This window comes from Jaculus jaculus, chromosome 17 (assembly GCF_020740685.1).
Source record: "Jaculus jaculus isolate mJacJac1 chromosome 17, mJacJac1.mat.Y.cur, whole genome shotgun sequence".
Lineage (NCBI taxonomy): Eukaryota > Metazoa > Chordata > Mammalia > Rodentia > Dipodidae > Jaculus > Jaculus jaculus.
Genome location: NC_059118.1, coordinates 20,477,382 through 20,542,896, shown reverse-complemented (window position 1 = coordinate 20,542,896; position 65,515 = coordinate 20,477,382). Strand labels below are relative to the sequence as shown.

Sequence of the window (65,515 nt, the reverse complement as noted above, 5' to 3'; positions counted from 1 at the left end):
TCCAGATGCATGCGTCCCCTTGTGCACCTGGCTAAAGTGGATCCTGGGGAATTGAGCCTCCAACTAGGCTCCTTAGGCTTCACAGGCCAGCGCTTAACCACTAAGCCATCTTTCTCCAGCCCTGCATTTGCTTTTTTGACTGACACTTGAGCTCAGAATGACTGTTCTGTTCATTGTCTTTTTTTTTTTTTTTTCAGGGTTTTTGTTTTGTTTTGTTTTTAGACAGGGTCTCATGTAGCCTGGGCTGATCTCAAACTCCTTATGAAGCCAAAGATGACTTTGAACTTCTGATCCTCCTACTGGGATTACAGGCAGTAGGCTACCATGCCCAGTTTCATTGTCTTTTGACCTCTATTGCTGCTGCTGAAATCCAATGCTCTTCTCATTATTAAATCAGCCTGTGTTTGCCCTGTTCTCTTTCTAGAAGCTTCCAAATGATTCTCTCTGTGGTATTCTGAAACCGCAGATGATATTCCTTCAGGGAAATTTTTCTTCATTTTTGTCCCCTCACCCACCAGGGGCCACTCAGTTCTTCTCTCCCGTGACGTGCTTCTCCTCATTGCTCCAATGAACACCAGCCTGTCCCTTCCTGGAAGGAGGCTCAGCCCCTGATAACTCAGCCAGTCCTGAGGGTGGGGAGTGGCATGGCAGGGCAGCATGCCAACAAATGGGCAAAAAAGACTTGATCCTACATTTCACAAATAGCTTTGAATGCCATCTCAGTTCTTGTTTTTTTTTTTGTTTGTTTTTTAGGTAGGGTCTCAGGCAGACCTGGAATTCACTATGTAGTCTCAGGGTGGCCTTGAACTCACGGCGATCCTCCTACCCTGCCTCCCAAGTGCTGGGATTAAAGGCGTGCGCCACCACACCCAGTCTCAGTTCTAGGAACATGAATACACAAGAAGTTAACTCATGTAAGCCAGATGCACATGGTGGTGCATGCATCTAGAGTTCATTTGCAGTGGCTAGAGACCCTGGCTTGCCCATTCTCTCCCCCTCTCTCTAATAAGTAAATAAAAATAAAACTTAAAAGGTCTCAATATTTGGACTGCTTTTGTTTTTTTTTATTTGAGAGAGAGAGAGGTGGCTAGAGAAAATGGGTGCACCAGGGCCTTCAGCTGCTGCAAACAAATTCCAGACACATGCGCCCCCTTCTGCACATGGCTTACGTGGGTCCTGGGGACTCAAACCTGGGTCCTTTGGCTTTGCAGGCAAGCACCTTAACCGCCAAGCCATCTCTCCAGCCCAAGGCCTCAAAATCTTTGTGTAGCCAAACATGACCTTCAACTCCCGATCCTCCTGCCTCTACTTCCCAAGTGCTAGAATCACGGCCCTACACCATCATGACTGGCTTACACGGTGCTGAGGATTGAACCAGGGTTTCATACGTGCTAGGCAAGCACTCTACTGTGCTGCGACCTCAGCCAAAGCATGAGAATTTTTATATATGCTATTATTATTCTGTACATGTGTGTTTGTATGGATAGTAGTACCAGAGCCTCTTGCTGCATGTGCCACTTTTCATACCTGGCTTTTCATACGTGCTGGTGAATTGAACCAGTGTCTGCTGGCTTTGCAAACAAATGCCCTTACCTGCTGAGCCATCTCCCCAGCCCAGCATGCTATATTTAACAGTTACTTTATTGTTTACCTTTTGGTGGGATGATGGGCTTTTCCATAAAATTTTTATCTTATTTACTGGGCTGGAGAGATGGCTCAGCGCTTAAGGCTCTTGCCTGTAAAGCCTAAGAACCCAGATAAGTCAGATGCCCAGGGTGGCACGTGCATCTGGAATTTTTTTGGAGGCTCTGGTGCGCCCATTCTCTCTCTGTCTACCTCTTTCTCTCTAATATATAATACATTTTTAAAAAAATATTTTGGGCTGGTGAAATAGCTTAGCAGTTAAGGCATTTGGCTGCAAAGCCAAAGGACCCAGGTTCAACTCTCCAGGGCCCATGTAAGCCAGATGCACAAGGGGACACATTTGTCTGGAGATCATTTGCAGTAGCTGAGGCCCTGATGTGCCCATTTTCTACCTGCCTCTTTTTCTTCAATAAATAAATAAAGCAATAAAAACTTTACAAAAATAAAAACAAAAGCATTTTTTAATATTTATTTGAGAGAGAGTGAAGAAGATAGAGATTAAAGAAGATGGAGAGTGGAATATGGGCGTGCCAGGGCCTTCAGCCACTGCAAATGAGCCACTCTGTGCCCCCAGGGGAATCAAACCTGTCAAACCCGGGTCTTTTTTTTTTTTTTTTTTTTTTCCGACGTAGGGTCTCACTCTGGCCCAGGCTGATCCCTGGAATTCACTATGTAGTCTCAGGGTGGCCTCGAACTCATGGCGATCCTCCTACCTCTGCCTCCTAAGAGCTGGGATTAAAGACATGTGCTACCACGCCCAGCTTTATTTTACTGCTTTTAAAATGTTTAACTCTTCCACCCACCTAAAAATTGTCAACATAACTGCAATGACCCACTCTCTGTTAAGAAACATGAGAAAGAAAAGGTGTAGCCAGCCTCCCTCTGGGTACTGTGCTCACTAGAGGGCCCTGTGAGGGGCCTTGTGGGGACAGAGCTCTCATTTACCTGCCTGAAACCAGATCTGAGCCAGAGGTAGAGTCAGTTCTGGTTCCCCACTGGCCCCTGGGCTCCTTGCCTGCATCCCAGGAGCTGAAGGTAAGCAGGACTGAGCACAAACCTCAGTACCCAAGGACAGTCTCTTTTCAGGTTAAAACTTTGTCATGGAGGGATGAAGGGGGAAATATCAGCTAGGAGGTCCCAGCCTGACTTCTTTGTTCCAACTTCTTTTTTTTTTTATTTTTATTTACTTATTTTCAAGCAGAGAGAGAAGGAAGACAGAGAGAATGGGCATACTAGGGCCCCCAGCCCCTGGAAACAAATTCCAGATGCATGAGCCAAAACTTTGTACATCTGGCTATATGTGGGTATTGGGGAATCAAGCCTGGGTCATAAAGCTTTTGCAGGCAAATGCCTTAACCATTTAGCCATCCCTCCATCCCTCAACTTCTTTCCTTGGACACACTCACCACATAACCAAATCACTTCATCTCCTGTTTTTTGTTTCGTTTTGTTTTTGAGGTAGTGTCTCACTGTAGCTCAGGCTGACCTGGAATTCACTAAGTAGTCTCAGGATGGTGATCATTCATGGTGATCCTCCTATCTCTGCCTCCCAAGTGCTGAGACTAAAGGCATGCACCACCACACCTGGCTTTTTTTTTCCCCCCCAAGATAGGGTTTCACGCTAGCTCAGGCTGACCTGGAATTCACTATGTAGTCTAAGAGTGGCCTCAAACTCACAGCGATCCTTCTACCTCTGCCTCCCAAGTGCTGGGGTTAAAGGCGTGCGCCACCACGCCTGGCCCTGACTTCATCATGTAATAAAGAATAAATAAATGTAGCAGGGACTGGGGAGATGGCGATTCTCCAGTACCCACATAAGGCCAGATGCACAAAGTGGCACATACATCTGGAGTTTGCAGTGGCAAGAGGCCCTGGCATGCCCATTCATTCTCACTCTCCTCACAAATAAATAAATAAAAACACATTAAAAAAAATAAAAAGGGGGCTGGAGAGATGGCTCAGCAGTTAGGGCACTTGTCTGCAAAGCCTAATGGCCCAGGTTTGATTCCCCAAGACACATGAACAGCCAGATGCACAAGATGGCACATGTGTCTGGAGTTCCCTTACAGCAGCTGGAGGTTCTGGTGCGTCCATTCTCTGTCTCTCTTCTCTCTTCTGCTTGCAAATAAATAAATAGAAATATTTTTAAAAAATAATAAAACAGGGGCTGGAGAGATGGCTTACCTGTTAAGACGCTTGCCTGCAAAGCCAAAGGACCTAAGTTCAATTCCCCAGCACCCACGTAAACCAGATGCACAAGGTGGTGCGTGTGTCCTGAGTTCGTAGCAGCTAAAGGCACTGACGCACTTAATATTCTCCCCCCACCTCCCTCTCTCAAATAAAATTTTAAAACTTTAAAAAAAATAAAAAGGGGGTCTGGAGGGATGGTTTAGCGGTTAAGGCGCTTGCCTGTAAAGCCTAAGGACCCAGGTTTAATTCTCCAGATCCCACATAAGCCAGATGCACGTGATGGCACATGCGTCTGGGGTCCGTTTATGATGGCTTGAGTCCCTGGCATGCGCTCGCGCTCTCTCTCTCTCTCTCTCTCTTTTTCCTTCTCTTTCCCTGTCTCTGAAAACAAACAAATTATAAAGCATATTTAAAAAATAAAAAGGGCTGGAGATGGTTCAGCAGTTAAGGCACTGGCTTACAAAGCCTAATGACGCAGGTTCAACTCCCCAGTACTCACGTCAAGCGAGATGCACAAAGTGGCACATGTGTTTGGAGCTCGTTTGCAGCGGCTGGAAACCCTGGCATTCCCTGTCTCCCTTCTCTCTCTCTACTTACAAGTAAATAAATAATAACGTAAAACAATGCAGTAAGTGTGTGAGATAATTATACTAGGTCCCATCAGGGTCACACCGTTCATCATCCTGTCCCAGCAATCCCGTCCAACAGACCCAAGGGTCCGAGAGTGACTGGGGTCACATGCTCACCCCAGACTCAATCACAGTGGCCAGGAAAACACACTACGCTGATTGGCTGGCAGCAGCCTGCTGCCAGGAAGGTATGGCTGCTAGGTATGCCAGTAGAAAAGATCAGAAGTTGGGAAGAAGTGGGGAAGTTCAAAGACTCACCAAGTTCTGGCTGTCTGTCCTTCAACCTCAGCCTCTGCACACTCAGCTAGCTGAAAACTCTCCCTCTGCTCTGTTGAGTCACCCCAACCTCTCCTCTAGATGCCACCCAAAACTTGCCCCACCACCCTCCTACAATCCTCTGCGTAGGGGGCTCCTGCCATCAGGACCAGACACCGCTCCTCTGCTGACTCTGGGAGCAGTTCCATGTCGAATCCCACCGAGAGCGCAAGGCCTGCGGGCCCCGACCGCCCTGACGCGCGCGGTGTGCGCAGGACACGTCCCCCTCGCACAGACGACACACGGACCGGTCACACTCATCATCCCCATGCCGGTCTCAAAACTGAGTCGGTACGTGTGGATCTATCTGGCCGTGGTCGGTCGGTCGGTCGGGGGCGCACCAGCGCTCAAACATGAATGCATCCATCCACCCACGGAGCACCCGGATCCGGGCCTAGCGGTGCCCACGCGAGTACGCCCACGTACCCTCTTCCTCCCGGCGTACTCAGACCCCTGGCGAGCTACGGAAGTGGTCGCTGCACCCGTCGCTCCGGCGCACACCCATCCGGACCGAGGCGCACGCGCAGTCCCCGAGTCCCCGCCTCCCCCGGCCTCGCCCGCTGGGGGCGGGTCCTGCGGCACCGCCCGGGAAGCTGCGCGAGGCTCGGCGACCGCCACCACATCCTCCTCCTTTCGCGGTCCAGGCGAGCTGAGTCGGGCCAGGGCGAAGAGGAAGGCTCCGACGGCGCGGGCGAGTGGAACGCCGAGCCATGGCGCACCAGACGGGCATCCATGGTGAGGACGGGTGGCGGGCAGGGGTGCCAAGGGTTCCCCCCTTTTTTTTTGGATGCACCCCCTCTCTGGCTCTCGGGCCCCTTCTTCCTCCTCGCACCATCCGGGGATGCTTCCTGTTCTTCTCCTAGGGTGGAGACGACTGGGGGAGTACAGAATTGCTGTGCGTAACCGGCAGTGGGTGCATCTGTGTGCACACAGCGAGGGTGAAAGTACCTGTGTACCCGATCTGGGGATGGATGTGCCTGTGTGTCCCCCGTCTGTGTATTTTTGTTCTTTCCTGAGGGTGGGTGTACCCGGATGTGCACATCAAGAAGAGCATACACTTAGGCGTCCTCTGTAAACAGTCTTGTGTGTGCACATCTGGATGCGCCCATCCAGGAGGCGCGTTGATGTACACGCACTAGTTTAGACGCTGTAGGTGGCATGGACCCTGTTAGACGACAGGGTTCCGTGGCCGCTCGTCTGCGGGCGTCTGCATGTGTGCACAATTCGGGCACCTCTCACTGTGCATTGGTTACCACGCGTGCATGCACACTGTGTCTTTCTGCCTCGCATGAGGTGGTACGTTCGTGTGGGGGGGGGACAGCATCTTGACTTTCGCTGCTCTCCGGACCCTCACACTTGTGCAAGCTAGGCTGCGGAAAACCTGGCCGAAGAGCCCTCTTAAGTTGCAGTGGGGAGAGATGTACATCTGACCTTGGCCTCTGACCTCCCTTCCCTTTTCCACTGTGATCTTCAATGCCTGCCCCAGCCTGGGTTAGAAAAGCTCAGCTCCAGGCTGGAAGCAGGGAAGAGGGGCCATCGACACCGTTTCTAAGGAGGTCCTGCACCCAGAGAATCCAGGCCGGCTCCCATCCCCACCCTCATCCTCAGGAAGCTTCTACAGCCCAAAGCATCACCCCCCTCCCTCCTCCAGGCCCCATTTTTCTCCTTGGACAGATTGAGAGAGAAGCGATGCTGGGAGACAGGTACCTTGGCCCTACCTGGCCTCAGTATCCCCTCTGTTTCTAGGCCACTTCCCTGACTTGTGGAAGAAGGCTTAGGCTGCTTGCCCAGACAAGGTGGTGGGCTTGGCCATGGGCCACTCCTGTCACCACACTGTGATCTCCTGCTCAGGGCTACCACCATCGACCTGCCTGACCGCACCGCTTGAATCCCCATTTGTGGTTGTGGCCACTTGGTGGCTGGACTCCTGAGAGACTCTCCCTGGCCCCACCCTGCCAGACCCGAGAATTGAGAGGCCCCAGGTTCAGGCTGGCCTCCCACAGGTGGGCCTGCCTCTCCAGGAGCTCCATGGCAGGCTTCCTGACTCAGCCCCCAAGATGGGAACTGCCTAGGGCAGGGGGGTGGGGGTGGAAGGGAGACAGCAGCCTGGCCTGCCCCTTCCGCCCCCTTTGGTCTGAACTACCACCTCCAACTGGGAGAAGGCCCAGAGATGTTAGTCACCCCCCTGTCCCCGCTGACAGGCCCTGTGGTCAGGGCCCAACGCTGTTCCCTCATTTCCTGTGAAGCGAGACGGGCCTGCGTAGGGGAACACAGGCCTGGGTTGCCCCCAGCCCTTCTGCCTACGGGCAGCCCCCTTTCCCATCTTAGGTCCGGAGAGATGGCAGTAGAGACCACCTTAGAAGGCCAGGTACCAACCTTGCACTGGGCATAGGAGTAGCCAGCTGACCTCAGAGCAGAGCCCAAGACAAACTGTAACCTGAAGCTTGCTGGAGCTGGAGGGTGGGCAAGGTGGGGGAGGGTCATGAATCTTTGATGCCAGAGGCTCAGGTATCCCTGGCCTGGCCTTTAGATTATTGATGGTGGCTGGGGAGGTATTGGGGTGGAGTGGGACGGGATGCCACTTCCCCTGCTGGTGTGTCAGTTTGCTTTGGTAACATTAGAAGGAGCTTTTCAGCCTCTTCCTCTGGGGAGCTTCTTGGCTGCCTGCCCCCCACCCCCAAGGTCTAGACAGGTAGGAGGAGCATTGGAGCGCAGCCTGCCCTAGTATCCTTGAAGTCATAAATATGGTTTCTGGGCTGGTGGTGGTGGCGCATGCCTTTAATCCCAGCACTCGGGAGGTAGAGGTTGGAGGATCTCCGTGAGTGAGTTCGAGGCCACCCTGGTACTACATAGTGAATTCCAGGTCAGCCTGGGCTAGACCAAGACCTTACCTCGAAAACCCAAAAAAAGGGCTGGAGAGATGGCTTAGCGGTTAAGTGCTTGCCTGTGAAGCCTAAAGGACCCTGGTTTGAGGCTCTGTTCCCCAGGACCCATGTAAGCCAGATGCATAAGGCGGTGTATGCATCTGGAATTTGTTTGCAGTGGCTGGAGGCCCTGTCGCGCCCAGTCTCTCCCTTTCTCTCTTTGTCGCTCTCAAATAAATAAATAAAAATAATAAACAAGGGGGGGGGCTGGAGGATGGCCTAGCAGTTAAGGTGTTTGCCTGCAAAGCTTAAGGACAAGGTTCTATTCCCCAGGACCCACATAAGCCAGATGCACAGGGTGGCTGGCATATGTGTCTGGAGTTTGTTTCCTGCAGCTGAAGGCCTTGGTGTGCCCATTCTCTGTCTGTCTCCTTCTCTCCCTCACTCCCTGTTTCAAAATAAATAAACATATTTTAAAAAAAAATTACTGGGACTGGAGAGAGAGTGGCTTAGCAGTTAAGGTGTTTGCCTGCAAAGCCAAAGGACCCAGGTTCAATTCCCCAGGACCCAAAAAGCCACGTGCACAAGGTGGCACATGTGTCTGAAATTCATTTGCAGTGGAGGCCCTGGTGTGCCCATTCTCTCACAAATAAATAGGTTTTTTTTGGTTTTTTTTTTTTTGATGGTTACCAACACAGGCCTAACCACTTTCTCCCATATACTGCTTCCCACAGTCCTCAAGTTTAAGGGTATCATGTCCGTTTTGTAGATGAGGTTGAGGTTTAGAGAGGTCAGGGGTCATTCAGCAAAAGGGGAGGTGGAAGAAAAAGGGGGAGAGGTAAGGTACCAGAGATCAGGTTTGAAGTTGCAGAGACCTGCTTGAGATCTACTGATAGAAGTTCACAGGCCCAGTGAGGCCGGGTCTACTTGTATATTGCCAAGTCAGTTTCCCTGAGCCTCAGGGCTCCCCTTAGGGCCCGGGCCACTCAGTGCCTTGACTGGTACACAGCCTGAGGTCCCTGTGCAGGAAGTGGGGGGCACCTAAGGACAGGAGCAGAGTTTGTTTACCTAAAGCCCCTCTACCCCGCCCCTGAGCTGCCTAATCCAAGTCCTATAAATATTCTCTGATCTCAGCCCTCCAGCTGTGTTCAGAACCTGCTGGGCTTCTCCTGACCCTCGGGCAGCCCCAAGGTCACACTCAGCCAGAGTCCTTCTCCCACTTGGACGGTGTCTTTCCTGTCTAGCAGCACCAGTACAGTCTGAGGATACTCATGGTTTCCCAGCTCGGACCAAGGTCCGAGACGGAATCTCCTTCTACCATCTGTGCATCTGGCTTTGCGAGGGTCCTGGGGATTCGAACCCTGGTCGTTAGGCTTTGCAGGCAAGCGCCTTAACCGCTGAGCCATCGCTCTAGCCCTGGAGTCTCCCAGGCACCAGTTCACCTGTGGGAAAGCTTCCTCTATCTCTATCTGAGTCAGGGCTGTGCTGGGGCTGGTTCCTCTGCAGGGCAGCCAGGTTCAGGACTGGGCTTGTGTGTGCATTGTATGTGTTTACATATGTGTATATTGGCATGTATGTCTGGGTTTCCATGTATGCTTTGTACGTCCTCTTGCCTGTACACGTGCAGGGTACCACTGAGCAGCTGCCTGCCTGTGTGCTTGGTAGTAAGCTGGCCGGAGTGTCTGGGTGTGAGTTCAGAGCTCCAAACAAGTATGCCCGCTTACGCTGAGCAGCTCAGGGGTGTTCATACACAAGCGTGTTTGCATTGAGGTGTCTCTCTGCCTTGTACACAGGTGTTACATACCCACGGGTGTTAGATGCACACATGACTTAGTATCCACGTGCAACACGTATGTTTCTGTGGATGGGCACATAGTGGTGTGGGTACGCGTGGGCATTTCTTTCTCTCTCTCTTTTTTTTTTTTTTAAGGTAGCCCAGGCTGACCTGGAGTTCACTCTGTAGTCTCAGGCTGGCCTCGAACTCACAGTGATCCTCTTACCTCTGCCTCCCAAGTGCTGGGGTTGAAGGCGTGCGCCACCGCGCCCGGCTTGTCCTTTTCTTCCTGTCTGGGACCGTGTGTTGAAAGTGTCCCAGGCCAGTACACAGCTGGATCTTCACGGGGCCAGAGGACAAGCGGGCCCCACACAAGCACACACTCCAGCCAGCTTGGCTTGGCTTAGCACGCGCCTGCCCCTCCTGTCACCCCAGCTCTCCCAGCCAGCGGGCCACCTGCCCGCCACTCCTTCTGGCTAAATTTGGGAGCCTGTGCTTGGTGTCTGCCTCAGGTTCCCAGTCACGTGGGGGAGGGGACATATTTAACCCGCTACCCAGGCTGGCTCCCAGACCCCGGCGGACAGAGCAGAACCAAACTCGTCCCTTCCCTGCCTGCTCACTGCAAATCCCCCCCTCCCCACCACCACCACCATGTTTCTTGTGCTTGTAGCCACTGAAGAGCTGCAGGAATTCTTTGCCAAGGCACGGGCTGGTTCCATCAGGCTCATCAAAGTCGTCATTGAAGACGGTGAGTGCTCCTCTGCAGGCTGGGGCATTGGGTCAAGGCTAGCCCATGGGGGGCATAGAAGAAGGTGGGTGTTGACTTTCACATCCCCTCAGGACCTCAGTTTCTCCACCGGGGAGGTGGGGTGCAGTCCACTCACAAAGAGGAGCCTCCCAGGGGGGAGTATTGAAGGTCGGTAAGGGTTAGCACCCTACCGGAGAGAAGCTTGTCCTGGGTCCTCAGTCCTCGGGGCCTGTGGGTGTTGAGATGGGCTGTTCCATGTTGCTGGACTTGGGGAGGGAGGTGGAAGGCAGGGGCAGGGACTGAGTGGGTCCAGCCCTGCTGCGCTCTGTGCGGGGGTGTGCGTGCACGCGTGTGTGCGGGTGTGTGCGGGCGGTGTTCAGCGGGCTGGGCCTGGCTCTGAGTAGGCGCTCCTGCAGTAGGAAGAAGGACCTATGGCCAGAATGGACATCGGAATGGGGACTCTTGGCTTGGCAGGGAGTTGGGTTTGCCTCGGGAAGTTTCTCCAAGACAGAACTGGGGGTGTGCGGCTTGATCTAAGGCCCAAAGTGGGAGGCTTTGAGGAAGCAGGGGGTTGGGAGAAAAGGACCCTGTCCTTGTCCTCCTTCCTTCTGGCGATGAGAGATACGGACGCTGGGAGTGGAGGTGGGCCAGGCCCTCTCTGGCCAGTGTTTCCAGCTCGCCTCAGCTGCCACACTGTCATGGGGCTAGTGTCCCTTTGCTTTAGCAGGGGCTGCCCAGACTTGGAGTTCACCCCAGGCTTCAGGGCCACAGCTATGCTGGCCTTTGTTAAGGGGTTCTCAACTCCAGACATCCCCAGAGACCCAGCAAGAGTCGTTATGGCCAGGCATGGTGGTGCACGCCTTTAATCCCAGCACTTGGGAGGCAAAGGTAGGAGGATCGCCATGAGTTCAAGGCCACCCTGAGACTCCATAGTGAATTCCAGGTCAGCCTGGGCTAGAGTGAGACCCTACCTCACAAAAAAAAAAAAAAATTCATTATGGTAAGTCATGAGTAAATGCCCCCTGAGGCTCCTCGTCCTTCAAGAAGCAGTTGCACTCTTTTGCCCTGGTCTTCAGTCCCCCCTCCCATTGACTCCTAGGTAATGTGTCCCTGTCCCAGCAGACGCTTCCTGCAGGCAGAAGAACTCTCTTAAGTGGGTTCTGATCCCAGTTCTACATTACAAGTGCTGGGGAACCTGAGAATGCCCAGAAGGGCCCGCGTGCCACCTGAGTTCTCGATTCTTCCTCACAGGCTACGAATGACGCTTCTTACGTAAATCTCTGGTTTAGCCTGGCATGGTGGTATCTGCCTCTAATCCTACCGCTTGTCTGTAATCCAAGCACTCGGGAGGACTGAGGTCAGCCTGAACTAGATAGTGAGACCCTGTCTGAAAACAGAGGTCAAGGGAATGGCTTCAGCAGTTAAAGGTGCTTGTTTGTACCCGCCACCCCGCTCTCCCAGTGTCTGCAGACAGCTGGGCACTGAAAGTGGCACTTCTGTGTGATGTTCATTGGCAGCAGCTAGAAGCCCCTGCCATGCTTGCTTGCACACGTGGACACACACACATTAAAAGAATGGAGCTGGGCGTGGTGGCACACGCCTTTAATACCAGCACTCGGGAGGCAGAGGTAGGAGGATCACCGTGAGTTCAAGGCTAGCCTGAGACTACACAGTGAATTCCAGGTCAGCCTGGGCTAGAGTGAGACCCTACCTCAAAAAAAGGGGGTGGAGAGATAGTTTAGTGGTTAAGGTGCTTGCCTGCAAAGCCAAAGGACCTAGGTTTGATTCCCCAGGACCCAAGTAAGCCAATGCACAAAGTGATGCATGTGTCTGGAGTTCATTTGCAGTGGTGGGAAGCCCTGGAGTGCCCATCCTCTCTCTCTCCCTCTTTCCCTCTCTCAAATAAATTAATAAATAAAGATAGAGAGAGCCGGGCGTGGTGGCGCATGCCTTTAATCCCAGCACTCGGGAGGCAGAGGTAGGAGGATCGCCATGAGTTCAAGGCTGCCCTGAGACTACATAGTGAATTCCAGGTCAGCCTGGGCTAGAGTGAGACCCTATCTTGAAAAACCAAAGCAAAAAAAAATGGGGGGTGTATGGTGGTACAAGGCTGTGATTTCAGCATTTAGGAGGTAGAAACAGGAAAATCAGGAATTGAAAGTTATTATGTATAGTGAGTTTAAGGCCAAGACCAGCTTGGGCCACATAGGACATTGCCTCAAACAAACACATGAATATGGAATCAAAATCAGGGTTTAGAAATGTGAACACCAAGCCACGTTTGGTAGAGCACACCTTTACGCCCAGCGCTCGGGAGGCAGAGGTAGGAAGATTGCTACGAATTCGAGACCACCCTGTGACTACAGAGTGAATTTCAGGTCAGCCTGGGCTCGAGTGAGACCCTACCTCAGAGGAAAAAAAAAAAAAGTGAACAACAAAATAAGCAATGTTGTCAATGTAGCGTTCCTTCTACTTTGCCAACTTTCAAAGCTTTCAACCCTGATCCCATCTGAGTTATGGGTGGGCAGGTTAGACAGCTGAGGCCTGAAGAGGTAGTACTGTCTTGGCATGTCCGGTTCCCAGGCACTTGTCTTTATTTGCCCCAGCCAGAGGGCTTGGTGAGGTGCTGGCACCCCCTGGCCTAGCTGAGATGGCCACTTTGCCCACTTCTGCCTCTAGACTCGGCGTTGTGCACTGGGTGAGCATTCAGTGTCCCGCTGAGATTTCATCCTGAAGCTCTGGCTTGATGACCCATTTAGCCACTCTGCCAGAGTGCTGGTAGGCCGGTTGGGTATAGGGGTTAAGAAGTCGTTTATGGGCTGGAGAGATGGCTTAGCTGTTAAGCACTTGCCTGTGAAGCCTAAGGACCCCAGTTCGAGGCTCGAGTCCATAGGATCCACATTAGCCAGATGCACAAGGGGGCACATGCATCTGGAGTTCGTGTGTGGTGGCTGGAGGCCCTGGAGTGCCCACTCGGTCTCTCTGTGTCTCTTTCGCTCTCTGTTTGTTGCTCTCAAATAAATAAATAAAAATAAACAAAAAAAAAATTAAAAAAGAGGGCTGGAGAGATGGCTTAGCGGTTAAGCGCTTGCCTGTGAAGCCTAAGGACTCCGGTTCGAGGCTCGGTTCCCCAGGTCCCACGTTAGCCAGATGCACAAGGGGGCGCACGCGTCTGGAGTTCGTCTGCAGAGGCTGGAAGCCCTGGCGCGCCCATTCTCTCTCTCTCCCTCTACCTGTCTTTCTCTCTGTGTCTGTCGCTCTCAAATAAATAAATAAATAATTTTTAAAAAATAAAAAAAATTAAGAAAGAAATTGTTTATTGGGGCTGGAGAGATGGCTTAGCAGTTAAGGCACTTGCTTCCAAAGCCAAAAGACCCAGGTTTGATTTCCCAGGACCCATGTAAGCCAGATGCACAAGGTGGTGCATGCATGTGGAGTTATTTAAAGTGGATGGAGGCCCTGGAGTGCCATTCTCTCTCTCCCTCTGCTTCTTTCTCTCACATTTAAATAAAAAAATATATATAATATGTAATTGTATGTCATATAATTAAATATTATATATAATTAAAATATAAATAACTATATATATATATATATATATATATATATATATATATATATATATATATATATATTGGACATGTAGGTCAGTAATAAGTGGCGTGCTTGTCTAGCATGATAGAAACCCTGGAATTGATCCCAACCAGTGTGGTTGCACACGCCTGTAATTTCAGCACTCAGGAGGTAGAAACAGGAGGATCAGAAGTTCAAGGTCATCCTCAGTTACATGCGGTGTTTGTTCCAGGCCAGCCTGTGATTCATATGACCCTGTCTTGATAAAAACCCCACAAATGCCAGGTGTGGTGGTACATGCCTTTAATCCCAGCACTTGGGAGGCAGAGGTAGGATTGCTGTGAGTTGGAGGCCACCTTGAGGCTCCAGAGTGAATTCCAGGTCCGCCTCGGCTAGAGTGAAACCCTACCTTGAAAAACCGAAGAAAACAATCTCAGCTTTCAGGAGGCTGAAGAGAAAGATCATGAGTTCAAAGCCAGTGTCCTAAAACCTTGTTTTAACCAAATGCAAGCTGGGTATCGTGGCACACACCTTTGATCCCAACATTCAGGAGGTGTGTGTGGGGGGATCACTGTGATTTTGAGGCCAGCCAGGGGCTACAGAGTCAGTTCCATGTCATCCTGAGCTACTGAGACTTTACCATAAAAAAAAATGGTTGGGCATAGTGGCACATGCCTTTAATCCCAAGGCCTAGCTAAGAGGATTGTTAATGAGTTCTAGGTCAGCCTGGGCTACGGCAAGGCCCTACCTCAAAGAACCAAATAAAAAGGCAGGGGAGGCCTGGACAGATGGCTTAGTGTTTGAGGCACTTGCCTGCAAAGCCTGACCCATGCTTGACTCCCCAGGTCCCACAGTGACAGATGTGCAAGATTGCACATGCACACAAGGTAGCCCACACGTCAAATTCCACTGCAGCAGCTGGAGGCCTTGGCACGCCGATTCTCTCTCCCTGTCCGTCTTTCTCCCTTTCCCTCACACTCTTGCTCTCTCTCTCTCTCTCTCTCTCTCATATTTTTTTTTTTTAAAAAAGGTCAGTCTGTTGGGCTTGCCTCAAAAAATTTTTAAAAGGGCTAGAGAGATGATTTAGCAGTTAAGGCACTTGCCTACAAAACCTAAGGACCCAGCTTCGATTCTCTAGTTCCCACATAAGCCAGATGCACAAGGTGGTGCATGCATCTGGAGTTAGTTTGCAGTGGCTGGGGGCCCTGAGCACCTTTTCTCTCCTCTCTCTCTCCCTCTTTCAAATAAATCGATGAAATATTTTTATTTATTTATTTATTTGACAGAGAAAGAGGAGGAGGAGGAGAGAGAGAGAATGGTCACTCCAGGGCCTCCAGCCACTGAAAACGAACTCCAGACGCATGCGCCCCCTTGTGCATCTGGCTTGAGTGGGTCCTGAGGAATCAAACCTGGGTCCTTTGGCTTTGCAGGCAAACACCTTAACGGCTAAGCCATCCCTCCAGCCCCAATGAAATATTTTTCTTTTTAAAAAATTTATTTATTTATTTATTTATTTGGGAGTGACAGACAGAGAAAGAGGCAGAGAGAGAGAGAGAGAGAATGGGCGCACCAGGGCTTCCAGCCACTGCAAACTCCAGACGCGTGCGCCCCCTTGTGCATCTGGCTAACGTGGGTCCTGGTGAATTGAGCCTCAAACCAGGGTCCTTAGGCTTCACAGGCAAGCGCTTAACCGCTAAGCCATCTCTCCAGCCCGGGATTCCTGTTTATATAGAGTCTGGCAGGAGCCTGCCGTCCTGTTTGTAGATGCTTTTGCCCTCTGTGTCCCGAGAGGAACATGTTGGAGCCAGGGGCTGAGGGAATTGAGGAATGGGAGGTGCACAGTAGGGTCAGAATGAGTACTGTGGGGGGCTGGAGAGATGGCTTAATGGTTAAGGTGTTTGCCTGTAAAGCCAAACCACCCAGATTCGATTCCCCAGGACCCACTCAAGCCAGTTACACAAGGTGGTACATGAGTCTAGAGTTCAGTTATAGCAGCTAGAGGCCCTGGCATACCCATTCTTTCTCAAATAAATTAAAAAAAAATTTTGCTTGTTTGTTTGTGTAGGTTTTTTGAGGCAGGGTCTCACTGTAGCCTAGGCTGACCTGGATTTCAATCTCAGGGTGTGCCTTGAACTCAGGACAGTCCTCCTACCTTTGCCTCCCAAGGGCTGGGATCAAAGGCGTGCGCCACCATGCCCGGCTCAAAGAAATAAAATTTCGAAGAAGAAAAAAAAAATAAGAAAAAGAATGAGTAATGTGTGGGTGTTAGGAGGTGGCTGTCATCACGTCGCTGTTGAGCGATCGGGTGTGTGTGAAGCCACCTTCAGTTAGCAGAGTCACTCACTTGTGCCTACTTAATCAGCAGCACAACTTCATACTCCCAGGACTTTGGAGGCCCTGGGAAGGCACCATAGGGTGGCCTTGAGCTCTGAGTTAGCTCAAAACGCCACGTCCAGCAGGCAGAGGACGGGGGTGAGCCGCTGCTGTGCCAGCTCACCCGGCCTCTGCCCCCAGAACAGCTCGTGCTGGGTGCCTCACAGGAGCCAGTGGGCCGCTGGGACCAGGACTACGACCGGGCAGTGCTGCCTCTGCTGGATGCCCAACAGCCTTGCTACCTCCTCTTCCGCCTCGACTCTCAGAATGCTCAGGGCTTCGAGTGGCTCTTCCTCGCCTGGTCACCAGATAACTCCCCTGTGAGTCTTAGGGACCCCTGCCCCAGCCCCAGGCTCAGCCTGTGAGAGAGTGGGGAGGGGCTGCCAAATCCTGCAAGACCCCAGCCCTGGGAACCTGGTGCACCCTGGGGACCCTTTGCCTGCCCCATCAGCTTGGCCCGTGGATGTCAAGTTTGAGCTGGGTGGGGGCTCCCCCTGCTGGCGGGAAGCCACCTTGCAGCGTCCGCACCGCCTCGCGGCGCCCCCTGCTGCTTAGTAATGGCACCAGTCCTGCTCACCAGGGTCTCCCATTTCCACTTCTCTCTTTTTAGGTGCGACTGAAGATGTTGTACGCCGCCACACGGGCCACAGTAAAGAAGGAATTTGGCGGCGGCCACATCAAGGACGAGCTCTTTGGGACAGTGAAGGTAGCCACCCACCCACACTAGAATGCAGGGTCCCCCCCATCCACAGAGGAGTGGGTGAGCATTGTGTGTATGTTGGGTGGGGGGGCGTCAGAGCAAGTCAGCCGACAGGTTGAAGGTGAACTGGGAGAACTGAGAATCCAGGAGTTACAAGCGGAGACACGGTGGGTTTCTGAAACCTCCCTGCCCGAGGGGCCCCACGTAGGCCTCTGAGTCTTGCCTTCCCACCCCGTGCCCAGGATGACCTCTCCTTGGCTGGGTACCAGAAACACCTGTCTTCGTGCGCGGCGCCTGCCCCGCTGACCTCGGCTGAGAGGGAGCTGCAGCAGATTCGGATCAACGAGGTGGGTGTGCCGGGAAGCGCGTGCTGGGGAGCCCCTGGGAGGCCGGACTCTGGTCGGGATGGGTGAGGACCGCCCTCACCACTGCCCTGTGCCCCCAGGTGAAGACGGAGATCAGTGTGGAAAGCAAGCACCAGACCCTGCAGGGCCTTGCCTTCCCTCTGCAGCCCGAGGCCCAGCGGGCATTGCAGCAGCTCAAGCAGAACCTGATCAATTACATCCAGCTGGTGGGTACACAGTCATATCCAGCTCACAGCGGCTGGGCACTGGGGTACACCCTTGCTCCTGCTCGCAGGTGTGTGCAGATGGGCATAGGGCGCCTGTCTCCACCAATCTGAGCTGTTCAACTAATCCAGTACTCTTGGGACACGCTGTGCTCCCCACTTCTCCCTGCCCACACAGCCACCCCTGTGAGCACACTGCCTGACCACTTTCACACACACCCGCCTCTGGATTCACACCAGCCCCCCAGCCCTGACTCCCAGCCTGTTCAAGTTTCCTCTGCGGCCCCCTTGGTCCACCCCCTTTCCCCAGCAGGATATATATATATTTTTTTTTAATTTACTTATTTATTTATTTTTTTCCCAAAGTAGGTCACACTACCTCAGGCTGACCTGGAATTCACTATGTAGTCTCATGGTGGCCTTGAACTCATGGCAATCCTCCTACCCCTGCCTCTCAAGTGCTGGGATTAAAGGTGTGTGCCACCACACCTGGCTAGGATCCTTTTTAAATATTTTATTTATTTATTTGTTTGTTTGTTTGTTTATTCAGTTGAGACAGAGGCAGATAGAGAATGGGCATGTCAGGGCCTCTAGCCACTGCAAACAAAGTCCAGACTCATGAGCCACCTTGTGCATCTGGTTTACATGGATATTAGGGAATCAAGCCTAGGTTCTTGGGCTTCACAGGTAAGCATCTTAACCACTAAACCATCTCTCCAGCCCAGGACCCCTTTTATTTTATTTTTTTAAATACTTTTCGAATCTTATCTTTTTAAATTTATTTTATGTGAGACAGAGAGGCAGAGAAAGAGGGGGAGAGAGAGAATGAGCATGCCAGGCCCTTCAGCTGCTGCAAACAAACTCCAGATGCATGCACCACCTTGTGCATCTGGCTTACGTGGGTCCTGGGCAATCAAACCTGGGTCCTTTGACTTTGCAGTCAAGTGCCATAACTGCTAAGCCATCCCTCCAGCCCCTTATTTATTTATTTGAGAGAGAGAGAAAGAGAGTGAGTGAGTATGGCCACGCCAGGGCCTCCTGCTACTACAAATGAGCTTCAGACACATGTGCCACTTGGTGCATCTGACTTTATGTGGGTACTGGGGAAGTGGACCCAGGCTATAAGGCTTTGTAAGCAAGCGCCTTTTAATAGCTGTGTCTCTCCAGCCCCCAGGGTCCTTTTGACTCTGGCTTGGGCTTCCTCTTTTCTTTTCTTTTTTTTTTTTTTGTTTGGTTGGTTTTTTGTTTTTTTTTTAGAGGTAGGGTTTCACTGTAGCCCAGGCTGACTTGGAATTCACTATGTAGTCTCAGGGTGGCCTTGAATCTTTTCTATTTAAAAACACCTTATTTATTTGAGAGAGAGAGAATGGGCGTGCCAGGGCCTCTAGCCACTGCTAACTAACTCCAGACTCATGCGCCCCCTTCAGAGGGGCTCCCTCTCTTCAAGCAGATCAGCTCGTCCCTTTCCAGCACCTGAGGCTGGACTGGCCCAGTGGCCATACCTTGCTGAGGTCAAGACTGTCCCCTGCCTGGCTTGGATGAGAGTTCCTTCTCTAGCAGAGCCTTCAAAGGGTCAGAATAGGACTTCTTGTGAGTGACGCCCCCCAGAGGTGGACGGCCATGGCGATGGGAATTCTAAAGAACAGCAGCACAGACCGACCCCTGCCTGTCCCCGGGTCCTTCCCGTCGCGTACCGTGATGCCTCACATGTCCCCTTCCCCTCCCCAGCGGTTGGACCTGGAGCGGGAGACCATTGAGCTGGTGCACACAGAGCCCACAGATGTGGCCCGTCTGCCCTCACGGGTGCCCAGGGATGCTGCCCGCTACCACTTCTTCCTGTACAAGCATACCCATGAGGGTGACCCCCTCGAGTCTGTCGGTGAGTAGCCATGAGAGGGACCCCAAGTCTTTGCTGGCTGGGCTCACTGTGGGGTGGGGGGAGGCAGAGGTCTGCAGGTGTCCCCGCTCGCTAGAACCTGACCTCCCTGTCTCCCCAACAGTGTTCATCTACTCCATGCCGGGATATAAGTGCAGCATCAAAGAGCGCATGCTCTACTCCAGCTGCAAGAGCCGCCTCCTTGACTCCGTCGAGCAGGACTTCCAGCTGGAGATCTCCAAGAAGGTACCTATGTATACCCAGGGTCCCTTCAGCCAAACTGCAACATGGGGCATTAGAGTTCTGAGTTAGTGGGCTAGACTCAAGGTCACCAGACGGGGACACTAAAACTCCGGGCAGCTTGCATTTTGAAGGCTGCCTATCTGACATGTGGTACACACAAGCCCAAGCCCTGGCCACCATGTCACCTCCTTTCCCTGTGTCTATACGGGTAGGAGAGGGCGTCTCAGACAGGAAAGAGAGAGAATGGACGTGCTGCTGCGAATGAATGAACTCCAGATGCATGTGCATCTGGCTTACATGGGTTCTGGGGAGTTGAATCTGGGTCCTTAGGCTTCACAGGCAAGTGCCTTAATGGCTAAGCCATCACCCCAGCCCGGCCTAAAAAAATATTTTTAAAAAGTGAAGAAAAGGAGCCGGGTGTGGTGGCACACGCCTTTAATCCCAGCACTTGGGAGGCAGAGGTAAGAGGGTGGTTGTGAGTTCAAGGCCACCCTGAGACTCCACAGTGAATTCCAGGTCAGCCTGGGCCAGAGACCCAACCTCCAAAAAATTAAGAAGGGAGGGAGGAAGGGAAAGAAGAAAGAGAAGGGTGGGGGGTCCCCAGGAGTGGAGCCTACCCGGGGTGATGTATATCATGGCTCCCCCCCCCCCACCATGGACGTGACCTGTGGCCTTCCCCGTGCAGATTGAGATTGGCGACGGGGCGGAGCTGACGGCCGAGTTCCTCTACGATGAAGTGCATCCCAAGCAACACGCCTTCAAGCAGGCCTTTGCCAAGCCCAAGGGCCCTGGGGGCAAGCGGGGCCACAAGCGCCTCATCCGGGGCCCGGGAGAGAACGGGGATGACAGCTAGGTGGCTGGACCCCGGGGACTGGAGCCAGGCTTGTGGTCTGCGGGGTTGCCGTTCCACCCCTCCTACACCTCCTTCCCCAGCCTGGGCTCCGGGGAGCTGCTTCTGTGTGGCAGGACGACATGCCTACAAGCTTGAGGGCCACCGGGCTGGTACTGTGTCACTTTTCCCCCACCGCTGCTATTCCTGCCTCTCACATCTGTGTGCCCAGGGTATCTGGGAGCGCCGCCTGGTTGGCTAAAGGAGCCTGGCTGAGGGCCCGGGAGTGAGCCCAGCCTCTGGGGATCTGAAGCTAGGGTTTGCGCCCAGCCTAGAAGCTTCTGGCCACAGTGGGTGGGGTCATTTTGGGGTCGGGCAGGTCACTGCAGGATGGGATGATTGAAGGCTGTATTTTCTAAAGAATAAAATATTTTTAAATCAACATGGAACCTGAACCTGGGCGCGGGGGTGGGGGGAACCCCACGTGGAATTGGGTGGCCCTGTGTACATACTGCACTCTGCCAGCTCAGAAAGGGCCTATTAGCTGGAGCCCCAGTACTCCTGGCTGTGAAGGTAGAGGAGAAATAACGTGCAGGCCCACGCCCTGCCCAAGGCATGGTAACATGTAGGAGCCCTACCCCTGAGGCCATTGTAACTACACCACAATAGAGGTATCTGGCTGAGCCTGGTGGCGCACGCCTTTAATCCCAGCACTGGGGAGGCAGAAGAAGATGGATTGCCATGAGTTTGAGACCACCCTGAGACTACATAGTGAATGCCAGGTCAGCCTGAGCTAGAGTGAGACCCTGTTTCTGGTGCCTGCTGTGACAAATTCCTGCAAATGTAGCAGTTTACAATAAAGGGGAACTGAATATGGTGGCTCATGCCTATAATCCCAACACTCAAGAGACTGAGGTAGGATTGATGTGAGTTCGAGACCAGCCTGGGCTAGAATGAAGCCCTGCCTCAAAAAGGGGAGGAGGGTGGTTGGTGTTGCATGCCTTTAATCCCAGCCCTCGGGAGGCAGAGGTAGGAGGATCACCATGAGTTCAAGGCCACCCTGAGACTACATAGTGAATTCCAGCTCAGCCTGGGCCAGAGTGAGACCCTACCTCGAAAAACCAGAAAAGAAAAAAAAAGGGAGGGAGGGGGACAGAAAGATGACTTAATGGTTAAGGCATTTGACTGCAAAGTCAAAGGACCCAGGTTCGATTCCCCAGGACCCACATAAATGCAAAAGGTGGCCCATACATCTAGAGTTCATTTGCAGTGGCTAGAGGCTGTGGTGTGCCCATTTTCTCTCTCTCCTCTCTCTCGGTCTTGTGCCCGTGTACGCACACATGCTCTCAAATAAATAAAAAATTTTAGGCCAGGAATGGTGGTGAACACCTTTAATCCTAGCACTTGGGAGGCAGAGGTAGGAGGATTGCCAAGAGTTCAAAGCCCCCCCCCCCAAAAAAAAGTGTGTGTGTGTGTATGTGTGTGTGTGTGTGTGTGTATTTTTAAATTTTTTTTTTGTTTATTTGTTTATTTGAGAGTGACAGAGAGAAAGAGGGAGAGAATGGGCATGCCAGGGCCTCTAGGCACTGCAAATGAACTCCAGACGCATGCGCCCCCTTGTGCATCTGGCTAACGTGGGTGCTGGGGAATCGAGCCTCGAACTGGGGTCCTTAGGCTTCACAGACAAGCATTTAGCTGCTAAGCCATCTGTCTAGGCTTTTTTTTTTTTTTTTAAACTAGGATGCTGGGGAGATGTCTCAGTTGGTAAAGCACTTGCCATGCAAGTGTGAAACCACGTTCAGATCCCCAGCACCCATATAAATGCCAGGCAGGGCACAGGGGGCAGCCTGTGATTCCAGCACTTGTAAAGGCAGAGACTGGATCCTCTGGGAAAGCTGCCTGGCTAGACTAGCGGACTCAGAAAGCTCTGGGCTCAAGGGAGAGAGACAAAATGAGAGGGGAAATGGGGCATGCCAGGGCCTCTTGCCACGGCAAAAGAACTTCAGGTGCATGTGCCACTTTGTGCATCTGGCTCGCCATGGGTACTGGGGAATTGAATTTGGGCCCCAGGCCTTGCTAGGAAGTGCCTTTAACCACTGAGCCATCTCGCCCAACCCTATGGTGACATTTGAGTTACCCCATGGGCCTCCACCATCTGAAAAGAGAAGCTTCTCTAACCAAAAGTAAGAATAGCATTAACATATGCTACAAACATAAAAAAAAAGTGCTTAGAGGTCAGTTTGATGGACATAATATATGCATTTAACCAAACAGCTGGTGTTACTCCCCTAGGACTCATGACCTCCCCAGCTACAGGCTTTTGACTAGGTTTTCAGCACTAGGCATATATTCCCTCTTGTGGAGTGGGCCACCAGTCCAATCAGAGAGCAACTGTTTTCCCCCATAACAGAAATGCCACTATTGTACCAGTTGGCACATTAGGCCTGGCTAGCCAGACTTTTTTTTCTTTTTTTCAAGGTAGACTCTCACTCTAACTCAGGCTGGCCTGGAACTATAGTCCCAGGCTGGCCTCAAACTCTCAGTGATTTTCCTACTTCCACCTCCCAAGTGCTGGGACTACAGACATCCAGTCCTGGCTCAGCTGGCCAATCCCAGTTCGAGGCTCGATTCCCCAGGACCCATGTTAGCTAGATACACAAGGGGGCACCGCATCTGGAATTCATTTGCAGTACCTGGAGGCTCTGGCGCGCCCATTCTCTCTCCCTCTTTCTCTGTCAAATAAAAATATATATATATATATATATATATATACAAAGATACATTTTTTAAAAAGTAAATTTGAAAAAAAAAAAAAAAAAGGACAAACAAGGCCGGAGAGATGGCTTAAAGGTTAAGGCATTTGCCTGCAAAGCCAAAGGACCCAGGTTCGATTCCCCAGGACCCACGTTAGCCGGATGCACAAGGGGGCACAAGGGTCTGGAGTTCGTTTGCAGTGGCTGGAGGCCCTAGGGCGGCCATTCTCTCCCTCCCTCCCTCTTTGTCTCTCTCTCTCTCTCTCTCCTTGCCTATTTATGTCTTTCTCTCTCTAATAAAAAATAGAATATTTTTTCTTAAAAAAAAAAAAAAAAGGACGTAGACTCAAGAAAAAAGCGTGAAGGCAGATTGCAAAGAAGAGATTCCCACTCACGGCTACCCCGAGTTTAAAATCATAGGTAGCTAATCTAGAGTTGGTGAGAGCACCCACGTGCTAGATTCGGAGATTAGGGAAAAATCCTATATGTAGTTAAAGCGAGAAGTAAACCCCAAGCTGTAAAGCAGAAGCAAGCGGAGGAGTTTTCCCCAGACCAAGAAACAATGTTAGGCTCCCACCAGGCTGGGTGGGGGTAGAGGCCAGACCCACGTGTGTTCAAACAGCACCGGGTGGGAGCCGGAGAGACCCCCACACACCTGGGGTCACAGCAGGAGAGAGGAGAGGGAAGGGCTGGAAGGTCTCAGCCTTTATAGCATCATATTCAGGCATGTAAAGGGAAGACCTGATTAAATTAAATTTCGTGTGGGTGGATCTCAGAGCCAGCCCACCTGAACGATTTTATTTAGATAGCATGCTAGGCTGTGGGCAGCAGGGGGCGCTATGGATAAGTCTCCATCAAACATGAGTTTTTCTTTTTCTTTCTTTTTAAAAAATATTTATTTATTTAAGACAGAGAGAGGGAGCGAGAGAGTGAGAATGGGCGTGCCGGGGCTTCTAGCCACTGCAAACGAACTCCAGATGCATGTGCATCTGGCTTACGTGGGAGCTGGAGAATCGAACTAGAGTCCTTAGGCTTTGCAAGCATGTGCCTTAACCGCCAAGCCATGTCTTCAGCCACCAACCCCCCTTTTTTTCTCTCGAGGCAGGGTCTCACTCTAGCCCAGGCTGACCTGGAATTCACTATGTACTCTCAGGATAGCCTCGAACTCACCGCAATCCTACCTCAGCCTCCGGGGTTGAAGGCGTGCGTCACCACGCCCGGCTAATGAGTGTCATTTTTGCCAAGAGTTTTGCTCTTTTGCCAGGGCGAGGTGGTATACGAGGTAGCAGAACCTGGTTCTCTTTGAGCTTCAATCCCTAAGTGAAACTGCCTAAAAAGAAGAGAAAAAAAAAATACCCTTCTCCTATCCTCCTTCACTCTCTTTGTCTCTCTGTGCTTGCAAATAAATAAATAAGATGTGAATTTTAAGAAAAAATGAAGCAGAAGTAGCCAACATTCCAACAAGAGAATAAAACAAAATAAGCTGGGTGTGGTGGCACACGCCTTTAATCCCAGCACTCAGGAGGCAGAGGTAGGGAGTTCGAGGCCACCCTACATAGTGAATTCCAGTCAGCCTGAGACTACATAGTGAATTCCAGGTCAGCCTGGGCTAGAGTGAGACCCTATCTCAAAAAACCAAAAAGTGAAAATAATAATAATAATAATAAATAAATAAATAAATCACGGGTGGATGGCATAGTGAAATAGTATTTGAAAATACTTTTTCTGCCGAGTGTGGTGGCATCTGCATTTAATACCAACACTCGAGAGGCAGAGGTCAGAGAGGCTCACTGTGAATTCAAGGCCAACCTGAGACTACATAATGAATTCCAGGTCAGCCTGGGCTAGAGTGAGACCCTACCTCAAAAAAACAAAACAGCCAGGTGTGGTGGCACACGCCTTTAATCCCAGCACTCAAGAGGCCGAGGTAGGAGGATCACTGTGAATTCGAGGCCACCCTGAGACTACATAGTTAATTCCAAGTCAGCCTGAGCTAGTGTGAGACCCCACCTCAAAAACCCCAAAAAGACTCATTTTTAAAAAATTATTGTTATTTATTTACTCAAAAGTGACAGAGAGATAAAAAAGCAGATAGAAACAGAGAGCATGGGCTCGCCAGGGCCTCCAGCCTCTGCAAATGAACTCCAGACGTGTGCACCCCCTTGTGCATCTGGCTAACGTGGGTCCTGGGGAATCAAGCCTCAAACCAGGGTCCTTAGGCTTCACAGGCAAGCACTTAACCACTAAGCCATCTCTCCAGACCAGGACTAATTTTTTTTCAAAGGATATTTTATTTATTTCAGAGACAGAAAGAAACCAAAACAGAATGAGTATGGGCATGCCAGTGCCTCAGATGCCTGCACCACCCAGTGCATCTGGCTTCACATGGGTACTGGGGATTGAACCCTGGTCTTCAGACTTTGTAAACAAGTGCCTTTAACCACTGAGTTCTCTCACCAGACTCAAAAAGACTACTTTTTTCCTTTTTGTTTTTCGAGGTAGGGCCTCACTGTAGTCCAGGCTGATTTGGAATTCACTGTTACTCTCAAGGTAGCCTCAAACTCACTGGGATCCTCCTACATCTGCCTCTCAGAGTGATGGGATTAAGGGTGTGTGTGACCACACCTAGCAGTTTATTTATTTATTTTAATTATTTTATTTTATTTATTTATTTTGGTTTTTTCAAGGTAGGGTTTCACTTTAGCTCAGGTTGACCTGGGATTCACTATGTACTCTCAGGGTGGCCTCGAACTCATGGTGATCCTCCTACCTCTGCCTCACAAGTGCTGGGCTTAAAGGTGTGTGCCACCACTCCTGGCCATACCCTCCTAGATTTTGATTAACCCTCTTTTCTCTCTTTCCACAATTTTCCCAGTCCCTCCACGTGGGATCTCTAGCCACCTGGGTGCCTTTTCTTGACTCTGTACTTCCCTCAATTAATATAATAACTTGATAATTATCCTTGGTGCTTGACAGATGGCTTAGCAGTTAAGGTGTTTGCCTGCAAGGCCAAAGGACCTCAGTTCAATTACCCAGGATCCACGTAAGCCAGATGCACAAGGGGGCACATGTGTCTGGAGTTCAATAACAGTGGCTGGAGGCCCTGGTATGCCCATTCTCTCTCTCTCAAGTAAATACATAAAAATAAAAAAAGTTATCCTTCTCAGTCTTTTTTTATTATATTTTTTATTTTCTTTTTTTTCTGGTTTATTTATTTACTTTTTTATTAAAGACACAGAGAAGCACAGAAAGAGAGAGAGAGAGAGAGAATGGGCGCACCAGGGCCTCCAGCCACTGCAAATGAACTCCAGACGCATGTGCTACCATGTGCATCTGGCTTACATGGGACCTGGAGAATCACACCTGGGTCCTTAGGCTTCGCTTAACCACTAAGCCATCTCTCCAGCAGCCACTCAGTCTTTCCTTATTCAATTATTTGATAAAAAATTAAAAACAGGGACTGGAGAGATGGCTTAATGGTTAAGGTGCTTGACTGCAAAGCCAAAGGACCCAGTGTTCAATTCCCCAGGACCCACATAAGGCAGATGTACAAAGTGACACATGCATCTGGAGTTTATTTGCAATGGCTGGAGGCCCTGGCACACCCATTCATTCTTTTTCCCTCTCTCTCAACTAAATAAATAAATTTTTAAAAATATTTTAAAAATTAGAAGCGAACCTAGGTTTGGGGGCTCAAGGACTTTCCTGGACCCCAAGAACCCTATTACATCAGTAGCCACATAAAGCCAGATGCACAAAGTGGTCCATACATCTGGAGTTCATTTGCAATAGCTAGAGGCCCTGGCACGCCCATTCTCTGTCATTCTCTCTGTTCTCTCTCCTTGGAAATAAATTTTAAAAACTTAGGGGGCTGGAGAGATAGCTTAGTGGTTAAGGCATTTGCCTGCAAACCCAAAGGACCCAGGTTCGACCCATGCAAGCCAGATGAACAAGGGGGCTCATGCATCTGGAGTTTGTTTGCAGTGGCTGGAGGCCCTGACACACACATTCTCTATCTGCTTCTTTCTCTCCCTCCCCCACTCTCAAATGATAAATGAAAACTTTAAAAACATATATTAAAATTTTTTTAATATTTTTTTTTTAAGAAACAAAAGAAAAAGTAAAGGACTAGAGTGGCCAGGTTGGAAATGACGGCAGCTCAGACAGGCAGGCAGATGTGGAAGAGGTGGACACGGGGAAGCTCAGGAAGAGGGAGCAGCAGAAGTAAAGGAGTACAAGGGCCCTCTGAGACTTGGGTTCCAATTATCTGGACCAGCAGGAGAGTGGGAAGAGCATCAAGCAAGGGCTCTAGCTGGGACTGCTGCAAGCCTGGATTCAGGAGCCCAGCAGGCTGCTCAGGGCTGGGATCCCGTGGGGCATCGGGGGAAACGGAACTACAGAGAGCGAGTGCACGTGGGCGGGCTGGAATCCTATTCTTAGAAGAGGCAGCGAGGTTCTCTGGTGGTGTGAAGGCAGGCATCAGCTCCAGCTTTGGGCGCCCACCCAGAGGCCCCACGGAGCTCTGGAGATGGGGCAGAGGCGGGGGTAACACTGTTCTGAGAGTGCCGATGGGCACCGGCACTGAGGCGTGAAGATGAGGCGACATCCTTGGCACGGGGGTGGTTGGTGCTCTGCCCGGGTCTGGGGCTGGTCTCATACTGATTGCAGGCTGGGTTCTGGACCTTGATTCCTCCCCAGACCTCCCAGGAGACAGATGTGAGGCGCTGGTAGAAAGAGGAAGAGGGGCTGCCCTACATCTGACTATGCAAACGACCTCTCTGACTCACAGCACCACCTTTCGCGGGGTGGGGGTGAGGGGCATACCTAGCCGGCTGCAGCGAAAGTGTCACTTCTCTCTTCTCTGAGGGACCCAGGCTGTGGAACATCATTCTCTGTGTCTGCTGCCCCGTCTACTGGCCCGAACCTCAGGAGAGGCTCCTATTCCCCCCAACATGGTAGGACAGCTGCTCTCAGACCCTACGGGCAGCCCCCCCACCACCACCACCCAGGGAAGGGCCAAGGAGGGAGGAGGGTGGGCTTGGCAGCTGTAAGTAGCAGCAGAAGGATGCCAACCTGTTGGGTGGGTGAAAAGAGAGGCTGAGAGAGACCAGAGATTTACTAGTCGGTGGTGTCCCCGAGCCCTCCACCCGGGGCTGGGCTCTGAGTTAACGCAGGTGGAGGGCTCTCGGCGCTGGGGAGGGAGGCCAGAGAGCTGGGCGGAGCTGGCAGGAAGGAGCCAGCCATAGAGAGGCCTAAGTGGGAACCAGCCCGCATGCCAAGTGCAGATCAGTCCTGTCTCCATCTTGGCCACAGAGAAAGAGGATCTAGGAGGCTGGAGGGAATGGAGCTAGTGTTTGCCCAGCTCAGCAAAGAGGCCCCCAAGGAGAGGAAGGGAAAGCGAGAGAGGCTCAGTAGTCCTGCTTCCAGCTCTCCTGGTCTTGCTGTTTTTTTTTTATTATTATTAATTTTTATTAGCATTTTCCATGATTATAAAAAACATGCTGGTTTTTTTTTTTTTTTTTTTTTTTTTGGTTTTTCAAGGTAGAATCTCACTCTAGCTCAAGCTGACCTGGAATTAACTATGTAGTCTCAGGGTGGCTTCAAACTCATGGTGATCCTCCTACCTCTTTCTCCGGAGTGCTGGGATTAAAGGCGTGCGCCACCACGCCCGGCTTTTGGTCTTGCTGTTTTTGGGGGGTTCAGTTCTGAGTAAAAGTTCCAAGTGAGGAGTCTGGATTCAAAGCTCGGATCTCGTCTGCTTCTGTACCCTGAGTTCACGGCTGGGCTCGGGACAAGCTGAAGGCCCCCCCTGGGAATTTAGGAGAAGGAAGGAAGGAAGGAAGGGGCTTTGGAAGGAAGCCTTAGGTTGAGGAGGCTTTGGAGAAGGGTGGAAGCCCCCCCCCCCCCCACGAGGTGGTTCTGGTGAGGGGGAGGTGAAGCTGGATAGTTACTCAGCCCTTCTACCCCCTTCCCCCACAGCTCCCCTGCCACGGGGCCCTGCACCCCTTGTCTCTTCTGGTGCAGGCTGCAGCATTAGCTGAGGCCCTGGCCCTGGGCACCCTGCCTGCCTTCCTACCCTGTGAGCTGCAGCCCTACGGCCTGGTGAACTGCAACTGGCTGTTCTTGAAGTCCGTGCCCCGCTTCTCGGCGGCAGCGCCCCGGGCCAACGTCACCAGCCTTTCGCTGCTCTCCAACCGTATCCACCACCTCCATAACTCCGACTTTGTCCACCTGCCCAACCTGCGAAGGCTCAACCTCAAGTGGAACTGCCCGCCAACCGGCCTGAGCCCCATGAACTTCCCCTGTCACATGACCATCGAGCCCAACACCTTTCTGGCTGTGCCCACCCTGGAGGAGCTGAACCTGGGCTACAACAGCATCACTACCATACCCCCACTGCCCAGTTCCCTGGTGAACCTGACCCTGAGCCACACCAACATCCTGGTGCTAGATTCCACCAGCCTCGTAGGTCTGCACAGCCTGAGTTCCCTCTTCATGGACGGCAACTGCTACTACAGGAATCCCTGCAGAGGGGCGGTGGAGGTGACCCCCGGTGCCCTCCTGGGCCTGGGCAACCTCACCCACCTGTCGCTCAAGTACAACAACCTCACGGAGGTGCCCCGCCATCTGCCCCCCAGCCTGGAGTACCTGCTGCTGTCTTACAACCACATCGTCAGGCTGACACCCAAGGACCTGGCCAATCTCACCTCCCTGCGAGTGCTCGACGTGGGCGGCAACTGCCGCCGCTGCGACCACGCCCCCAACCCCTGTGTGGAGTGCCCGCTACCCTCCCTCCAGCTGGACTCTGACACCTTCCGCCACCTTAGCCGTCTGGAAGGCCTGGTGTTGAAGGACAGTTCTCTGCACACACTGAACCCTAGGTGGTTCCAGGGTCTGGAAAATCTCTCAGTGCTGGACCTGAGCGAGAACTTCCTCTACGAGTGCATCACCTGGACTAAAGCCTTCCACAGCCTGGTGCACCTACGCAAGCTCAACCTATCCTTCAATTACCGGAAGAGGGTATCCTTTGCCCGAAGGCATCTGGCGCCCTCTTTCGGGAGCCTGAAATCTCTGGAGGAGCTGAACTTGAACGGTATCTTCTTCCGCCTGCTCAACGAGAACACCCTGAGGCCGCTGGCCGGTCTACCCCGGCTCCAGACGCTGCACCTGCAGATGAACTTTATCAACCAGGCCCAGCTGGGCATCTTCGGCGCCTTCCTTGCCCTGCGCTTCGTGGACCTGTCGGACAACCGGATCAGCGGCCCTTTAATGCCACCGGCCCTCACCAGCAACGGCGGCCCAAGGGATGGGGAGTGGACACGTCCGTGGCCCGAGGATCTCACTCCCGCCCTACTGGATGCCCCTGGCTCTAAGGATCTCATGCGCAGCTGCAGGAACCTCAAGTTCACTCTGGATTTGTCCCGGAACAACCTGGTGGCCGTGCAGCCGGAGATGTTTGCCAACCTGTCGCGCCTCCGGTGTCTGAGCCTGAGCCACAACAGCATCGCACAGGCAGTCAACGGCTCCCAGTTCTTGCCGCTGACCAGCCTGCAGGTGCTGGACCTGTCCTACAACAAGCTGGACCTGTACCACGGGCAGTCGTTCACCGAGCTGCCCAGACTCCAGGCCCTCGATCTGAGTTACAACAGCCAGGCCTTCAAAATGCAGGGCGTGGGCCACAACCTCAGCTTTGTGGCTCAACTGCCCAGCCTCCGCTATCTCAGCCTGGCACACAACGACATCCACAGCAGAGTGTCCTCGCGGCTTTGCAGCAGCTCGCTGAAGATCCTGGACTTCAGTGGCAACGCCGTGGGCCGGATGTGGGCCGAGGGCGACCTGTACCTCCACTTCTTCCAAGGCCTGCGAGGCCTGCTCCAGCTGGACCTGTCCCTGAATCGTCTCCACATCTTCATATCCCGCAACGTAGGCAGTCTGCCCAAGAGCCTGCGGGTGCTGCGTCTCCGGGACAATTACCTGGCCTTTTTCAACTGGAGCAGCTTGGCCCTCCTGCCCAACCTAGAGGTCCTGGACCTGGCAGGAAACCAGCTGAAGGCCTTGACCAACGGCAGCCTGCCTAATGGCACGCTGCTCCGGAGGCTGGACCTCAGCAGCAACAGCATCGGTTCTGTGACTCCGGCCTTCTTCGCCCTGGCTGTGGGGCTGAAAGAGCTCAACTTGAGCAATAACGCCCTCAAGACGATCGAGCGCTCCTGGTTTGGGCCTGTGGTGGGCAGCCTGACCATCCTGGACGTGAGGGCCAACCCTCTGCACTGTGCCTGCGGGGCGGCCTTCGTGGACTTCCTGCTCGAGGTGCAGCATGCTGTGCCCGGCCTGCCCAGCCACGTGAGGTGTGGCAGTCCCGGCCAGCTGCAGGGCCTCAGTATCTTCGCCCAAGACCTGAGACTGTGCCTGGATGAGGCCCTCTCCTGGGCATCCTTTGCCATCTCGCTGACGGTTCTGACCCTGGGCCTGGTGATCCCCACGCTGCAGCATCTCTGCGGCTGGGACGCGTGGTACTGCTTCCATCTGATCCTGGCTTGGCTTCCCCTGAAGGGCCGGCGCCGTGCCCACGCCCTGCCCTACGATGCCTTCGTGGTGTTCGACAAGGCGCAGGGCTCCGTGGCCGACTGGGTGTACAACGAGCTGCGGGTGAGGCTGGAGGAGAGGCGCGGGCGCCGGGCGCTGCGCCTGTGCCTGGAGGACCGGGACTGGCTGCCGGGCAAGACGCTCTTCGAGAACCTCTGGGCGTCCATCTACGGCAGCCGCAAGACGCTCTTCGTGCTGGCCCACACCGACAGGGTCAGCGGCCTCCTGCGCACCAGCTTCCTGCTGGCCCAGCAGCGCCTCCTGGAAGACCGCAAGGACGTGGTGGTGCTGGTGATCCTCCGCCGCGATGCCCACCGCTCGCGCTACGTGCGCCTGCGCCAGCGCCTCTGCCGTCGCAGCGTTCTCTTCTGGCCCCATCAGCCCAGCGGCCAAGGCAGCTTCTGGGCACAGCTGAGCACTGCCCTGACCAGGGACAACAGGCATTTCTATAACCGGAACTTCTGCCGGGGACCCACGGCCGAATAGCCCAGAGCAGTAGCCAGGTGTATCCTCACCTGCGCGCCTGCGCCCCCACCACTCACCCACCCCGGGGGGCGGGTATGCACTTGTCTGCGTCTCGGCCTTTTCTCTCCGCCAGCATCCCCGCAGACACTCAATAAAGGGTACCCAACCGTCAGCCTCGAGCTCCCTGGATGTGGGAGGTGGGAAGGGAGGAAAATGTCCTCGACCTTCACAAAGCCCATTGGGATAGGGGGTGGTTTAGGGCAAGGGGAATGCCATGGAGAAAAACAGGGTCCTGAGGATAAAAGTTCTGGGTGGGGCAAAAGGGGTCTCACTCCAGCCCAGGCTGACCACTCCTTCTCTGCCTCTGCCTCCCCAGTGCTGGGGATTAAACCCGGCATTATTTTTTCCTTTTACACAGAATGAGAGAGATGGAAGAGAGAGAATTGGCACGCCAGGGTCCTCAGCCACTGAAATCAAACGCCATATGCTTGCGCCACCTAGTGGGCATGTACGTCCTTGCCCTGTCTCACCTTTGTGTGTCTGGCTAACGTGGGATCTGGAGAGTAGAACATGGGTCCTTAGGCTTTGCAGGCAAGCACTTTTATGGCTGAGCCATCTTTAAAGACAGACAGATAGGCAGGGCTGGAGAGATGGCTCAGCGGCTAAGGCACTTGCCTTCAGATCCTAAGGACCTGAGTTCTATTTCCCAGTACCCATTTAAAAAAATTTTTTTTGAGGTAGGGTTTCACTCTTGACCTGGAATTCACTCTGTAGTCTCAAGGTGGCCTTCAACTCTCTGTAATCCTCCTACCTCTGCCTCTCAAGTGTTGGGATTAATGGCAGCATGTGCCACCGTGTCCAGCTAATAATAATAATTATATATATAAGTATATAATATATATAATTATGTTATATATATTATAATTTTATAATATATAATATAATATATATAATTATAAAATATGTACTTATAAGTATATATATTATATAACATATAGTATATAATATTTATATATGTATATCATTTTTTTATAAAGGCTTGGCATGGTGGTACCATCTCTCCAGACTGTGTCTCTATTTTTATTTATTTATTTATTTGTAAGCAGAAAGAGAGACAGAGAGGAGACAGACAGAGAATGGGCATGTGAGGGCCTCTAACCACTGCAAACTCCAGATGTATGCACCCCCTTCTGCATCTGGCCTACATGGATACTGGAGAATTGAACCTGGGTCCTTTGTCTTCACAGGCAAATGTCTTAACTGCTAAGCCATCTCTCCAGCCTCTATTTTTTAAAAAAGGTATTTATTTACTTGTTTTAGAGAAAGAGGAAGAGAGAATGGGTGTGCCAGGGCCTCTTGTCCCTACAAATTCCAGATGTGTGCCACTTTGTGCATCTGGTGTTATATGGGTTCTGGGGAATTGAACCTGGGCCATCAAACCTTGCAAGCAGGTGCCTTTAACCACTACACCATCCCCCCAGCCCATCTGTTTTTGATAGGCAATGTAGATTTCAAGCCCCAACTGGCATCAGTGGGCTTAGTCTAATCAGTTTGTACTAAACAAGCGTGTAGAATTATGGGTAGTGTCAGGCTTGGCCCCTTGAGCTGTATCCTTGAGGGGCACGCCAGGGCCTCCAGCCACTGCAAATGAACTCTAGACTCATGCACCCTCTTGTGCATCTGGCTAACGTGGGTCCTGGGGAATCGAACCTGGGTCCTTTGGCTTCACAGGCAAGCGCCTTAACCGCTACGCTATCTCTTCCGCCCTGCCTACTAAGATTTTAACACGTAACTCACCTATTCTCACCTTGGCACTTTACTTAGGCATCTAAATATTCTTGCAAAACTTTCACGACATGGACTGGGGAGGTAGGTGGCTCAGCAGGCAAGAGCACTTGCTGTGCAAGATCCCTAGCACCCACATAAAAATACAACATCCTCCTCTGGCCTCCGCTGCCATGTGCATGGTGTGTAGGACATTTGCATACACACATGCATACACCCCCCCAAAAAAAAACCTTGCATGACATCATTTCACACTAGATTTGCTTCTAAAAGCAATATTTGTCATTTTTCAAGTCCACGTGTCCTGTAGACCCTTCTCTCCTGTGTTCTCATAGCTCGCAGACACAGGGAGGGAAGATGTCCCTAAGGGACCTTGTTTGTCACGTGAGCTCCATCCTATAAGGGAAGAGTGGGTCCTCTCAAGCACTCAAACATTGCCTCTGTTGGAGGCAAACAAATCCATCTGAAGCAAAGGCAGTGGAAGGTGTTCTGGGCGTGGGAATGTGTAGGACAATGGAAAGCTCTGGAAGCTTGTATGAGGCAGTGGAGCTGGGAAGGCTGAGCAGGAAGGAACGGTATTGTGGTGCCAAGGTGACGTGACTTCCACCATACCCAGCGGCCTGCCCAGATGAATGGTTTTCTCTGATGGGATCATGCGGCGGCGGAGCTCTCACCGTGCCATCCCAACAAGGGTATGTGACCGGCCAGCTCGAGCCCCACCCAGCATAACCCGGATCAGTGAGAACAGCATGGTCTGGCTGACAAGGGCATCACAGCCATGACTCTCCTTCTGGCCTCCTGCTTGTATTTTCTTCAGTTCACCTGAGGGCTGAAAGGACGTGGGGTTCCCTTTCATTCAGTCCTGCACGTTTACCAGGCACCTGCTGAGTTTCAGGCTGAACTTGGAGAGTACGGAAGCGGGAAGACAGGACACCTGTCCTCTGGAGATGATATCACACAGGAAGGAAGTCACCATGTGTGGTGACCAGAATATTTAAGGGCAGCAAGACAGGAAGCCAGCGATGGGGAGGAGTCAGAGGGCCACTTTAGCTGACACGCTTGTGGAGGTCCCTTGTTCTGAGTGAATAGTGGCTGACATCAGGATCCAGGGCAGGCAAATCAAAGCAAAGAATGGCCTGATGTGGGCAGGGTGTGGGCACAGGAAGTGAGGCTGAGCTATGAAGCAGGACACGGGCAGAGCTGGCAGACCAATCTCATCTTGCTCCATAGAGAGATGGCTTAGCAGTTATGGGCGCTTGTTTCCAACCTGTCCCATGTGAGGAGTCTAGAACCTAATCTCAGGGCCAGGTGTGGTGGTGTCTCACACCTGGAATCCCAGCACTTGGGAGGGAGAGGTAGGAAGATTGCTGAGTTCAAAGACTACATAGTGAACTCCAGGTCAGCCTAGAAAAGCGTTTTGAGGAAGAACTCAAAAGGGCCTGCTGGCTGTGTGTGTGTGACGGAAAGACAAGAGCTGACTTCAAGGCCCGAGCACATGAACGGGTGATGGCAAGACTAGGTGCCAGGTGTGTGGGGAAGACATGGGGCTGCCAACATCCATGTGGGCCTAAGAGGTGTTTGATGCTCAATACACAGCAGTCTGTGGCATGCAGACAAGAGCCTAGGTCCGGGAAAGATCACGCGTGGTGGGGCCAGTGCTGTGTGCACAGGGCCATGCACGGAGCAGGAGGACGTGGTCCACGGAGCAGGAGGGACCACACTGGGGGAGTGAGGAGCAGGGGCACTTGGATGGGAAAGCTGTGCCAAGGCCAAGGCCAAGCACCACAGACCCACCCACTGAGAGATCCAATGAGCAGCAGAGCCAGCACTGTGTTTGGAAGACAGGCAAGAAGGGACAAGCCAAGAGCAGCGTCCGCAGGGAACAGCAGAGACGGCTGACCAGGAAGGGCGTGCAGAGGGCAGGACAGAGGGCAGCAGCTGCGGGAGCGAAGGGGAAGATGCTCTCACAGACGACGAGGGGCGGCCCCGGGCGTGCAATAAACAGCAGGGCCCAGGCAGATGCAAGTACACAGGGTCCAAGGGGGATGCACAAACCCCTCCGTTTTTGCCTGATGGGACACAGCTAGGCGTCAGGGAGCCAGTGGGGCTGGAGGATTTGGGGGGCCCCGACAGGCCTGTCCCTCCCTTCAGGCATGACTTTCAGCGGGAAATATGAAGTTAAGGCAGCGGTTGAGGCCAAGTGGGAGGGACAGAGCTGGGCAGGATTGTGGGCAGCACTGGCTGCCCATTCTAGATTGGAGGTGAGAAGTTGAGGGGACACCAGCAGCAAGGTGGTGTAACTGCCTGCATAACTGTTCAGTTGTTGGGGTGCCACTGGGTCTGCCCTTGGCCTAGTAGGGCCATTAAGAGGTGGTCAGGTTCAAGGAGACAAGGAGGCTCTACCGGTTTTAGGGTGTGTATGTGTGTCCCTACAATGCAGACCAGACTGTAATTATCTCTTCATCCGGCAGCCAATAGCAGAACACCTATCACTTATGTAAGAATTTATTTTCAGGACTGTGTTTTTACTATAGATTACGATTTAATATAATTTAATTCACATATAAAGACAATTCTGAGGACTCTCTGGATGGATATGATAATAGCCTAGGGTTAGGGGTGTAGCTGAGGTCACACTCAGGCCTGGGCAGACACCATCTTGCTCATTCCTGAGAAATACGATCTCTCTCTTTCACTCATCACTTCAAAATGCAACGGTCTCCTACAGAAGTTGCACTCCACTGAGGAATGTGGCTTCAGTTCCAGCCCCACTCGCTTCCATGTGGCCAGCAGGTTCTCTGTGAGGAGAAACAGTTCTTAAATATTACAGGAATTATCCACCCCATTTAAAATTAAAACATATGTCTACATATAAATGTACACGAGTATCACAGCAACATAATTCATGATAGTCAAACAGTGGAAACAACCCAACTGTTGGATAAACAAAATGTAGATTTGGAAATAAAAAGAAATGATCTAACACTCAAGAGCACCGAGGCAGAAGGGCTGAGTTTTAGGCCAACCTGGGCTGTGTACACAATTAAGACCCTATCTTAAAAAAATAAAATTACTGCCAGGCGTGGTGGTATACAGCTGTAATCCCAGCACTTGGGAGGCAGAGGTAGGAGGATTGCCATGAGTTTTAGGCCAGCTAGATTAGTTAAGACCCTACCTTGAAAAACTAAAATTAAATAAACTACTGGGGTTGGAGAGATGGCTTAGCCAGTAAGGTCCTTGACTGCAAAGCCAAAGGACCCAGATTCGATTCCCCAGGACCCACGTAAGCGAGATGCACAAGGTGGTGCATGTGTCTAGAGTTTGTTTGCAGTAGCTGGAGGCCTTGGTGTGCCAATTCTCTCTCTCTCTCAAATAAATAAATATTAAAAAAAAATAACAGCCGGGCGTGGTGGTGCACGCCTTTAATCCCAGCACTTGGGAGGCAGAGGTAGGAGGATCGCCATGAGTTCAAGGCCACCCTGAGACTACAGAGTTAATTCCAGGTCAGCCTGGACCAGAGTGAGACCTTACCTCAAAAAAAAAAAAAAAAAAAAAATTACTGAATGAATGAAACTTAAAACGCTGGCTATTGCTATGGAGGTCAGGATAAAAATCCACAGGTCAGTCACAGGGTTCTACTTACACTACATGCCCAGAACAGGCAAGCCTTTATTTTTTTTTTTTCCCCCCAAAGTAGGGTCTCACCCTAGCCCAGGCTGACCTGAAATTGAAATTCACTGTGTAGTCTCAGGGTGGCCTCAAACTCACAGTGATCCTCCTCCCTCTGACTTCCAAGTGCTGGGATTAAATGCATGTGTCACCACACTGTTTTTTTGTTTTGTTTTGTTTTGGCTAGGGTTTCATTCTAGCTCATGCTGTGCTGCCTCCTGTGAGTGCTGGGATTCCAGGCCTGCACCACCATGCCCTGCAGGTTTTTTGTTTTTTTGTTTTTTTTTTGAGATAAGGTCTCACTCTAGCCCAGGCTGACCTGGAATTCAATATGTAGTCTCAGGTTGGCCTTGAATTTATAGTGATCCTCTTACTTCCACCTACCCAAGTAGTGGGATTAAAGGTGTACACCACCACGCCCAGTTTAAATCTTCTAAGAGAGATAGCAGTCAAGGGGATAGGGCAGAGAGGGAATGGCTGCTAACAGTATGTATTAGGCTTCTTTCTGGGGTCAAGAAAGTGTTCTGGAATCAGAGGTGATGATTGTACAACACTGGGAATGCACCTAAAAGCCTTCTCATTATCCATCTTAAAAGGTTAAGTTTTATGAACTAATGTTATAAAAATGAAAATAGCCGGGTATGGCAGCACATTTAAATCCCAGCACTTGGGAGACAGGGAGAAGTATTGCTGTAAATTCAAGGCCAGTTTGGGCAGGAAAGAAACTCTACGTCAATAAATAAATAAATACACAGGGCCTGTCTGGAAGCTGAGCCATCTCAGAAGGGCTTATGAAGGGAATGTCCCCCCAAGTCAGTGGCAACCCACAACTAGAACCCCCTTTTAGCCTCTGCTGTTGTGTTGGATCCTGGGGGAGGGGGCAGCAGTACAGAATCACAGGAGGTTTCCCTTATTAAAACAAGGAGCGCACTGCGTCAGGGAGGGGAGAGCAGAGCATGGACTCGAGAGCCGGATCCAGGAGGCCAGGGAGGACCAGTGCCTCGGGAGGCCTCTTGTCTCAGCAGCTACTGTCACACCCGTCCCCGAGCCCTGCGGGGCGGGGGCAGAAGGACTAGCGGCTCCCCCACGAAAGGACTCTGCACGTTCCTGAAGTGAGTCAGACATGTGTCTAATTTTAGAGTTCACTCGTATGCCATCCGAGGGCGTCCTTAACTACTTGGAACAAGAAACAAACGTGACTGTGTCTGAAAGGCCTCAACATACGTCAACACGGCAGAGCCGGCTGCACGCAAGTCCTAGGGGAGGAGGGACGCCTGCAGGCCCACGGGACTCACCGAGGAAGTAGCTCATCATCTGTGGGGTGTGGTGTGGGGTCGGGGCGATCCGCAGGAGCTCCTCCCCCCGAGGCACAGTGGGGTAATTGATGGCTTGCACGTAGATGTTATGCCTGCCCATAAGTTCGTCGCAGACTTCGGTGTTTTTAGCAGCATCCGCAACCTAAGGTCCAGGACAGCAGGGTGCAGGGTCAGCGGAGGACACGCTACCGCTTGGTGGAGACGGTCAAGACCGCGGCGCCCCGGGCTCGGGCTGAGGCGAGCCTGCGGGACGTGGGGCTGCTGAGCACGGTCTCAGCACCTGCGACCGGGGGGCCGGGCGCACAGGCCGCTGCTCATGCTAACTCAACTCTCGCCACCGGGACGTCCGTCTGCGCGGGGAAGGACAAGGTCTATCGGAAAGCTACACTCGAGAGCTGGTCAAGTTCAGGCTTGGGGAGTTTTCCAGACACGAGCTCTGTCTTTGCCCTGTTAAGACCTGGTCTCCGGGAAGGTCTGGCCCCGCCTGCTGGGTTCAGAGGCCTTAGGCCCAAGCCCAGTTTTAGGCAGGTGGATCCACAATACCCGAAGGGAGCCCTCTGGGATGCCAATCACACCCAGGCCATTACCCGCACGGGGATGATGTGGCTGGGGCAGTGGACCACCGGGAGGCCGGCGTCCATCAGCATCTGCCGCATGAGCTTGACGTTGCGCTGGTGCTGACGGCGAAGCACCCGGCCCTCGGCGCTCTTCAGGATCCGCACGGACTCCAGGGCCCCGGCGAGCAGCATGGGGGGCAGGGAGGTGGTGAAGATGAAACCCGCGGCGTAGGAGCGCACGGTGTCAATCAGGGAACTCGTGCTGGCGATGTAGCCGCCCACACAGCCGAAGGCTTTGCCTAGAAGGAAACAGCGAGACCCGTTATCGACAGGGCCTCAAGGCATTTACCTTGTCTGCTCCTTATCCCCTTGCTTAGACCAGAAGGAAGGCTTAGCAATTAAGGCTCCTGCCTGAGAAGAAGCCAAAGGACCCAGGTTCGATTCCCCAGGACCCACGTGAGCCAGATGCACCAGGTGGCACATGTTTCTGGAGTTCATTTGCAGTGGCTGAAGGCCCTGGCGCACCCATTCTCTCTCTCTCTCTCTGCCTCATTCTGTCAAGTAAATAAATAAATAAATTTTGGGGGGGGTGAACAAAGAAAGGGCTGGAGAGATGGCTTAGCGGTTAAGGCATTTGCCTGCAAAGCCAAAGGATCCTGGTTTGACTCTCCAGGACCCATGTAAGCCAGATGCACAAGGGGCAGCATGTATCTGGAGTTCGTTTACAGAGGCTAGAGGTCCTGGAGTGCCCAATCTCTCTCTCTGTCTCTGTGTCTTTCTCCCTCTCAGATAAATAAATAAATAAATTTTATAAGAAATAAAAATACAAAAGAAGGAAAAAGCTGAAGAATGCTGTGAAAGGTCTTGCGCAATAACATGGCCAAGAATGTGGGACTCCACAATTGACAGATCATCCTCCCATAATACATGTTCACTTTGAAACTAATGTTACAGTAAAGAAGTTTTAACTAAGGCAAATGGAAATAGTACTTTAATTTTCCATGTCTATGATGAAATTAATGTGCTTTAAAATGCGTATTTATCACCGGAATTCTGAAATTAAATTTTGAATAAGGGACTGGAGAAATGGCTCAGCTCAGCAGTTAAGGCGCTTGCCTGCAAAGCCTATGAACCTGAGTTTGATACCCCAGAACCTACACAAAGCTAGATGCACAAAATGGCTCATGCAGCAGAGGAGTTTGTTTGCAGCGGGTAGAAGCCCTGGTGAGCCCATTCTCTCTATCAAATAATAAATAAAAATTTTAAATAGCTGGGCGTAGTAGTGCACGCCTTCAATCCCAGCACTCAGGAGACAGAGGTAGGAGGATCACTTTGAGTTCAAGGCCACCTTGGGACTACAGGGTGAATTCCAGGTCAGCCTGAGCTAGAGTGAGACCCTACCTCAGAAAATCAAAAAAATAAAAAAATGAAATAAACCAGCTAATTGCTGGAAGTGATTTCAAATTTAGAAATCAATTTAACAGTTGACGGAATATTCCTTCTCTGCAATGTCTGGAAGTAGAAGCAGTTTATGAGGAGTTTCTACAAGTACTTTTAAATATAGCAAACATGTTCAACTTAAAATATGAACAATTCAGGCTGGAGAGATGGCTTAGCGGTTAAGACGTTTGCCTGCAAAGCCAAAGGATCCGGTTCAATTCTCCAGGACCCACATAAGCCAGATATACGAGGGCATGGAGTTCGTTTGTAGTGGCTGGAGGCCCCTGGCGCACCCATTCTCTCTCTCTCATCCTCCTTCTCTCTCAAATAAATAAATAAAGTATATAATTTAAAAAAATGAACAACTCAAATGGGTGTGGTGGTGCACGTCTTTAATCCCAGTGCCAGGGAGGCAGAGGTAGGAGGATTGCCATGAGTTCAAGGCCAGCCTGAGACTACATAGTGAATTCCAGGTCAGCCTGGGCTAGAGTGAAACCCTACCTCAAAAAACAAACAAAAAACAACAAAACCTCTTGTCAATTTTAGTTTGCTTTGCTTTGGTCTTTGAGTGATCATCACCCACCAGTTACTGTGAGGGTGTTTATTCCATATGAACATTGTTTCATGTTTGTTTGGGAAAATGCAACTAAACATTTCACTGTACCAGCCTGGAAAAAATAAAAAAAGCACAATTCTATTGCTTTGTCTTGCTTATACTCATTCAATCATTTACTTTTACATTACAAAAAAAATGCAGGGCTGGAGAGATGGCTTAGCAGTTAAGTTCTTGCCTGTGAACCCTAAGGACCCCGGTTCCAGGCTGCATTCCCCAGGACCCATGCTAGCCAGATGCACAAGGGGCGCATGCATCTGGAGTTCGTTGGGTCTCTCTCTGTTGCTCTCAAATAATTAAATAAAAATTAAAAAAAATACTTAAAATAATGCGGGTCTTCAGAGCCAGCGTCAGGGAGTAGTCCAGCTAAAAGGGACCAAGCAGCCTCTCCTTGCCTGTCTGACAATCACCTGCCTCTCCCACCAGGCCCACAGCCTTGCCATCCAGCAAAGCTTCCTTTCTCCTCTCCTGTGCTCATGGAATGGATGTGAATTGTGGATGTTACCCTGGAGGCTGCAAAGGCGCCCAGCAAAGGCATGCACTGCAGTGCTCTGGCCTGAGTTACTTCCTACTTAAGCAAAAGCAAAACTCTGACAATTAGCATGTGCCAGATAAAGGCAAATACTCAAATCCTGTTATGTTGATTTAGGACCAGCTTGTTTTTCATTTCTATTGAGTCTCTTGTTTAATCTGCATCTCAATTTTCAGGATTAAGAACCCAGAAGAGTTCTCAGAGTCCTTGACATTATGTTCTATAGTTAACATTTTTGCTTACCCACAAAAGGGTTGGGTGGGTTCAAATTCCAACAGTGGAAAATTTCTCCCTCCTGCCCTTTCCACCTCACTGTGACCATACTCCAGTCAGCCCGCATCATACACTAGAACTTAGCATGTGAACAAGCAATTTCCTCCTGGCATGAATCCACACCGAGGACCTTGGGTTCCTGAGCCTGCACAAGGCTCTCACTCCTCTGGAAAGGGCAACAGGCTGCTCTCTCCTCTCTCTCTCTCTTTTGAAAATGTTTTGTTTTTATTTATTTATTTGAGGGGGAGAGAGAGAGAGAACACGTCAGGGCTTCCAGCCACTGCAAGCAAACTCCAGATGCGTGTGCCCCCTTGTGCATCTGGCTAACGTGGGTCCTGGGGAATCGAACCTGGGTCCTTTGGCTTTGCAGGCAAGTGCCTTAACCTCTAAGCCATCTCTCCAGCCCTACTCTCTTCTTTTGAGTGTTCTTGACTGTAATGATTTATATGCAGCTCATTTATATACAAAAATTCTGATATAGCAGGGTATGGTGGCACACACCTTTAATCCCAGCACTCGTGAGGTAGAGGTAGGAGGATCGCTGTGAGTTCAAGGCCACCCTGAGACTACAGAGTAAATTCCAGGTCAGCCTGGGCTAGAGTAAGACCCTACCTCGAAACACCCCCACAAAAAAAAAAACTGTGATATAGGTCAGGCATAGTGGAGCACCCCTTTAATCCCAGCACTCAGGGAGGCTAAGGTAGGAGGATTGCTGTGAATTTGAGGCCAGTCTGAGAATACACAGTGAATTCAAAGTCAGCCTAGACTACAGCAAGACCCTACCTCAAAAACAACAACAAAAGGATTGGAGAGATAGATGGTTTAGCAGTTAAGACACTTTGCCTGTGAAGCATAAGGACCAGTCCAGGTTTGATTCCCCAGGACCCATGTAAGCCAGGTGCACAAGGGGGCGCATGCATCTGGAATTTGTTTGCAGTGGCTAAATGTCCCAGAGAGCCCATTATGTTTCTATCTGCCTCTTCCTCCCTTCAAATAAATAAATGTGAATTATTTTTTTTCTTAAATCTGATATAGATCCCATTGCTATATCCATTCAAAACTATTTCCATGAAAAAACTGAGGTGTGGGGAGGTCAATTATCAACTCAAAGTCATCCAGTTGGCGAGGCAGCAGGACTCCAGAGTCGTCTTTTTTTTGTTTGTTTGTTTGTTTGAGGTAGGGTCTCACTGTGGCTCAGGCTGACCTGGAATTCACTATGGAGTCTCAGGGTGGCCTCGAACTCACAGTGATCCTCCTACCTCTGCCTCCTGAGTGCTGGGATTAAAGACGTGTGCCACCACGCCCAGCTCCAGAGTCATCTTTTTTTTTTTTAAACATTTTTAAAAACTTTTTATTTATTTATTTATTTATTTATTTATTTATTTATTTATTTGAGAGCAACAGACACAGAGAGAAAGGCAGATAGAGGGAGAGAGAGAATGGGCGCGCCAGGGCTTCCAGCCTCTGCAAACGAACTCCAGACGCGTGCGCCCCCTTGTGCATCTGGCTAACGTGGGACCTGGGGAACCGAGCCTCGAACCAGGGTCCTTAGGCTTCACAGGCAAGCGCTTAACCACTAAGCCATCTCTCCAGCCCCAGAGTCATCTTTTTTTAACAAATATTTTTATTTGTTTATTTGCAAGCGGAAGGGAAGGATGAAAGAACGGGCGTGCCAGGGCCTTGATCACTGCAAAGGCACTCCCGATACATGCATCACTTGGTGCATCTGGCTTACATGGGTCCTGGGGAATAGAGCCCAGACCATCAGGCTTTGCAAGCAAGTGCCTTTAATTACTGAGCCATCTCTTCAGGCCCTCAGAGTCTACTTCTAACCATGAGGATATGACCTGTGCATGTGGAGGAACAGAGGCAGTAAGTCAGGGGATCTGGAATATTCTCCTATGGTAGTCACAGATGCACTATTTTATACTGATTTGCAGAAAAGCACTGGAATCTTTTCTTCTTCTTTTTTTTTTTTTGGTTGTTTGTTTTGTTTTTTTGAGGTAGGGTCTAGTTCTAGCCCAGGGTGACCTGGAATTCACTCTGTAGTCTCAGGATGGCCTCGAACTCATGGTGATCCTCCTACCTCTGCCTCCTGAGTGCTGGGATTAAAGGCGTGCACCACCATGCCTGGCTCTTTTCTTCTTCATGTAGAGGTTCAGAGAGTAAATCCTTTTGTCACAGTAAGAACCACAAGTATGTTTGGAATGAACTCAAATGGCAATAAAAGTTATTTCTGTCATATGGCTATGGGAGTCTTAGAGTCCCCATGGTCCCAGGGATTCTGCTAAGTTGAGCTACCACTCAGGACCAACAACAACAACAATAACCCCAAACTAGAGCCGGGTGTGGTGGCACACGCCTTTAATCCCAGCACTCAGAAGGCAGAGGTAGGAGGATTGCCGTGAGTTCAAGGCCACCCTGAGACTCCATAGTGAATTCCAGATCAGCCTGGCCTACAGTGAGACCCTACCTCGAAAAACCAAAAAAAATAAAAATAAAATAAATAACCCAAAGCTAGGAGTGGCAGTACATGTTAATAACTCCAGCACCAAAGAGGCTGAGGCAAGAGAACTGCTAGCTTGGGTTACAGAGCAACTTCTAGGTCTGCCAGGACTACAGTGAGAACCTGCCTCAAAAAACCAGGGTAGAGATGGCTCAGTGGTTAAAGTGCTTGCCTTCAAAGCCTAACGACCTGAGTTTGATTCCCCAGTAGCCACATAAAGCCAGATGCATACAGTGGCACATGACTCTGGAGTTCACATGCAGCAGCTAGAGGACCAGATGCACCCAAACCTCTCCCTCCCCCTCTGCTGAGTGGTACACACCTTTCATCCCAGTACTTGGGAGGCAGAGGTAGGAGGATCACTATGAATTGTGAGGCTACCATGAGACTACATAGTGAATTCCAGATCAGCCTGGGCTAGAGTGAGAGCCTACCTCAAAAACAAAAAACAAAACAAAACAAAAAACCATGTTCACCCCAAAGAACAACAGTGTAGGCTTTGCATGCTATCACCCCGTCTTTTCACCTGGCACCAGGTAGACTTGTTAGTGTCTGGCCTTGCTAGGGTAATGTAAGTTCAGTGTAGATGGCAGCATGTAAAAGCAGACCTACCAAGTGTTCCAGAAATGATGTCCATCTTTGGCATGACTCCATCCCGATCACCAATCCCTCCGCCTCGAGCCCCATACAGCCCCACGGCATGGACCTCATCCACAAAGGTGATTGCTCCAAACTCATGGGCCACATCACAGAGCTCTTCCAGTGGGCACACTGCCCCTGAGGAAAGACCAGAAACTGCTTTGAAGAAGTCATCACTTGAGAAATCTCAGAAATGGTGGTTAGAGGAAAAACAGTAACCTACACTCTGAAGTCTGATTTTTAAAATTGGGAAGAAAATGAACTTCTTCCAATTTCTATCTTACCTTGGGAGTTGTAGAGCCTAGCAAAAGCCAGAGCAGAAAACTCACATTCACCCATAGTTATATAAGGTAACAAACACAGGTCCCAGAAGAGAGTAAAGAAAACCAAAATACAAAGCCAACACACCTCGATTTCTTGTGTGTGTGTGGGAGTGGGGATAAGACCAGAACCTAATAGGTGCTAAGCACAAGTTCTATAACTGAGCTACATCCCCAGCTCCCACACACCCTGATTTTAAAAAAAAAAATATATATATATATATTTTTTGAGAGAGAAGAGGCAGAGAGAGAGACAGAGAAAGAATGAGTGTGTCACTGCAAATGAACTCCAGATGCATATGCCACCTTGTACACCTGGCTTACATGGGCCCTGGGAATCAAACCTGGGTCCTTTGGCTTTGTAGGCAAGTTCCTTAAGCACTAAGCCATCTCTCCAGCCCACACCATGCTTTTTAAAAGTTCAAGCCTATTTTTATTTTCTGGCTCCAGGTATCAGATCAGCCTGTGCTTAGACTTACCATCCATTGAATGGACAGTTTCAAATGCAACGATCTTGGGGACTGAGGGGTCAGATCGTTGCAGCAGTTCTCGGAGATGGCTGACATCGTTGTGGCGGAAGATATACTTTGGCACTCCACTGTTCCGAATCCCTTGAATCATGGAGGCGTGGTTCCCAGCATCAGAGTAAATCTCACAGCCTGATGTGATACAAATGCCTCTTATTACCTTCTGTATCAAAGACAACTTATATCCTAGACAGGCAATTTACCTGAAAATAATGGCTTGTAAATGTTCACTGGGCTGGGTGCAGTGGTGCATGCCTTTAATCCCAGTGTTCAGGAGACCAAGGTAAGAGGATCGCCATGAGTTCGAGGCCACCCTGATTCTACATACATAGTGAATTCCAGGTAAGCCTGAGCTAGAGGGAGACCCTACCTTGAAAAAACAAAATAAAACAAAACAAACAAACAAAAGTGTTCATTAGGAAAAAGATACTGTGTTTCAGTATTTTTTCTGTATAGTAACTCGCTAGTATTTGTCCTTTGGGAAGATCTAAAGATATAGCAAACACCGAGGAGGCTGGGGATAAAGCTCACTGGTAGACACATGCTTAGCATCTTAGCATGCCAAGGCTCTTGTCTCCATTCCCATCACTAAAACAAAAGCTGGGGGCTGCAGAGATGGCTTAGCAGTTAAGGTGCTTGCCTGCAAAGCCAAAGGATCCTGGTTCGATTCTCCAGGACCCATGTAAAGCAGATGCACAAGGGGGCTCATGCATCTGGAGTTCGATTGCAGTGACTGAAGGCCCTGTGCCCTCTCTCTCTCTCAAATAAATAAATAAAATATATTTAAAAAAAATAAGCTGGGCATGGTGGCACACTAGCTTAAGGATGTGATGCTTCCTGCTTGACTCCTCCCTGGAGCTCCCACAGCGCAGTCAGCACCTCCGCTCAAGAAGACACGCTGCCTGAGAGCACTGTCAATCTCAACTGAGTTTTCGGGAGGTCTTCTCTGCTGCCAGTATTCTCGTTACTATGAAGAAACCCAAAGCACTCCAAGGCACTGGTACCAGGCTTCCTTACCTGGCATCATCTTAGCCAGGGTAAAGAGGGTGGAGTCATTGGCCACAAAGCACGAGGAAAACAGGAGAGCTGCATCTTTCCCATGGAGGTCTGCCAGCTCCTGCTCCAGGTCCACATGAAATTTACTAGTTCCAGAAATATTTCTAGTACCACCTGCTCCAGCACCATGTTGTTTCAAAGTCTCCCTGGTTTAAAAAAAAAAAAAAAAGTTAAAAATAAAGCTCTGAGGTCATGTTGCTCGGTTTGTCATGTGCCCACCCAGCATGCCGAAGCCCAGGCCCAGGACCCCCCCCACTCCCCCCGCACCACAGCAGCCAGGTGTGTGGTGCGCGCACTCATCCCGGAACGCAGGCGGGAGCAGGAGTATCAGAAGTTCAAGTGCACTGTGATGGCTCAAAACACCATGTAAATAGGCCTTCTTTCCAGAACCCTGGAGACCAAAACTCTGATCTGATGTAGCACTGTGAAATCTAGGGCCATAAAGCTCTACTGACTTCAACCTCCTATTAGGTGGGGGGAAGGATCTTCCTTGAATGAAGACATCTCTAGACATCATTAAGAATAAGTGTTCACACCTTTAATCCCAGCACTCGGGAGGCAGAGGTAGGAGGATTGCTATGAGTTCAAGGCCACCCTGAGATGACAGAGTTAATTCCAGGTCAGCCTGGCCTACCTCAAAAAACTGAAAAAAAAAAAAAAAAAGAGTAAGTGTTCAAGCCAGGCATGGTGGTGCATGCCTTTAATCCCAGCACTCGGGAGGTAGAGGTAGGAGGATCACCATGGGTTCGAGGCCACCCTGAGACTACAGAGTGAATTCCAGGTCAGCCTGGGCTAGAGCAAGACCTTACCTCAAAAAACCAAAAATTACAAAAGAATAAGTATTCATACCAGGGGTAGTGTCACACACCTTTAATCCTAGCACTCAGGAGGCAGAGGCAGGAGATTGCTGTGAGTTCAAGGCCACCCTGAGACTACACAGTGAATTCCAAGTCAGCCTGAGCTAGAGTGAGACCCTACCTCGGGAAAAAAAAAAAAAAAAAAAAGAGTAAGTGTTCATGGGCCGAGGAGATGGCTCAGCAGTTCAAGGTGCTTGCTTGAAGAGCCCCCTGAGTCCAACTCCTCAGCCACCCACACACAGAAAGCCATTTGTAGCACATTTGTAGCACATGCACACACGCATTTGTGTGCACAAATAAACAAAAACATTTTTTTTTATAAATGAGGATTTGGCTGGGCATGGTGGCACACGCCTTTAATCCCAGCACTCAGGAGGCAGAGGTAGGAGGATTGCCGTGAGTTCGAGGCCATCCTGAGACTACATAGTGAATTCCAGGTCAGCCTGAACCAGAGTGAGACCCTACCTTGAAAAACCAAAAAAATAAAATAAAATAAAAAGCATTCAATTAAGAGTCACTAAGTAGTATTAAGAGATTAATCTACACTAAGGCTTCTTTTCTCTGAGAGACTTTGTTCTTCCTAATACTATGTTAAGAGAAAACAAACTCTAGAGAGGCTACAAACCAGATGTTAGGACAAACGTCTATCACTCAACCTCACGCGGGACTCTCTAGGCAAGCCTCCCGGAGGACTCGTATAGCAATTCTCCCAAGCACTGCCAGCATGTGATCCTCCCTGAAGGATAATGAGGGAGCTACCATCCTTTTGAACACGTCCATCAACTACCTGCACATTAGAGTTCCACAGAAAGTAATGGGTAGATTGTCAAAGGTTAAGAATAGTGTTCCGGTATGGCACACTTTTTCTTAAGAGATTCAACTTACAAACAAACCATGCCAGACAATGCCAGTGGTATCTGAAAGCTGATGGCTACTTACACAACTGCCCCACACACGCGCGGGTGGCGACTCATGCCTAGGTAGTCGTTACTGCACCAGACCGACACCTGCTTCTTGGTGATGAGGGAATCTGAGTAGTCATCTGCCATGGGGAAGATGTGTGCCCGCCGGTTGACAGTTTTAAAAACTCGGTAGGTATGGTCACTTTTTTTCTCATCAATTTTTTTCTCAAAGAAGCGATCATACTGAAAAGTGGAAACAGCTAGAAAACAAACAAACAAAAAAAGATAGCATAAACTTTCAGCAGAACATATGGGTTTTGGGGAAGGGCAGACCTGAGTTCAAATCCAAGCCTGGCAACTTTACAGCACTGGAGATTCTGGACCAGTTACTTTTTTATTTATTTTTTATTTATTTGAGAGTGACAGAGAAAGAGAGAGAGAATGGGCGCGCCAGGGCCTCCAGCCACTGCAAATGAACTCCAGACGCGTGCGCCCCTTGTGCATCTGACTAATGTGGGTCCTGGGGAATCGAGCCTTGTGGCCCTTAGGCTTCACAGGCAAGTGCTTAACTGCTAAGCCATCTCTCCAGCTTTTCTTTTTTGTTGTTGTTGTTTAATGAAAGAGAAAGAGCAAGATAGAGAGAAAACTGGCCCACCAGGGCCCAGCCACTGCCATCAAACTCCAGATGTTGGTGCCACCTTGTGCACATGCACGACCTTGAGGGTGCGCCACCGTCTGCCGCTGGGATGTGGGGAGTTGAACATGGGTTCTTAAGCTTCACAGGCAAGCACCTTAACTGCTAAGCCATCTCTCCAGCCCTGGACTACTCTTACTGTGAGAGGTAAGTAAGACTGCCTATGTCAAGTGTTAAAAGAGAAGATAGCCACCCTGAGACTACACAGTGAATTCCAGGTCAGCCTGGGTTAGAGAGAGACCCTACCTCAAAAAAAAAAAGACAGACAGAGAGAGAGAGGGAGGGAGGGAGGGAGGGAAGGCCGATAGCACTGCAGCGCTGTGGCCACTAAGACCAAGAGCACATGCTCAAGCAAGGGACATGGTTCTCAACTCTTACCACCCCACCCCGTTTTGTTTAATCAGATACACATTTGGTAATACTCTGCACCTGGTGGACAAGAATGACACTTACACTTTGGCAAGTTATCCTGAAGCAGATGAGACACTCTTTGTGGCCTTTGCTTCCGCATGATATCCTGGAAGTTCTTCAGCAACCCACTTGGATCCTCTCCATCAGTCTTCACATTGATCACACTGGGGTTCACTGAGGTTTGAGCAACCTCTGGAACAAAAATAATAAGAGGCAAATGGGGTGGGCATTCTATTTGGAGTTCACAACACCTAGGCATGACGTCAAAAATGGCATGTTGGGGGCTGGAGAAATGGCTTAGCCGTTAAGGCACTTGCCTGCAAAGCCAAAGGACCCGGGATGGACAGATGGCTTAGCGGTTAAGCGCTTGCCTGTGGAGCCTAAGGATCCCGGTTCGAGGCTCAATTCCCCAGGACCCACGTTAGCCAGATGTACAAGGGGGCACACACGTCTGGAGTTCGTTTGCAGTGGCTAGAAGCCCTGGTGCGCCCATTCTCTCTCTCTCTCCTTCTCTGTCGCTCTCAAATAAATAAAAAATAAAAACCAAAGGACCCAGGTTCGATTCCCCAGGATCCATATAAGCCCAAGGTGGTACATGCATCTGGAGTTCATTCGCAGTGAATGGAGGCCCTGGCATGCCCATTCTCTCTCTCTACCTGCCTATTTCTCTCTCTCAAAATAAAAAAAATAAAATTAAATTAAGAAAAAATAAGGCATATTGGACTAATGATATGGTTCTGTGGTTAAAGACTCTTGCTTGCAAAGCCTGCTAGCCCAGGTTTGATTCTCTAAGACCCACATAAAGCCAGATGCACAAGGTGGTGCATTCATCTGGAGTTTGTCTGCACCAGGAGGAGGCCCTGGAGTGCCTACTCTGTCTATTTTCTCCTCTCAAATAAATAAATAAAAATATTTTTAAATGGTTTATTGCAGTTGGGCATGTTAACATGCACCTTTAATCCTAGCACTCAGGAGGCTGAGGTAGGAGGATCGCTGTGAGTTCAAGACCACCCTGAGACTACATAGTGAGTTCCAAGTCATCTTCGACTACAGTGAAACCCTACCTCAAAAAACCAAAATAAACAAAGAAAAATTTAAAAAAAAAATCCTTAGAAGTCCTAGAACCAGTACTTAATGCAGCAATACCAGTTTCCTATCGTCTATCATCCCAAAGGGTAGGCAGGACCACAGAGACAAAGGACAGTTGGCATCAGCTCAAGACTCCAGGTTATTTTCAGAAATTAAGTGGTTACTTGGAGAGCTGACCACACCCTACAAACTCATCAGAAAGAAAGTCCCACATTTTGCAATACAGTCCTCACCGTCTAGCTTGAAGACCTACCTCCTTGAAGGAGGAAGGTGTTTACACAAATACTGACCTACTACTTACTAGCTTATCCATAAACCCGAGGGGTCCCTGAATCCAAAAGAAGCTGCTCACTCTTCCCAGCCTCGTGTCGCATGCGTTACCTTTCCTCACGGCGTGCATTTCCTGCACGTCCTCCTGAAGCGCCAGGCTAGCCTTGCGGAAGACGCTGCTGCCTGTCTGGCTCATCTGCGCTGCCAGGAAAGGGCACTTGCTTGCAGAGCCCTGGCTTGTGGCAGGTGAGGGGTGTCCAGACGGAAGCTGTGTGCCATCTGGAGTCTGCTGGGATCCATCAGGAGTCTGCTGGCCCACGGCTTTGGCAGTTTTCTCTTCTGAGGAAGGAAGTGGAAAGAGTGAGCCATCAGATCTGCTTGCACAGCACACAAGCAAACCACTGAATTAAAAAACATAAACTTGAGCCGGGCGTGGTGGCGCACGCCTTTAATCCCAGCACTCGGGAGGCAGAGGTAGGAGGATCACCATGAGTTCGAGGCCACCCTGAGACTACACAGTGAATTCCAGGTCAGCCTGGGCTACAGTGAGACCCTACCTCGAAAAATAAAAATAAATAAATAAATAAATAAACATATGCATATACATATACATATACATATATATATATATATATATATATATATATATATATATATATATATATTTGCAAGCAGAGAGATAAGAGAGAGAGGGAGGGAGAAAGAGAGAGAGAAAGAGAAAGAAAATGGGCACGCCAGGGTCTCCAGCCCTGACAATGAACTCCAGATACATGTGCCACTATGTACCTGGCTTTACATGGGTACTAGGGAATGGAACCCAGCTCGTCAGGCATTGCAGGCAAGTACCTTAACCACTGAACCATCTCTCCAGCCCTGGTTTTTTTTTTTTTTTTTTTTTTTTTTAGTTTTTCCAGGTAGGGTTTCACTCTGGCCCAGGCTGACCTGGAATTCACTATGTAGTCTCAGGGTGGCCTTGAATGCATGGTGATCCTTCTACTTCTGCTTCCTAAGTGCTGGGATTAAAGGCATCCACCACCACACATGGCTTTTTTTTTTTAAACTGCTTCAAAGATAAACTTTATATTTACTCTAGACCGCAATACAGATTTAAGCTTATTTTATTAGGCTTTGCTGATCTGTCTCACTACAAAACAGTGCTCCTCTAAAGTGGTTCATTGGCACATTCTAGCTCCTCTCAAATCCACAGTACTTATTATTTTTTTGTTTTGTTTTGTTTTTTCGAGGTAAGGTCCCACTGTAGCCCAGGCGGACCTGGAAATCACTCTGTATTCTTAGGGTGGCCTCAAACTCACAGCAATCCTCCTACTTCTGCCTCCTGAGTGCTGGGATTAAAGGCGTGCGCCACCACACTTGGCTTTTTAAAAAATTTATTTATTTATTTATTTATTTGGGAGAGAGAAAAAGAGGCAGAAAGAAAATGGGTATGCCAGGGCCTCCAGCCACTGCAAATGAACTCCTGAGGCATGTGCCCCCTTGTGCTTCTGGCTTACGTTTTTTTCTTTTTCTTTTTTCTTATTAAAAATTATTTATTTATTTACTTATTTGAGAGACAGAAAGATCAAGCCCACAGTACTTCTTATAAATCCAAAATGGGATCATATGCTAGTTTTAGACAAACAAGCGAATGTCATCATTTGTTGGTTTGAGACACAGTCTTGCTACATAGCCCATGCTGGCCTTGAACTGGCCATCTTCCTTTCTCAGCCTCATAGCTGCTAGGGTTCTAAGTGTGTGCTACCACTGACTGTGGTGGCTCATGTCTTTAATCCTAGTACTTGGGAGGCAGAGGTAGGAAGATTGCCGTGAGTTCGAGGCCACCCTGAGACTACATAGTGAGTTCCAGGTCGCCCTGTGCTACAGTGAGATCTTACCTCAGAAAACAACAATAACAACAAAAAAACCGGGGATGGAGAGATGGCTTAGTGGTTAAAGCACTTGCCTACAAAGCCAAAGGACCCAGGTTCAATTCCCTAGTGCCCACATAAAGTCAGATGCACAAGGTGGCACATGCATTTGGAGTTCATTTGCAGTGGCTAGAGGCTCTGGTATACCCATTCTCGTCTCTGAAATAAATAATTTTTATAAAAAGAAAAAAGCCAGGTGTGGTGGCACATGCCTTTAAACCCAGCACTCAGGAGGCAGAGGTAGGAGGATCGCCGTGAGTTCGAGGTCACCCTGAGACTACATAGTGAATTCCAGGTCAGCCTCAGCTAGAATGAGACATCACCTCGAAAAGCCAAAAAAAAAAAAAAAAATCAAAAAGAAAGAAAGAAATTCGACTAGATCTTTAAATTGCTGTCTAATAAGAGTGCAAACTATTAGTATGTAAGAAAAAACCCACAGGCAGATCACAGAGCTCATCTACTTTCTCGTGTAAGTTCATCAGAGAAGGCTGCTGACGAGAGAGATGACTGGTAGTCGTGTTTCTAGCTGCAGTGAGTTCCCTCTCCCCTTGAGCAAACTGATTCACCTGCCTTCTAGAAAGGTCTTTGTTCATTATTTTGGAATGCCTGTGAGTCACTGGCTAGCCTTTTGCACAATTTAGATAAGGGGCCACAACACAATTTTCATTTCATTTTTCTAAAAAGAAAAGCCAAAAGTTATTTCATTCATTTAAAAAGCAATTGAAAGTCTACTCTGGACAAGGGAAAAGAACCTTGTATTTAAGATAGGAACATTACAAACACCTCTGAGAAAAACCACCGGGGGCTGGAGATGCAGCTCGGTTGGCAGAGAGCCTGCTCAGCATGCGTGAAGCCCCGAGTCCCACCCCCAGCACATCAACTGGGTATGACGGCACATGTCTGCAACCCTGGCACTTGGGAGGGAGAGGAAGAACCAGCAGTTCAAGGTCTTCTTCATGGCATATAGCACAATGTGGTTTGTACCTAGCCTGGGATATATGAGACTCTATCTCAAAAAACAAAAACAGAGCTGGGGAGATGGCTCAGTGGTTAAGGTGCTTGCCTGTGAAGCTTAAGGACCCAGGTTCAGTTCCCAGCACCCACATAAGCCAGATACACAAGGTGGTACATACATCTGGCATTACTTTGTAGTGGCTGGAGGCCGTGACATGCCCATTCTCTATCTGCCTCATTTTCTACTAAGTAAATAAACATTTTTTAAACATTTTGTTTATTTATTTTAGAGTGACAGATAGAAAGAGAAAGGTAGAGAAAGAGAGAGAGGGTAGGTGTGCCAGGGCCTCCAGTAGCTGCAAATGAACTCCAGACGCATGTGCCCCTTGTGTATCTGGCTCACATGGGTCCTGAGGAATTGAGTCTTGAACCAGGGTCCTTAGGCTTCACAAGCAAGCACCTAACCATTAAGCCATCTCTCCAGCCCATAAGTAAATAAATATTTTTAAAGAAATTAACAAAACAGGGCTGGAGAGATGGCTTAGCGGTTAAGATGCTTGCCTGCAAAGCCAAAGGACCTCACTTCGATTCCCCAGGACCCACATAAGCCAGATGCACAAGGTGGCACATGTGTCTGGAGTTCGTTTGCAGTGGCTGAAGGCCCTGGTGTACCCATTCTCCCTTTCTCTCACTCTCTCTCTCAAATAAATAAATAAAAACAAATTACTAAGAAAAAACAGCCGGAAATGATAGTACATGCCTTTAATCCTAGCACTCGGGATGCAGTTAGGAGGATTGCTGTGAGTTTGAGGCCACCCTGAGACTACATAGTGAATTCCAGGTCAGCCTGGGCTAGAGTAAGACCATACCTTGGAAAAAAACAAATAAATTAAAAAAGCAGAGCTGGCTCAGCAGTTGTTTGCTTGCAAAGACACCTGCTTGCAAAGCTGCCAGCCTGGGTTCAATTCTCCAGTACCCACATAAAGCCAGATGCACAAAGTGTTGCATGCAGCTGGAGTTTGTCTGCTGTAGCAAGAGGTCCTCGAGTGTCTGTGCCCATATGCTCATTCTCTGTCACATGTGCAAATAAATTAAAGCTTAAAAAAAAACAAGGGAAAGGAAGGGAGGAGGGTACTGAATAGGTTGATATTGTATACATGTAAGTACAATGATTGAGATGGGGAGGTAATATGATAGAAAATGGAATTTCAAAGGGGAAAGTGTGTGTGTGTGGGGAATTACCATGGGATATTTTTTTATAATTATGGAAAATGCTAATAAAAATTAAAAAAAACAAAAACAAAGGGCTGGAGAGATGGTTCAGTGGTTAAGGCACTTGCCTGCAAAGCCTAAAGATCCCAGTTCAATTCCCCAGTACCCACGTAAGCCAGATCCACAAGGAGGCACATGCATCTGGAGTTCATTTTCTCTCTCTCAAGTAAATAAATAAAATATTTAAAAAAAAAAAAAGTCAGGCATGACGGTGCACGCCTTTAGTCCCAGCCCTTGGGAGGCAGAAGTAGGAGGATCGCCATGAGTTTGAGGCCAGCTTGAGACTACATAGTGAATTCCAGGTCAGCCTGGGCTAGAACGAGACCCTACCTTGAAAACTAAAGCAAAAAAATCCCAACTCGGGCTGGAGAGATGGTTTAGTGGTTAAGGCGCTTGCCTGTGAAGCCTAAGGACTAGGTTTGGTTTCCTAGAATCCATACAATGCAGATGCACATGGTGACATATGCCTCTGGAGTTCATTTGTAGTGGCTAAAGGCCCTGATGTGCCTATTTTCTCTCTCCCCATTTCTCAAATAAATGAAAATAAAATGTTAAAAAAGAAAACCAACTATCTCCTGAAAATAAATCTTATAAAGGATGAAGGCCTTCCCACTTAATGGTTAAAAATAAAATTAAATTAAATACTTTTGTTACAGGTATACACCTAGAGAACACACCTAAGTGAGGCGTACACTGTGAAATGTTTGCTAGGGTAAGTGGAATCCGAAAAACCTCCTCTCATGGTGATACCAGACTGAGATAACTCAACTCTGACGTGTTCATTAAAACAAAACAGATCAGGGCTGGAGAGATGGCTTAGCAGTTAAGGCGCATGCTTGCCTGCAAAGACAAAGGACCCAGGTTCACCTCCTTGGGACCCATGTAAGCACAAGGTGGCGCATGAGTCTGGAGTTCATTTGTAGTGGCTGGAGGCCCTGACATGCCCATTCTCTATTTGCCTTTCTCTCTCTCTCCCAAATTAAAAGGAAATACAGAAACAGAATAGCATGAAAAATATATAAATTGACCTTTAAAAAAACCCAAAATATATCAAACTTATAGAGGAGAGAGACCTATTTATTGAAAAATAACTGACACTTATATCAGGCACCTCAAGCAGTCAAACTGATAAGACACAAAAAGTACGCATAGTAGTTAGCAGGTGCCAGAGGAGGGAAAAATGAAAGCTAATGTTTAATGGTAGAGTTTCAGTTTGGGAAGATGGGGAAAGTTCTGGAGTTGGTGGTGGCTGCACATCACTGTGAATGTAATGTATTTTGAGGCTGGGGATATGGATCGGTGGGTAGAGGCGGTACTTCCTTACAAAGCATGCTGGCCCGGGTTTAATTCCCTGATACCCACATATAGCCAAATGGAACACTTTATGTAATGTGCATTTTTGCTACATATGCATAGTAAATAAATAAATAAATAAGCAAACTGTTTAACAAGAAAAAAAAAAAATCACAGCCAGCTCTGTGAGCTTGAGCTGGTAATCTCAGCACTGAGAAGGCAGGAGGAGGAGGATCATGACTTTGAGGCCAACTGGGGCTGCATAGTGAGTTCCAGGCTAGTCTAGACTATATAGCAAGATCCTGTCTCAAAGCACAAAACAGACCCCCCCCAAAAAAAAGAACCCTAGTATTTTAAAAGCTGAAGTCCGAATATTTGAGGGAAAGGTTGGAGTAGAACATTGCAATACACAGAGGAAACACAATAACCCCAACAGACAGTGGCATGCAATCCTGAACCGTATGCTCTTGTGCTTTTCAAACCAGGAACACAAAATGTGTCTCCTCCTGGGTCAGGGCACCAGTTTCTCAAGGTAATTCCCTCCCAGAGTTGAGCCTCCTCCCCACCTCCTCACGTGGCCCTCTGCTTCCCATCCAACGAAGGGACCACACACCACCTTTGGCCACCCATACTCACTCTCGCTGGACGGAGGGGTTTCTTTGATCTGCTGGCTGTGTGCCGCTGAGGTGGACAGGGCCCGAGGGGCTGGTTTGGCCCCAACTTCCATCATCTTGGGGCAGTTTTGGGCATAGAACAACAGAGATTTGCCAGCCTTCTGCAGGAAGGCCTGAGGGACTCGGGATAAGAATGGGCAGCGGCGTACAACAGTCTCCATGTCTGGAAAATGTGCTGGCTCCTGTGAAAGAACTGACGGTTGAGGGGTGATGTCAACACTTGTTAATAACCAGATAAATATACCGCACGGCGACTGGGTTTGGGTATCACTTGCAGTTTACAACAAGGGTACCCTGGGATACAAACACATCTCGCTCAAAAAAAAAAAAAATCTATCCTAGTACTCGGGAGGAAGAGGTAGGAGGATGGCTGTGGGTTCGAGGCCTGCCTGGGACTGCAGAGTGAGATTACCTCGAAGAAGCCAAAGGCGGTTAAGGCACTTGACTGCAAAGCCAAAGGACTCAGGTTTGATTTCCCAGAACCCACATAAGCCGGCCGCACAAGGTGTTGCGTGCATCTGGAGTTCATTTGCAGAAGCTAAAAGGCCCTATCACACCTATTCTCTCTATCTGCCTCTCTTTCTCTCTCAAATAAGCACAATAAAATAATTAAAAAAAATAAAGACATCACTGACATAGGACTCCTGGCAAAAGTGGTGGCCACGCTCTACCCAGGTGACCAACTTCACAAAAGACAATAAATACTAACAAGTCATAACCACGGGGGGGTGGAAGGATGAAGGACAGGCCAGGAACAGATGGAGGAGTCCAGAAGCTCCTTACAGGAGACGTAAGGTAGACATCGCCAGCACACACCCTGGGGGAGCAGACAGCCTAGGGAAAAAGTCCCTGACATCTCCCCAGACAGGGAAGACTTCCGGATCCAGAGGGATCCAAGCCAAGACCAGGGTCCCCGAGGCAAGGATTTTCCCAGAGGTCATGCCCGCAGCGCAGAGAGAACTTAGAAGGGGACAGAGGGCAGGGTAAAGGTGCAAAGGGACAGCGCCCTGGATCTGACATTTGGACGGTGACAGGGGTGGTAACAGTCGAGGAAGAGCTGGGTCTGGTGGAGAGGGGGCCCGTGGGGAGTGTGGAAAGTTGGGGAGGGGGTGGTGGTCCCAGGTTCCCTGGGGGTCGAAGGCTCGAGAATGGAATGGGTAAGATGGGAGTTCTGCAAGCTGCCTGTCAATCGCCGAATGCCGGGAGGTGGGGACGGGATGGGAGAATCCGAGGCGTCCGCACGGACAGGCACGGGAGAAGGAGGAGAAGGAGGAGGAGGAGGAGGAGGAGGAGGATGGACGCGAAGCCAAAGTGGCGGGGCGCTGGGGGATGGGGTGCCGGTGGCCGGGGAGCGCTGCGGGGGGGGGCGGAGCCGGGGCTCCCTGCACCACCCGAGCGCGGGCCCCTCACCTGCGCGGGCTCACGACGGCCGGGCGGCGGAGGAGGACACTCGAGCCGAGAGGCGCAGACGAGCCGTTGCCCTTGTCCGCGAGCAGCTCCAGGCCGCGACCGCCGTCGCCCTAATATACAGCGGGAGGGACCGCCGCGCATGCGCCCCGGGCGCGGCCCGCCAGTGCGCAGGCGCGCGGGAGCCGGCGGGGCGGGGCGGGAACGTCGCTTCGTCGGCTCGGGCTCTGCTGCGGACGCCTTGGGACATCGCCGGGCTCTGGGACGAGAAGGACCCGGCCGTGGGCAGCGAGGGGTCTTTCCGGACTTCATCCTGCGCCTCGTGCTTCAGAACCCTACGCCCCTCTTGTGGGGCTCCAAGGGCAAAGTAGGGGGAGGTCATGTGCTGCTAGGGACAACTTAGGGGGTCCTATCTGCTGATTCAAAAAAAAAAAACAAAAAACAAAAAACACCCACGGGAGAGATGGCTTAGCGGTTAAGGCGCTTGTCTGCTGAAGGACTCAGGTTCGATTCCCCAGGACCCGCGTAAGCCAGATGCGCAAGGTGGCGCGTGCATTTGGAGTTTGTTTGCAGTGGCCGATGGTTCTGGTGCACCCTTTGTCTTTCTCTGTCTCTCTCTCTCTCATCTCTGTCATAAACAAGTTAGTTAATTAATTAAGAAATATTCTCTAACATGTAGAGTAAGAGGTTAAAGGTTATAGGCCAAAATCTTAAGCAAGATCCGACCCACTTGGGACTTGCTTTCTGTGGCAGTGACAAGAGGGCTTCTTGAGTCCTTGATCCTGGTGGGCGTTGTGCAAGGGGAAAGAGCGCCCCCCGCCCCCAGGCCTTGGGGTGAAGAGAAGGAAGCGAAAGCACAGCCCAGTGGTTGCATTTTTGGGAGTGTCCAACTTGAAGAGGTGATGGAGAAAACGGACGGGGGAATGTGGCTAGATGGAGCCAGGTTGCTCCACAGCTCTGGACACCTGGATGGTGGGGATAGGGTGTCAGCACAAGGTTCAATACCTGTCAGCTTCCCTGTCCCCCGCCTTGCCCCAGATAGGGTCTCACTCTAGCCCCAGACTGGCCTCGAACTCACATCGATCCTGCTATCTCGGGCTTGAGCCACCACAGCCAGCTTTTTTTTTTTTTTTCTTTTGAGATGGGGTCTTGCTATAGAGTCCTGATTTGCCTGGAACTCGCTGTTATGTAAACTAGGTTGACCTGGAACTTTCCCTGGTCCTTCTGCCCTGCCCCTGCCCCTGTCTCCCAAGTGCTGAAATTACAAGCCTGTGCCAGCCCACCTGGATAGCTACTGCTTTTGTTTTCCATCCGACGTTGTCCAAAGTCCTTGTTGGGCACCAGTTGGGTGGTTTAGGATTTAATATCAGAGTTCAAAGCCCTGCCTCCTTTGAGGCTTCTGACAACACACCTGAAGGGAAGGGCTTGGCAAACCACTCACAGAAACACCAGCTTGGCCTCCTTTCTCCACACCCTTCCCAGCTTGGCCCAGACTGGATTAGGCTGGGCCCGTGCCAAATCCAGAGCTGCCCTCCTCCACTGGGGGAGGGGAAAGGACCATTTGTCTCTCACCTTGCCCAGCTGAGCATGAATAATAAGAGGGACAAAGTCCACTGATGAGGACCAAGGTGTGCCCAGGGACTTTCTGAGTGTCTGTCTCCCCCAGAACCCCAGCCATCCGTAAGGCTGGCAAGCTGAATCCTCACCCACAGGAGGGGAGGCGCTTGGGTTCAGAGTGGCACTGCCAGCAGCCGAAGAGGAAGGAGTCCCAAGACCCAGCTCTGTCTCACCCTGCTAAAGTGGTCTAAAGCAGCACCCATCAGTTACAGAGGAAAAAGAGAAGGCTGGCGCTTGAACTCGGACCCAAACACGGAAGTGGGCCCAAGATCAGGATAATGTTGAGTGCCTTGGCACTGCTGTGGGCCTTACTTTTCTGATCTGGACCATAGGCACATAGTATCTGCTGTTGATCACACCTGCTGTCGGGGTGATGATTGGCAAAGCAGAGGCTGAGAGAACTGAACATTGGAACAGGTGTGAGTTCTAATCTCAGCTCTGAGTCTTACTTGGCACTGGCCTTGGGCAGGCCACAACCTCTCTGAGGCCTGGTTTCCTTACTTGTAAACTTCTCCCAGCCCCACCACTTGTCACTGGTGGGAGGGTCAGGTGAAGTCATGAGTTGCAGAAGCTTATTGTTCCAATCTACAGTCTCCAGCCCTCTGGGAGTTTCCTGTTTAATGAAGAGAAAAGCTGAGGGGAAAGACAGAGTCACTAGGAAAGTGAAATAGGATGTTATCAACAATTCCTGACTGAGGCGGAGGCCACATCTCTCTCCTACAGGAAGGAGGGGGACCCCAGTCACCAGGAAGGCGTCCAGAAGAGAAGTGGGCGCTGGCGAGAAGGGTGGGTCTACATGGTACTGGGAGGCTGTTGGGTAAATCCTGAAGTGGGAGAGGCTCTGGCTTGTGGAGGCGGGCTTGGGGATGGGTGGGAATGTGAGTCAACTTGAATAGCTGAGCCACAGGGGTACGGTGGGGAGCTGGGGCAGGAGAGGTCCTAAATCAGCCCAGTATCAGAACCCAAATGACCACCACAGTGAATTGCTCAAAATACAAATCCCCGAATCATCCTCCTTTGATTTTTGTTTCCCCCTCGCCCCCAGGCAGCGTCTCTCTCTAGCCCAGGCTGACCTGGAACTCACCCTGTGGCCCCAGGCTGACCTGGAACTCACTGCCATCCTTCTCTAGCCTCCTGAGTGATGGGATGAAAAACGTGCGCCGCCACACCTGGCTCAGGAACCTCCTGTCAAACAGACCACCCTGCTGGTGCAGCCGGGAGTGGGACATCTTGAGGACGTGGTACGATGCAAGTTTGAGACCCTTGAAGCCGAGAGTTCTAGTCCTGAGAGTACCACATTTTGATTTAAGATTTGAGCAAACTACCCCTTGCGCTAAGCCTGAATTCTTGTGACGCTGTCTCACCCGCCTGGTGGAGCCCATGCTGGAGCATCTGCCATGCCTCTCCTGCATGCTACTTCCCTTCAGCCTCCTCCCTTCCTCCTCAAGATCTTTTTCTCCCCTTCTTCCTTCTCCCTCTCCCTTGACCTTTCCCTCCTCCTCCGAGCTCCAGAGCTGCAGTGTAAACTGCTGGAGTTCAGGCAAGGTCAGCCCTTGGTCTGGGAGTGACGCTGGGCCTTTCCTCCTCTTATCCAGACTGCGTCATCGTCATCACGGTCAGGGGCTGCTGCACACAGCACCCGCCCATGGTCAAGGCAGAAGGGAAATGTCACCCTTTGCCCCAGAATTCCCCCTTCTTACCCTGTGCCCCACAAGCTGTTTTCAACAGTGCCTCTCCAACAAGAGTCAAGCAGTTCAGCCTAGGCAAGCTTACTTCTTTCCCCTTGGCCTCAGTTTCCCCTCGAGGAGACCCTGGTGGACGTGGGGTAGTGCTTGCTTAGCATGTGTAAGGCTCTGGGTTCAGTTTCCAGCAACGCAAAGCAAAAGCTGAAAGAATGGATGTTTAAGAAGCACCATGGTTGTCTCTGCAAATAAATAGGTAAAATTTTTGTTTAAAAAAAAAAAAAAAAAAGAAGCACCATGGGTTTGAGCGTAGCTGGGCTGGGCCACTGGACCACTTCAGAGGAGCACTGTTTTGTAGTGAGGAGATGAAAAATTAGAGGTTAGCAGAGCCTAATAAAAATAAGCCTTTAGGCCGGAGAGATGGCTTAGTGGTTAAGGCTTTTGACTGCAAAGCCAAAGGATCCTGGTTCGACTCTCCAGGACCCACGTAGGCCAGATGCACAAGGTGGCACATGCATCTGGAGTTCTCTTGCAATGGCTGGAGGCCCTGGCACACCCATTCTCTCTCTCTCAAATAAAATATATTTTAAAAAATAAGCATTTAATTCTAGCACTTGAGAGGCTGAGGCTGAGATAGAAGGATCACTGTGAGTTTGAGGCCAGCCTGAAACTACATAGTGAATTCCAGGTCAGCTTGGGCTAAAAGAAAAAAGTTGGCTTAGCAGTAAAGGCACTTATTGGCACAGCTAAAGGAGCCAGGTTTGATTCCCTAGTACCCACATAAAGCTGATGCACAAGAGCACATGCATCTTGAGTTTATTTGCAGTGGCCAAAGGCCCTGGTGTGCCCATTCTCTTTCTTTGCTTCTTTCTCTCTCTCAAATAAATAAAACTTTTTTTTTTTTTGGTTTTTCGAGGTAGGGTCTCACTCTAGCCCAGGCTGACCTGGAATTCACTATGGAGTCTCAGGGTGGCCTTGAACTCACGGCGATCCTCCTACCTCTGCCTCCCGAGTGCTGGGATTAAAGGCATGCGCCACCACGCCCGGCTTAAATAAAACATTTTTTAAAAGGCATAGAAGGGCTGGAGAGATGGCTTAGTGGTTAAAGTGCTTGCCAACGGAGCCTCAGAATGCATGTCCAGGTCCCACGTAGCCAGACACACAGTATACAAGTGTGCAATGTCATACATGTGTCTGGAGTTTGTTCACAGTGGCTGAAAGGTCCTGGTTTGCCTATTCTCTCTCTGCCTCTCTCTCTCTCTCTCTCTTTCTCATCTCAAAAACAAAATTAAAAAAAAAAGACATTAGGGCTGGAGAGATGGCTTAGTGGTTAAGGCACTTGCCTGCAAAGCCAAATGATCCCGGTTCAATCTCTAGGACACATGTCAGCTGGATGCACAAAGGGGCGCATGCGTCTGAAGTTCATTTGCAGTGGCTGGAGGCCCTGGTGCACCCATTCTCGCCTTCTCTCTCTCTCTCTCTCTCTCTCTGCCTCTTTCTCTCTATCTCAAATAAATAAATTATATATATATATAAAACATTAGAACTGGAGGGATGGCTTAGTGGTTAAGGCATTTGCCTGCAAAGCCAAAGGACCATGTTTCAATTCTCCAGGACCCATGTAAACCAGATGCATGAGGTGGTACATGCATCTGAAGTCTGCAGTGGCTGAAGGCCCTGGAGTGCCCATTCTCTCTCTTTCTCTCTCCCCCTGCTTCTTTCTCTCTCTCACATAAATAAATAAAAATATAAAATAAAACAAAAATTTAAAAAACAGACATTTTAAAAAAAAAGCCAGGCGTCTCCGTGGGGTGCCGGTGCCCCTTTTGTGCAGGCGAGGCAGCCTCACAGAGTGGCTGGAGGGCCTGGAGACCTCCGGCACTGTCTTGGAGGGTCGGCAGGGGTGGGGACGGGTACAACTGTAAGAGGGTCTCTGCAAGGCCCAAGCGCCAGGTGGCTTTCCCAGGGCTTGGCCCGTCCTCACTCCTTCAGAGCTGACCGCAGACCAGGTGAGAGCAAAGGCCCACAAGATGACGAGGTGGAGGCAGGTGAAAACTGAGCCCCTCCTCTGCCACATGCCAGATACACAGGACAGAGAGCCTGTCCTGTGCGCTCCTGTGCTGCTGCTGTCGGGGGGAGGACGGGACAGGTATTAGGATGGGACAGGTGTGTGCCACAGTGCTGGGACAGAGGGTGGTGGGTGGGGACCCATGTCAGGTCTGAGACCTGCCATCAAGAAGAAGCCCCTGGGATATAGCGGCCAGGCTGAGGGGTGCTGGGGAAGCTTGGTGTGGAGGAGGAACCCCAAGGAGGCCAGGAAGACTCAAGAACATGGAACAGGGCAGCCAGACATGGTGGCACACACCTTTAATCCCAGCACTCAGGAGACAGAGGTAGGTGGATCGCCATGAGTTCGAGGCTAGCCTGTGACTACATAGTGAATCCCAGGTCAGCCTGACCTAGAGTGAGACCCTACCTTGAAAAAAAAAAAAAAAAAATCCAAGTGCTGGGATTAAAGGCGCGCACCACCACGTCTGGCTCATGTTGGAATTCTCGACTCTCAGCTGGTGAGAGGCTTCAAGAGGACTTCCTTTCTGTTCCCGTGTCTCCTTAAATGTCCGTCTTTCTGTCCTGTCTCATCACCATTACCTGCTATGTCACTCAGCACGGGAGGGGGAGAGGGGTCTTCATTTCTCTCTGGCCCTGTAGGTGATTAAAGCTCTACCTAAGCTCTGCCTAGACAAAGGACTTGAGGCAGAGGAGAGGGGAAGGTAAGAAGGTGAGAAGCTCAGAGGGGAAGTTGAGCCGCTGGGCAGGGCCAGTAAGAAGGCCAGGGAGGAAGAAAGTTCAGTTAGAAAGTCTGGTGGCAGCAGCTGCTCTGCTCTGGTGTTGGCCAATCCCCATGACTTCTGCCAACCTCAGGTTCCCCTTGAAGCAACTGTACAAACCAGTGCCATGATCAGCCCATACATGGGACAGAACTTACTTAGAGTGGTTAACTTGCCCAGTTAGTTATCACATAGCCAGCAAGAGGGGGAGCATGTCTGGCTTGCTGGCCTCTGCCTTAAAAAAAAAAACAAAAACAAAAAACAAAAAAAACAGGGG

At 50.3% G+C, this 65,515-nt stretch overlaps 2 protein-coding genes across 3 annotated transcripts; one reads left to right on the top strand and one right to left on the bottom strand.

Annotated features, from left to right (window-relative positions):
* The first annotated feature begins 5,354 nt into the window (after nt 1-5,354).
* Nucleotides 5,355-32,151, top strand: LOC101616241 (twinfilin-2). 2 transcript variants are annotated; one of them, XM_045137032.1, is made up of 9 exons: nt 5,355-5,513; nt 10,087-10,164; nt 16,252-16,430; nt 16,721-16,816; nt 17,053-17,157; nt 17,256-17,381; nt 19,107-19,257; nt 19,379-19,500; nt 29,059-32,151. In XM_045137032.1, the coding sequence occupies exons 1-9, from the start codon at nt 5,489-5,491 to the stop codon at nt 32,149-32,151; spliced, it is 3,975 nt and encodes a 1,324-aa protein (XP_044992967.1). In that variant the 5' UTR covers nt 5,355-5,488. The 2 variants fall into 2 exon arrangements, with proteins under 2 accessions (XP_044992967.1, XP_004664372.1); XM_004664315.2 differs by lacking the exon at nt 29,059-32,151 and adding an exon at nt 20,183-20,768 and having other exon boundaries at nt 5,357-5,513.
* Nucleotides 32,152-36,404: 4,253 nt separating this feature from the next.
* Nucleotides 36,405-59,241, bottom strand: Alas1 (5'-aminolevulinate synthase 1). Its single transcript, XM_004664313.2, has 11 exons — nt 59,115-59,241; nt 57,667-57,897; nt 51,698-51,925; nt 50,270-50,419; nt 49,160-49,382; nt 47,325-47,509; nt 46,260-46,439; nt 45,434-45,598; nt 39,488-39,756; nt 38,880-39,042; nt 36,405-36,713 (listed from the first exon to the last, which is right to left on the bottom strand). Exons 2-11 carry the CDS (start codon nt 57,863-57,865, stop codon nt 36,553-36,555), a joined length of 1,923 nt encoding a protein of 640 aa, XP_004664370.1. The 5' UTR covers nt 57,866-57,897; nt 59,115-59,241; the 3' UTR covers nt 36,405-36,552.
* Between the last annotated feature and the right edge of the window lie 6,274 nt (nt 59,242-65,515).

Coding starts and splice junctions, on each gene's coding strand:
- LOC101616241 (XM_045137032.1), top strand. CDS start 5,489: ATGGCGCACCAGACGGGCATCCATG. Junction 17,382..19,106: donor TGATCAATTACATCCAGCTG/GTGGGTACACAG, acceptor TCCCCTCCCCAG/CGGTTGGACCTGGAGCGGGA. Junction 19,501..29,058: donor AGCTGGAGATCTCCAAGAAG/GTACCTATGTAT, acceptor CTTCCCCCACAG/CTCCCCTGCCACGGGGCCCT.
- Alas1 (XM_004664313.2), bottom strand. CDS start 57,865: ATGGAGACTGTTGTACGCCGCTGCCCATTCTTATCCCGAGTCCCTCAG. Junction 51,926..57,666: donor AACCCCTCCGTCCAGCGAGA/GTGAGTATGGGT, acceptor TTCCTTCCTCAG/AAGAGAAAACTGCCAAAGCC. Junction 49,383..50,269: donor TCAGGATAACTTGCCAAAGT/GTAAGTGTCATT, acceptor TTTGTTTTCTAG/CTGTTTCCACTTTTCAGTAT.